Here is a 72089-nt window from a genome sequence, read left to right on the forward strand (position 1 = left end):
TAAGAAAATCAAAATTAAGCGTTACAAAATGTAAAAATAACAAGTATCTTAAACACGATGATATGTTTTATCCCATTATACAACGTTGAACTCAGATACGCCTTAATCTAAAAGTTCATGAAGTTCAGAAAGTTGAATACTTTTTTTTATAATACACGAGGCGTGTTTGAGTAAACTGTATGGATACGTCGGAGGAAATTTCAATTTTTGATAACGTAATTTGATTGGTAGCTGGATACGTACAGAAGATTCTTATGAAAGTCCATTGTATTCGTCGTGATCATCCAGCGGACCTTGCTCGACTTCAGTGTACTCCTTGGTTTATCTGTACAGTGCTTTACAGAAACTTTTTTGGAATGTTTTATTTCAAGTCAGTAGGCAGTGATTTATATTCTTTCTTGGTCAGAATTTCACATGATACATTGTAAATATGTTTTTTTTTATGTACATTAATCATGGACTAAAAATCTCAATTGATGATCTGTTCGTTTCAGTGGTCAAAATAGCCTATTAGGTTTGACTCTCACAAGAACGATATATGTAAACATATACAATAGAGTATTCCGAATTTCTGACAAAGCGTACAAAAAAGAGTAATTAACATCCTTAAGCCTTTGGGTCAGGTGAGCTCAAAATCTGTGATAATGAATTTAATCCGAAATCAAGAATTACAAAAAAACAAAAACTGTAATAACTATTTCAACAAATTCGTTATAACGTATGAAATTCGTCATAATCAATTATACAATTCGTTTAAACGACTTTAAGTTATCACGAATTCTAATATGACGTGCTTCTTTCGCTTTGTAAACAACACCGTGATAAAATTCTCGATAAATCTATACTTAGCGCAGACTCAGAGATGTACATAATAATGGCTGTTAAAATTTACCTCCCATGTAAATCCGCATGTATCGTAACCTATACATGTGCAAACGCCATGCCGATTTCGCTGTGTTAAAAATTGCAATTTAAAAAAAACCTACAGAACCTTCATTCTTATTCTGAGGCATTACAAAACGAATTAATGCATTAGAGCTCGGACAAATGTACAATATTAAAATAAAATATAATTCAGCGAAATTTTATTTATGTTTTTGGCACATTAACGTCATTTTGAAACATGACGTCATACGAATGAAAACGCCAAAGCTGTAGGTTTTCCGTTGCACTAAACCTCCAAATTCGGATAATATTGCATTATAATAAAATTTTGAGGAAAGTGTTGGGTTTTGTTTCTATTTTATTGCATTATTCGCACATTTACTGATTTCAGCAAGTCAGCATGGCGGCTCCTTAGTTACAAAATGTCAACAGTGAATTTGACGGTAGCTTACGAGAAAAATTGTAAATTAAAAATGGGAAATATTGGGTTTGAGTATTGAAGGAATTAAAAACATTGTTTTTTCTATCGGTTATTTAAAAATAATTCATGCAAGCTACATATTTATTAGAATTTTTTAGACTTATCTAGCAGGGGGTAAAATAGAACAGCTCCATACATAACACGGCATACAAACCCTCGCTTCAGTTTTTTAATGATCGAACAATCATCAACCATGCGATTTCTTCCAGTCTTATTGGAGTTATTGTCCTTAAAAGTAATTTTCTGCAATTTTTTGGTAATTTTTGTAAACTTTTTTCAAAAATCTCCTGCTTCTAATTCAACTACTGAGCCAAATTAAACCAAACTTGGCCTCAATCAATATAAGGGTATCTTTTACTATTTATTATGATTTTAACCTTATAAAACACGATTATACCAAAACCACAGTCGATACAGGTGAGCGACACATACTCTTTAGAGTCTCTAGTTTATGTACCAATAGTTAACGGGTTTTTATCTAATCGAACAATCATCAACCATGCGATTTCTTCCAGTCCTCAAGATCAAGGGGCATAATCAAAACATAATTGCAATTATAAGCATATAATAAATATTGATATTTACAAAACCTAGGAAACTGATTAATATAATTATGACGACAAATGCTAAATTATTGCAATATATATAATTGTATCAACAAGCGAAATTCAAAGTTATAGATTTTAAGTTGTACGAGGTAAGCGTATTAACTATAAAAAAATCTTGCTAATAAACTTTCTATCAATTATTTTACAAAGATTTGGTTGAAATGAATGGACTTAAATTGAATTTTTCAATATAAGAAAATAAAAAAAGATGCAAGAGAGAAAGCGTAAATTTTAAAGATACCAATTATTTTACTGGTGTTGTTCTACAGATTTGGAAAAGCAAAATTTTCTACACATTAATTTACTAAAATTTTATATGATAAAAAAAAGTGTTCTTTTACATTTGTTATCTGTTAGCTTGGTCTACTAGCAATAGAAAAACAAAGGATATGGGTAATCTATCCAAAGGCATGATACAAAATTAGTACATGCACAGAAAAATCACACAAAAAGCAATGAAAGTTACAACATATTTAAAATGATCGATGATATATATATACAATGTACCTTGCAGCTGAAACACATGTGATAAAATACATTCTGATTATAATAACGTGTACCAATAAAACACAGATATGTAGTTGAAACTTCCAAATTTATTTCATCTGACTTTGCAATTAGTTTCCTTGATTTACAGCTTATTTAGACACTTTACTATACATACAATCATTTAAATCAGTGTATGCCAAGTTATTTAATTACGAACGTACCTTATTTTCAATGACAAATATTACAGAAATAAATCTGAAGAAATGATTGGTGAGAGTGTGTTTTTGTGTTTGTGCCTTGTATTCACAAGTCTATCTGGATCAAAGGAATATTCAGCATCGCATTCTTTTTTTTTCAATCCGAAAATGTTGCAGAGCATAAAATAGAATGTGTTGTATGTTTGATAATTATTATTATTCTGTTTGCGTATTCTTTTTGATGTAAAACTTTGGTAAAGACAGCAAGTTCATTGTGCAGTTTTGTTTTCAAAGTTGTATGTATTATATGTGCAAATCTATAAAGAATATTAGCAAAATGAATGTTTTACCACAAATGTTTATGGTCACCAATTATAGAACTTATTCAAGTACTACTTTAACTGACAGTATAACCATTGCGTTCTTAAATCTAGCTGACGATGTCTCTATTGACACTCTCAGTTACAAATGCAACAAATTCATGTATATCTAACATCAACAATATTTGTACGTATAAATTAAAACAAATTAAAATTCAATGTATATACTTCTGAAAGAAAGTTTTGCAACACTTCCTTATATATTACTTAGTAATGAGAGTCAAACTTTGAGGGCTCGTACCTTTGTAGAAAATGCTCAAAATGATTTGAAATTATCAGTTTTCTGTTTTTGTAAGGACGTTGAATTGACAGAAGAAGACAAATAAAAAATATAAAAGAAATTTGAGAGGGATAAAACAAGTGCCCTCTAAATTTGAGAGGGAAATAATACTTTCTGTTCATATGTCATCAAGTTCACCAAATCGTCAATATTGTGCGTTGTATGCATATTCACTAGATCATTGGAAAAACAAATTTTAAAATTGTGACGATCAAATTTGAACCCTTCCTTAAGCATAACTGTCTGAAATTTTACCAACAAAGTTGAAGAATTTTGAATACACAGATGATAAAGATTAAGAAGATACCAACTTAAAAATACATCTAGATATTGTTTTACTTTATTTTCAGTCAGAAGTTGTGTTGCTAAACATCTTTTTAGTATTATATTAGGATAAAGTAGGCATTTAACATGCTATTCAAAATACCACTTGCTAAATTTAAATTTTCATATTTGCATATAAAGTTGATATGTCGTGTTTCTCTCTTGACTCTGAAATTGATGAAGAAAAGACAAAAATTAAATTATTATTATCCAAACAGTTATTATTATAAGGAAATGAAACTTCCACAAACATTGTATACCACAAAGAACAAATAAGTCTTTCTAAATCATGTAACATTCATGTAACCAATAGTTTTTTTTCAGGCTTTATCACTGAATTATTGTAAAACTACTTTCAGTTGAACATTGTAGCTGCATCTTTTCATGAAATGTATTTATCCTGCAGTTGGGTGTCTTATCATACATCAACAGCCCAACATATATTATTAGCCTGTATTTGTATACTTTATAGACGAGTGTTGTATGAATCAGTGAATGTCACGGTCAGTTCGAAATTCTGAAGCGTAGAACAATTCATACACTTTTGTCTTAAATCGGACACTGTTTTGATATATCTTATTACTGTTGAAACTAGTTGTTATGTTATAATAAATAAGTATTAATTTTGAGCGATGTAGGTATTGTTCACCATGCGAAATTCTTTTCGGCGTACTAGTCATCAGCTGATTGTGTTACTTTTTTAATATTACTACGCGGGCCTCAAAGGTAAAATAAACGAAAACTAATATATTTTAAATCGAAAATAAATGCAATTAATGGGAGTTTTTCTGTCTTTCATAGCAAAAACTATGAACAAAATTAATTGCAAGAACGCTGAAAGCCGAATATTTGAAAGCCAAGGATGTATAAATGTAAGACCCGAAACAGTTGAAGGGCTATGTGACCAAAAAGGACCTAAAAATATAATTATTTTTAGCAGTTGAATAAAAATTAAGTAGCAGTCTATAATAATATTCATTGGTGTTTTCCAAAATACTAACAATATATATGTATGAGTTATGATAGTAGGTTTCGAAATTGTGGGCGAACAGTTTCTGTCTATCTTGAGGTAATAGATGAAAGCTAACAAAAGGAAAAAAAAAAACAAATTCACGCGCTGAAATGTCGAGCTTGTTTACAAGATTCTGTGTACATATTACACAAGTTTTATTACAGAGTTCAAATGTATGTGCTTCCACACTCACCAAAAGAAATTAAAATATTCACCACAAAAGTGTGTTATTCAAATCGATGACATTTGTTGACTGGGCACTCTTTTATAAATAGATGCCAAGTAAACTTTGACAAAGTTTTTAACCCAATGTATTTTGGACGGACGAACGGATAAAAGCAAGCGGTTACTAGACCTGATCTCGCCTGCAATGCAGGTAAACAAAAGATCTGGTATGATTTCCAAGGATGCAACTATTCATTAGAGACCAAGTAACGTAGATCTGATTTATTGGAAAGTGACTATTATAGATAATCACTATAAACATGTCTTTTTTTAATGTATCTCATAGGCTTGTGTATTGTCTCTTGTTTTTTTTTCTAAAAAGTAAAGCTTTTATCATTTCATTTTAGATCATAATTTTATTGTAGGAGTTAAAAAGTGGATCTATTTTTGGGAACAAGGATGAAGGTTGGACATTTTCAAGCATCGATTATAATTTTATATTTTTTCATAGTTCTTTGAAGTTTGCTTATCGTCAAGTGTTAAATAGTTCATACTTATTCAGGTAGAGAACAAAATGAAAATAAACTAAAAAATATGCACAACAATTCGATTCAGTTCAGTGCACGAGTTCAGATGGCAGACCACACTCCTTACACTAGGCATCACGTTGAAGTCACCCTTGGTGTCTTTTAACCATATATTGATGTCGTCAATGTGATAATATAATGCCAATAGAGATATGTAATGATAATGATGGATAAAAAAAAACAGCTCAAAAAAGTTTTAAAACTACAACTAACGTGAACAGTTCTTATTAGAGCAAGATAAAAATGAGATCATACCTTTGTTGTGTTTGTCAACATTTTGATAATCCTGTCCATCTTTTATTCTTCCAATTTCTTCGTAAGTATTTGAGCTTAAACAAATGAAACGTATATCCTTTTAGAAAATCCAATAATATGATTTAACACAGTTAGTTCGGGTGTACATCAGGTGAGCAAATTGTTTTACAAAAAGTATGTCAATAGGTTCAATAGCTAAAGCAGATACAAAAACTGAATGGAAGGATAGACGACAATATCCATGTCCACATGACCATCCGCTTAAAAAAAGCTCGGTTGGGGTAAAAAAAAGGGTATAATCAGTGAAAAAGGCCCGATAATCATAAAGTCTGCGCACCACCTTATCGCCTTAGATAAATTTACAGATCCAAAATAAATTGTAACCATAATATATGTATTGTCTGCTTATAGCAGAAGAAAACAATTCCGATCATATTTGGGATGGCTTTGGAGTAAATTTACACGAGACAATATTTTCAAAAATATACTGTGTAGAAACTACATGCTGGGAGAATAGTTATTTCATACATGATCTTAAACATGATAGTTTCTGGTCTAAAAGAAACCAAACACAGAAAAACATTTCATATCGTCATCTGTCAATAACGTCAAAATCATACCTGTACATATTTACAAAACCTGTTCGTGCATTTTTCATTGTTATTCAACGCAAAATAATTATCTAAGATAATTTGGACGATCACATTTCATAAAACATTTCTTTTGTTTACTTACTGTACCTCTAACTTATTTAGTATATGTATATGATAATCCCTTTCTTCATGATAAATAACGCTCGTACTTAATCATGAAGAAAGGGATTATCATTCTCTTACAAACTTAGAATATTGTAAAGTGCTCAAGGCTCAAATGATCTCTTGATTGGTTGTATAATTATAAGAATTAGTTTTATTATCAGTGCAATATTTGTAATGAATGCTTGACTTTCTTTTTAGGCATTACATTTATCCATTAGTTTGAGTGATGTAAGGACTTTCTTAAAATTTTGGAAAATATGATAGATTGTGTTTTAGACATAAGATGACACAACAGTACAATGAAATGGTAAGAACTGTTTCCTGATTGTGAGTATGAATGTAAATCATGTAATATTTTAGCAAGGAATTATCTTTTTGTTTATTTCCAGTTCAAATCAATAAATTCAAAATTTTAGTTACAGCTAAATTTTATTTTACAGCCAATATTTTAGTCCAGTCCTTTAAATCAAATACTACTTCATTATGTCATGGAAATGTTTAAATACAATTTTATCAGAATATTGGAAATTACTATTCTCACCCACGACGGATCCAGTAATCTGAGTTTTGGAAAGAGTATAAGCTAAAGATTTAGGTTTTATTTGATTTTAAAACTTTTTTTTTTATCATTGCTTTGATTTTTTTTTTTTGATTTTTTTTTTGTAATTTGAAGTCTCATAATAACGTTAACGGTACCAATGTTACTGCACCAGTAAACTTCATCTTATTTTGATATTTTTATTTGTTTCAAAATTAAACTTTTAGACAATTTTAATCACAAATTCTTTAAAGCTGATATATGTGCTTTGGGGCATTTGTAACTCATTTATAGAAACTCTTTGTTTTTAACTATACGTAGGCCTAAACAATAGAATAATCCCTTACTAAGAACAATGATTTCATTCATTCTCCACAATTAAGAAACACCAAATCCTACAATTTCATTGGTCGAGAGCACTTTGTTATATTCTAACCCGGTGTAGGTCTTTAAGTTGAGATTCAATTTACTAAAAGTTCATCGGGCATTACTAATTAGATACGCACTCAGGATAGGGAAAAACACCAAGCAAAACACCATTTCTTACAATTTTTACAAAATTTAGATTCAAAGTGTTTTCGGTTGATTTAATATCTCCGGTCAATAATCAAACGGCATTTGAGTGAAATGTTTGCTGCAATAGGAAGTTATTTACCAAAAAAATCCATATCTCATTTACTTATAGTGGCCGTTATTGATTGTCAATTCATGACGTTTTGTTTTAGGCATTCGTCTACCGTGGAGAAAACGAGGGAAGGAGGGCTATAGCTTACTTTACGACTTCAATCATGGTTAAACTTTATTCTATTACGGTATACGATTTATCTCTAGCGATCGATCTCTCTTATTTTAAAAAATGCCACTCTATAAGATTCTAGAGTTACAATCATTTGCTTCACGTTGATCCACTTTGCATTTGGTCGTGAATATGCATGAAATATTTGCCACTGGACATTAAGGGAGACATTAATTAGTCAGCTTCATTTAGTGATGTATAATCATTTGTCTTCAGTTGATAATTGTCTCAAACAGGTTTCAAATTTTTATATATTTCATTCTTAATTACGTTTGATTTTTTTAGCGTAAATTTTAGCATTTCTTCCATCATTTTTCTCTTTGTATTTAATCTTTTTTTGTAACATTAAATAATGTTGGACAGTCCACATCATGGGTTAGATTGTATCCTTACTGCAAAACTTAGAGGATAGGGGATTAGAAAAGAAAAAAATCTTCATTGAGTGGCAATACTGAAGCGTACAATGACGGTAGTCTCGTCTAGGTGACAACATTTGCTGTTTCAAGTTTATTTATTTCTCAGACTGGTTTAATAGTTGTCATAAAAACAATAATGGATAAACATTTTAACAAAAATTTAAATAAGGATTCAACTTATTTTGCCATTTATTTTTTTAAATATTGTCTTGCTGATCGGTTTTGTTATTTAATTTCTTTTCATCTACAATTGTCCTAGGAAGATTTCCATTCGACTTATTTGAAGATTTAGTTGACCTTTGTTTTTGTTTACAGATTTCAATCATTTAACTCGTGCGTAGATCGTCTTTTCCTCTCATAGAGTTATTCAAAGGTTTTTTAACGTATAGCTAGTGTGAAATTCTCGCTACACCAGGCATCGGATATATTTTCTATTCCGATCGAACAAAGCTGCGTATTTATATATAATTATATACCCGATAAGCCAAACGAAAACACCCCTTTAGCCAGGCTATACTGTGGAACGGGAGAGGTCCAGAGATGTCAATTTTTCTATACCCAAGTCAATTATATGGTTTTGAATAAAAGGAGATAAAGGTATACATTAATGCGACAGCAACCCAACGACACAGAGAAATCAAAACATTTAGAGTCAACATACAGTCGTTTTTTTTATAGAAAGATGCATGTACAGAATGATAAGCTCAAAACCGCCCCATGACTAAATAATAGTTAAACAGAGATTCAAAAATATATAATTTTACCTCTAATTTTGTAAAACTATCATTTGGTGTTATTTTAATGCTAAAAAAATTATAAATAAATAATTAAATGATGTACTGCCATTTAATCGGTCCGTTTCCATTACAATTTGGTAGCTGTTTATTGTATACATGTATATCAGTCTGAGTACTGTTTAACTATCATTTAAGTTGAATATATCGTCCAGGGGAACTAGGTTTCTGCAAGTGTTTTTTGTGTACTTTTGTGTATGTTTTAGACGGTTTGTAAGTCAGTAAAAGTTCAATGATTAAGTTAATATTAACATTAAAAGACCTCCTCACAAAAAGACTGTTCAAATCCCCTCGCCCTTCGGGCTCTTGGATCTGAACATCCCTTTTTGTTCGGAGGTCTTTCAATATCAATATTAACTTATCATTGAACTTTTACTATTACATATTGTGTTTTTAAGATATGTGTGCATGCGTATAATACAATTGTCGTCTTTTAAATAATCTTGCCAGCAATCACAGTCCCTAGAGTGGATAGTGGATTTTTTCGTACCTCCCAATCTATTTCTTCGTAGTGTATGCATAAAATAACAAGAAGGGGTAAAATTACAATTAAAAAAAATGTGTCTTGCATAATAATTTAGTGTTAAAATATTTTAAGGATGGTACAGTTGCAAAGTGTAATCAAAGAGGTGATACCTCCTAGGGGAGGGGAGAATGTAGGAAAGAATAACTTGAAAAACAAGGTAAGCAGACCATATCAACCCTACCAAATCTATGCCATTGTTACTTTCGACATTTTGTTCTTCAAAAAAAGATATACTTACACTTACACAGACTAAACTAAGTATAAAAACTAAGTATAAAAACCATCGAATGTTGTTGATTCGAACTAATTTTTTTTATAATTATATGCATTGCATCGCAACATCTTCAACTTTAAATATACAACTTAACGTCAATCGTTTGCTTTGTTCAGATAAAGAAATTCAAAAATTATACCCCAACTAAATTGATAAGACGCTAGTAAAAATTGCCACCCATTTAATAAATTTCGAATGTACTTAGAGAATGTTGAGTCGGCCTTCAGACAACTTCGCCACTCTTTAAATAAGAGAAATATGATTATCAACGACGATGGTAGCGTCTGGAAACTGACTCAGAATGTGTTATAATGGTGGTATCTTTTTACATCGTTTGAGCTGTTTATTTTATTGTTAAAGTTAATTGGATTTTTTTCAAGGATTAAGTATAAGTCGTGCCAAATTGTTAATGTTCTTTCAAATTTAAGCAGCATGTAAAACATTAAAACATGAGAATCTAAAAAACTATACGTAACATAAGAAATTGTTTTTTTTATGCCAAACGGCACATTTGTGTCTCTGTCTTTGTTTCATAAAATAATGCAGACGCTATTCTACTAACATGCAATGGGATGTGTTTTAGTTGAATTTAGTCTCTGATGTATGATTTTTTATTATTAATTGTTTTTGGCTTTAAACTAGCTTTCGGTAACTGCGAGTACTCTCAAATCGTACTTTCGTGTTAATTTGACCTGTTGAAACAATTTGTAATTCTTTTTGTTATTTAATGTTTACTTATTTAGTGTTATGTCTCGTCTCTCTATTTTAGATATAGACCAGCTTTGATAAGTGTTTGGTATGACTATAAAATTTCACTTCTGTTCTCGTACTATGAAAAACAAAATTATTTATTTTGTAAAACATATTTCTGTACTCCATTTCTGTATACCCAACAACAAAATTATTTTAATTTACCTGTGTACATTATTTTATTTGGCGGCATTTTGTCCAAGATTAAGGTTGCTCTCTGATATTGTTTTAACATCTCACCCTTTTTTTTATTGATTTTGTATTTACATTGTGTCATAGATCAAATGTATTCGTTCAGTGTATGCTCACTTGTTTGTGTTAATATGTCTTTTGATTGAGTTAAGCCATTTCAATTGATATTTTATAGTTTCTTTCTATGTTGTGATGTTACACTATTGTTTCAGGTAAAGGTGAAGGTTGATACATTGTACCTACTAAAACGTTTAAACCTGCTGCATTTGTTTGTACCTGTCCTAAGTCAGGACCCTGATGTTCTGTGGTTGTCGTTTTTTGATGTGGTTCATAAGTGTTTCTCGTTTCTTGTTTTTTAATATAGATTAGGCCGTTGGTTTTCCTGTTTGAATGATTTTACACTAGTCATTTTTGAGGCCATTTATAGCTTGCTGTTCATTGTGAGCCAAGGCTCCGTGTTGAAGACCGTACTTTTGCCTATAATAGTTTACTTTTACAAATTGTGACTTGGATGGAGAGTTGTCTCATAGGCACTCATACCACGTCTTCTTATATCTATATGCAAGCAATTCTACTTGAATCGATTCAACGATTTTAAAAACAACCAGTCGAATAGGCTTTCGGAGGATTTGAAAAATCTCCTTCCCCAAAAAAATGAGAACGGCTGCAGCTATTAAAATTGAATTATATACTCCCTGAACATGCAATTGTTCATATTTTGAGTAAGAGCTGATGAAGTTGTCTATAATTTTTATATAATTTGTCCCAAAAACTAGACACTACACTTCAACAATTTTATTGAGAAAAACGCAGGTTGAATACTTTTCATTTGTTTCTATTGTTCTAAAGAAATGCATTATACATTAATTGCGTTATAAGGCATAAGAACTCAGAAACATGAGTAACAATTTTTTTCTCCGACAAACACTCTATTTCTTTATCAATCTGGGATACCAGTAACCAAATTAAAAGTCCAATAACTACTACATACAAAAGCATCATTTTATGACAATGACTTATTTGTAACAGTTATTTAATACCATTGTAGGTACAAAGATCCTGATGGAATGCATGTCTCAATATATTCTGTTTGTTAGCTATTAACAGTTTATCAATGGAACATCATTTATTAATTTATCCACCTTGTTATTAGATCGATGGTTTATAACCGTTTAAACCAAATTTTGTAAGCCTCTCATGTATTCTGGAGTATTAATTGATCACCCAAAGCCATGACTATCATTAATATTTTGTCAAGACAGAAAAAATCACATTCATTATATAATTATACAGTTTATGAAAGATCCTTATTTCAAGTGTTTTAAATGACCTAAACTTTTCTTGAAGATAGCATGTGCATTTGTAGTCAAATATTACAACAAGACAAGGAATTCATTATTATTTTTATGACAATAAAATAATAATTAGAAAACAGCATTATAGAACAATAATAAGAGAGGAAACACCAATTCCTACGGTATCATTGTTTTAGTATCGTACACAATAATTATCATAATTACCTGTTTAATTGTATGCAGTCAGGATTCGAATCTGAAAATGTTAATTGGTATAAGCGTTATTTGATAATTGATATGTGTTATAAAAAAGATGAACAAGTAATACAATTAACTGCCTACAAACCTGGTTTTTATATTAATATGTTCAATAAATTATCATTAGAAACTTTGTTTCATTTTTTGAGCCCTTTTGTACCTCAGTCTTAAGTTTTCTATGTGTTACATCTGTTGTAGACTGTTGTTAGTCTTTTTTGTTATTTGGTACAAAAGTTATGAAGGAAGCGGGAAGAACGACAGCCAGTAAGACAGACAGAAACACATGTAGCTATTTGTCATTTCAAATCAAAAGTCTCAACTAAAACAAATCATCGTTATCTAGTATCCCCCACCTCCTTTCCAGGTTTGTTTAACTTATTGTACACAACCAGCTACAAATCAGGAGATGTTCTATGTATTAAATCTGTAAGCGAATACATAACCGTTCCAACAATAAAAGAATTAATGAACCATTAGAAGAGAAGCTAGCATAAATGACGGCATGATCTTCCATTCTTCAAGCTTATATTGACGTGATGGCATATCTTTTGTGTTTACTTTAAGATATGTTTATTTTCGTTATTGATTTCAGGCAGTAATATTGTATTACAAAGTGCGTCGATCTAGTTTTGAAACTATGACTTTGAACTTCGACCTAGTGACGTAGTTATAATTCAGATCTTCCTCTATTTCAATTTGCCCATATACATATTTGTTTGGTATTGATCTTTGATGTTGTGACCTCAAAATCAATGGAGACGATCGCCTCGGATATCTCGTGGAAGCGTGTTCGCCTTGAGTGCGGGAGGTCGGATGAAACCAGAGACTTTTAAATTGTTATTTGCTGCTTCTCCGCTAAACATGCGGTATTAAGGAGCAAGAGCAAAGACTGGTCGGCTCGGAGTCAGAATAATGTGTCAGGGTAAGGTGACACGTCTTCTTGCGGACTGTTACTTTGTGAGGTAAAACGTTCAAAATCCGATTCAGCGTGTCGGTCTAGTACAAAGCAGGGTTGAAATATTTACTACATTAACATGCTCTCGTCCTGAATAAGCACATTAATTTGCCACTGGACGTTAAGCATCATCATCATCATCATCATCATCATCATCATCATCATCATCATCATCATCATCATCATCATCATCATCATCATCATCATCATCATCATCATCATCATCATCATCATCATCATCATCATTGTCAATAGGGAGCCTCATCTTATTATATACTACCATATATCCAAGTGAAGTTTCAATTTACAGAAATCATTTCGTTAATAATTTGATTCATAAATATGACTTTGACCCAGTGACCTCCAGATCAATTGAAACCTTCCTTTTATTATGTAGTATTATATCAAAGTACTATTTGCTGTAAAATTGGCAGGCTACTTTTACTTATTTTGACCTTTACATTGGATGTAGTAACCTAACCCTAAATAGAGACCTTCCTCTTATATATGCGACCATACAAGTATGATTGTGTCCAATATGAAGTATATCCGGAAACGAAAACGACGGACGGACTTACGGACTGATGGACGTAGTGTTGAGTATAGTTAAAACATATATAGAAACAGCAAACTATGTGTTTGGCCAAAACACAAAACATCAAATGTTCAGCTACATCCCTAATTTTGATTTTTCTTAATATAAAAGTGTCAGATCCACCGTGTCGCTGTGTTTTGTTTTGTTTCTTTTTTTGTGTGAAGATTATGATAACATCTTTTTTAAATGCCTTTTATAATCATCTAAGGAATAGTCTTGACTGGTTACCGGATTGGATCTAGAAATGATAACGTCCGGTAATAACAAGCTAACAAATAAGCAAAACGAAGAAATTTTAAGAAATATTTAAAAAAGACAAAATGGTTTCCTGTTCAATCATGTGTATAATTTGAATGTAGTAATCAGCAATTTGTATCCATCTGATGTTAAGCCTTTTTCAACTTAAGCCTTTTTCAACTGATTTTTATTGTGTGTTCTTAAGTTGTACTGTTACACCACTGTCCCAGGTTAGGGGGGGGGGGGGGGGGGGGGGGGGGTGGGCGCCCGCTAACATGTTTAAATTCTGGTATAAATGTTTAAATTCTGGTATGTGGCTGTCCCAAATCAAGAACCGGTGAATCAGTGGTTGTCGTGTGTTGCTGTGTTACATCTTTGTTTTTCGTTCCTTATTTTGTACTTAAATTAGGCCGTTAGTTTCTCATTTGAATTGTTTTCAATTTGTCATTTCGGGGCCCTTTTTACTAACTATGCGGTAAGGGTTTTGCTCGTTGTTGAAGGCCGTCTAGTGACTTATAGTTGTTAGTTTCTGTGTCATTTTGGTATCTTGTGAAGAGTTGTCTTATTGCCAATCATACCAAACTTCTTTTTTATTTATACAGACACACGCGCACATATATGTAAATCTGTTCTCTTCCTGTTTTTCGCTACTTTCCTTTCTCTGTTTGTTTTGTTTATATGTCTCTCAAACACCAGGTGTTTGATTTGAATTATGTAATAATTGATGTAAATATTTGCATGCTATGACATTTTATAATTAATAGTGTATCTTAGGAGCAGACTAACTGTCTAATCCGTTTTGTAACATTTTAAAAATAAAATATGTTCCAACAAACATAGATATTTACTTAACGATATTAACACTTAAACACTATTAGGTGCTGCTGAATAGTAACATAGCGTATACTCTATTTGTTGTACTAATATTATTTTTATCCATTTCTATGCAACTATTTAAAATGTTGTTTTGTTATTATTTATCACGCTAGAATGTAAGAATTAATCAGAAAACTGGAACACTTTGTACTACCTTTTGTATTTTTAATGTGCTCACTTGGAATTCATTAAGTATTGACGTCTTTTAAATGTTTTGTCTGTTTTGAACCGTCTCGTCTTATGCAATGTATAAAATAAGAACAAACTTATAGAACAGTGATTAATTGTCACTTATCAAACACACTTTTAAATATTAATGACGTATATTTTAATAAAAAGCACTTTCTTCAAGAAATTCCAGTGTAAAACAAAATCATGATAACTAATACAGTTGCACAAAATAACGCCATCTGCAGAAGAAAAGATTACTTTACTGTGTTAAGTTAAAATATTGAATGTAGTCAATATTAAGCTGAAGAAATTATTGAAATATTACCTACCCATTCTTGTTGTTTGGAGTTCACAATAGTTATGTTGATCATTACTTGTCTTTTGTCGACTATAAAACCATATAACCGAATTCAAACATTGAATAAGTCATCATTGTTAAATTAGTATGCAATATTTCAGTACAACAGTGTTCAATATTTGTTTGAAAAGCATTATTAATATACTAGATAAAGCGAAATACACGTAAAAACAGAAAACTCTTTCTCATAGCAATCAGAGAAAGTAAGACATAAAACCATTCATTGACCTTATCTATATATTGCAGTTATATATTATTATCAGATGATTACAGGACATTTTTCATATCAGATGTATTATCAGCCCAAGGTTCAATATCAGTCTAAGAGCAGAAGGCATGAAAAATGACATGTTATGATCTTTTTATAATACGCTTCAACAATATGAAGAAAATAACAGTTTAATATATTGATCCTTTTAAGTGGTTCGTTCTCAAGTAGAAGTTCAAAAAGTGAAAAGTTTACGGACGACGGACGCCAAATGTAATACATTCGATATGAAATCATTCTATAATATGACTAAACAGAGGAAAAAAACAACAGAATAATATATTATTTATATTAACGATAAAAATATCGAGGGCTGATGAAGATTCAAAACAATGGAAGAGGTTAAAAAGCTTGAATACAGACAACATCCGTCTATATAAATCTATAAATGAGCTATTATGAACCAAAGGGGATTGGAAGTATACGTAAACGAAATAATAACCCAACGAAAAGGCTAACAAAAAAAAAAAAACAAAAAAACAAAAACAAAAAAAAACCACAAAAGCGAAACATTCGATATTCTAAAAAAAGCAATTGTTCACATCATAGTTGATAGTTCATACTTTGAATCGGTCTCAGTTCAAAAGAAATTTAAACGAGATTTTTAAACTTTTCAAAAATCGCTCTCGGAGCAATGACAAACTATGACTAAACTGGAATACCGATATAAACAAAAATAATAATTCTAAAGCAAATGTTACAACGAATACTTACAATTACCGATTTAGATTTAGGATTATAAAACCTGGTGATGAGCAATAATGCTGCCTATACTCTTACATCGTCGACTGTATATGCATTTTGAGTAAATTATATACATCGATATCTTAACTGTGTATGATTACATCATCTAGTACACTCATCAGAGAACATGATTGATATATATGTATCTATTTAACAAAATGAAAAAAAACAACCTTTAAGATACTATTTTATACATACCATGTACCAGGATCCATTGAGTGATACAACTTGTTTTTTTCTGAAATAAGAAAGAATATTTTCGACCATTGTCCCAATATGACCCCTATTTCTTGTTTAATATTCAGTTTAGGATCTGATTGCTATTATTACGACGAAACAGAGCTTTTTTCTTTTATGACGTCAAAATTATCATAAATCTTGATTTTACTTTTTCTCACTTATATGCATACACTTTAATTAATTTTCATCTTAGAATAATTGACTAATAATTTTTGACCAAAAAGGCCCTTGCCGCACCTACAGTATTCATGTTCATCTATTAATTAGAGTTATGAATTTCTGGATGGTGTAAATAGTATATCTGATAAATCTTACGCAACCATTCATTAACAATTGAGAACATATTAAAGTGAATATATATTTTTTTCGAAAAAAAAACCCTGCATACGGAAACCATTTAAGTTGAAATCGTGTAATACGAGTTTCTTGTAATTATATTGTTAGGAAATAATTGAACCAATGCATGCATATATATAGACTTAACTAAGTGCTCGATGCACTTTTTTATCATGTATTACGAATCTAGCTAGAGCGTTTTATCGACAACTATTATTTTAATCAGTACTTGTTGATCGCATGCAAGCTAGTTAAATTTCGAGTGTATTACCGGATTGTAACATTGGTATACAATCAACACAGAATCATAGATAACGTAAAAATAAGTGAATTGATAAATCTATTTTTTATATTTCCATGTGTTCCTATTTGTTTATTAAACTTTACATAACATTTGGAAAATAATTTGGTGTATTTAATTTTGTTTTTTTTAGGAATCAGTTATTACTATTTACCTGCCAGTGCACGTTTGCCTCGCCCTACGGGAGGTCTCGTAAATAAGGTCACTACATACAGAAAGGTTTCGGCGAATTAGAGTACGTTATAATTCAATAGCAGTACATTACTGAAGATTGTGGTAAGATAAAGGTTTTTCTTTTACAAGAAAGTTCACGTACAGTTGTTTCATAGTAAAACTTTCAAGCATATACAACAAAGGACTTTAAAAGTTACACAAATTAAATAGTTTCATGGCATCTGGGAAAATATGAAAAATAATTCCTGATAGTTTTTGGGTAATGCGGTCCCACTTTTTCAGACTATTTAAAAACAAATTGTCTAAAGTGCTAAAAACAATAGTAAGAATAATTGACTATGTTTTGGTGAGTTTTCTGTACCTTCTTTATTATTCAACCTCCTCTTCAAAATCAAAACTACAAGACCTGCTACTAATAATATGAACACAGATGATCCAATGCCTGCACCAACACTCATGGCCAGAGAATTATTCGGTTGACTGTTATATAAACCTGAAAGATTGATTTTTTTCGTATTAACTCCTGGTGTAAAAGATTTCACTCTCTCCATAATGCAAGCAAAATATTGGTTTGCAATCATAATATATATGATATAATTCTCATTTCAATAGACTTCAAATACAATTATGATACATACTACCATACTGAAATTAGTCATGCCGTTTTTAACTGATTGTTACAGTTTGTTCTTATGTTGATCCATTACACCACTGTTAATGAAAGGTCTCGACATCAAAAAGTGACGGAAAAAATCAGAACAAAATCAAAAGGTCTTTCCACAAGGAAGTGGAAAGCTCTACTAAAACATGAGATGTACAAGTACATTTTATTAGAAAGATTCCTTGAAAGTGTGATTGAAATCATTGTAGAAGTTGAAGTCATGCATGTGTATTCTCCAAAAATTGAATTCGTCTCCGGAATAATACTATGTAGCTGTTGAATCAGAACTGATAATAAACAACATTAAAATATCATAATTAGGTAAATCATTTGATACGTTTACGTACTTGATCTGGTGGTACAGTTATCATTATCTGTTGATCTGACAATGCCGTGTTTATTAGCAGCTTCTACATATATGATGTATGATGTGTCTGGAACCAAAGACTTAACTATATACTGCTTAGTCTGTTCCTGTCTGGAATCCATGATCTCAGATGAATATTCTATTTGTTGGGTCATTATATTCAACCATACCACTCTAAAAGATTGTTCATTCCCTCCATTCAATCCGGGTCGCCATGATACAATCATTGATGTTATTTCACAGGCTACTAAAACATCTGTTGGTTGATTTGGTGGACCTTGCAATTAAATTATTCGATTGATGTATATGATTGTTTAGAGGACAAATAATTTTCCTCTAGTGAATGTTTTGAAAAAAATCAATGTTTTACAACTTAACATAACTACTTGAAAAGTTTAACATTATTTTGGCATTTAGAAAATATGGCACTGATGACGGAGTTAAGTTGGTGACCTTTAAGAATAAATGTATTTAAAAAATTAATAAGTTTACACGGATCATATCCAGAATCATGGCCTCTATACATAACATCATCGTAAAAATAGGATGTGAAAGTCCGTTTGAAATAGTCCGTTTAAAAGACGGTAAAATCAAAACCTCCAAACCACATCTTTGCTATAATGGAATAGTTTAATTGAATAACTTAATAATGAACCAGCTTTTCATTCTATAAACTTCCAGCAAACCGTAGTCATTAGATGTTCGTCATTCAGTTGAATTATATTTTTATCGGTCCTTTGCTTTTGTCCAATTGGCATTTCATTTTTGCCAAAAATATCTGTCAGTTGCGCCAAAAAATCTGTCATTTGCACCACAAAGTTCATATTTCATTTGCGCCAAAATAAAACTTTTCATTTGCGCCAATTGTACATGTAAATAGTATAACATAATAAATTTTATTCAAAATAGACTTTTAATAATAACATCAAAATACAGAATTTGTTTGCATAAAAACATTCATCCAAAAGCTGGCCCCTTAACAAAAATGTGTACTAGTTCAGTGATAATGGACGTCATACTAAACTCAAAAACATATAAATGATTGATTTTATGCTATTTTTTTTTTGTTCGGTTCAGAATGTGTGGTTTTGAAAATTTGAATATCATTAAGCAAATCTGCTTGAAATGTTGTGAAACAATTCTGACACTTCGTAGTTCTACTCTATCATTTATGATTTCCAAAGAAATATGGAGGTTTTCACTTCAACCAGTTGAAGTTCAATTCAAATTGTGGATGTTTCGTTTTGGAGTAAGTTACTTCTAAAAGAACAGAAATTCAGTAGAAAATTATGAAGATTAATGCAATGTTTAACAAAATAACAATTAAGTGAATTTAGGATTGGTTAGTCTCATATAATCTATATATAATGATTTAGACAGGAGGTTTATTTTTTCAAACCAATTTTCTGTGTATGACATTTGGTCTCTTGTGGAGAGATATCTCATTGGCAATGATACCACATCTTCTTATCTTTATATGACGTTAAACAAATTTTTCGTTGCCTTTTTATACAATAATGATACAGCAACTCTCATAACACATCCCGAGGATAATTTCATTCATTTAGAAAACAAATAATCTTGACATGTAAAACTTTCTAATTTGCCAGCCATAGTCTTCACGTTATCAAGAATTGGGAATACAAATATAAGAACTGCAAATGAACGACCACCTATAGAGACTGGTAGATGATACGATATATTAAAGTAGAGAAAATGTGTAACTTATGCAAAAAAAGCAAGATATTTGTGAAGAATATTCTGTAATATTTATTTGTGTTAAATGCAGATATAGTATAATTTAAAAACAAAATGGAAGGTAATTTTATTTTTTTGAAGACATTCATGATTGCCATTATCTATTAAAAAACTAGCGTTTCTTCTTTAGATAACATCTTCAAGTCATTTGTTAGTAATCACATGCTAATTTGGTTATGTTCATTGTATTTGAGTTATTCACAACCTCTTGTTACACATAGTATATTTGTCTAACTGTCCAAAGAAATCTGGAAATTCGAGAATCTTGAAATTATAATTAAACTACGAAACTATAAGTTGAATTTTTATCTGTCCGAACAATGGTATAAATAGCATCTTGAGAGTATGTTTGGGCTCGTTTATTAGAGATACATCTGTTAAATTTCATTTGAACATAAATATAATAACTTTTAGGAATAATATAGTGGTTGATGAATTAGATTTGACGATTAATAATAATATATTTAGTGTCAATTTTATTTTCTTACTAAGTTTGCCATTGTTACGCGTCATTTTTCACATTACCTTTAATTTTTCATTCCTTGGTTAATAAAATGTCGTACCGGAAATTATGCCACATGTATTTATTTGTATATTTCTTATTTCTCGAATTAATGTTTACATTTGTTTTTTAGAAATGCGATATATTTATCTTTAAACATTCCCCTTTATACAATTCAGTCCCTTCCCACGATCATCTCTCCCACTTTCGAAGGCTTCAACACTTTTCCCCATAAAACAAAATGCCAAAGAAATATAATTTTGATTAGCGCACTCTGGATGAGAAAGCAAATCATCCAGGAGCATCATGTTATCGAGATGGATAAATCCGGAACTAAATCCGAATGATAAAATAACGATTTTTAAATGCAGGCACTAATGTGTTCCTTGTAGAACAGCGGAATATATTAACTTAATTGTTCGGGTTACATCAGAATTAAGAAAGAGAACTAATATGAAAAATCAAATTGTATACATCAACGTCATCGCTGAGGCATGTATTTATATGGCATACATAGCTGTGTACAAAGGCACACCTGTTCCAATTTCTGCGGAGAACGAAACAGGCAATTAGGAAACAGTTCTTCACATATTTTGATAATGAAAAGCAATACTAATTTATTTAACATACCTTGGGGATTAACCTTAATTGTTAATGTTGTCTTGCCAACCTCATTCACAATAACGACTGTATACAACCCAAAATTATGTTCAGTAAAATTAAGCCTGATAAAGCAAATATGATGATCTGAAATCTTGTATGTACTGCAGTTAAAATCTGAATACACTGTTTTTTCCGGTGAACTCTCATTAGGCTTAAATATCCATGAAGTAATGCCCATAGGATAAGCCAAAATGTGTTCTGATATTGTAAGGTTTTGCCCGATTTCTAGTCCTATAACGTTTGTGGATCCATCGTGTTCCTTGTATCGCCTTGGGGAACCTGTAGTATACATAGTGATAATATTAATGGCATTTTATGTTTTTTATTTGCTTATAAAACTAATTTAACCGAATGGAGTGAAGGCTTTATAAACTGATAACGCCATTACTAAAACCAAAATATGAAGAAAATACAAACAACTGTACACAAATTTAAACAACTGAGCAACACGATCCCCACCAAAAGCCGGATGTGATCTTAGGTGCTTCGGGGGTGGGTGGGGTGGTAAGAGCAGATCCTGCTCCACTTGTTGTGCCCCACCAAAATCCGGTTGTTATCTTAGGTGCTTCGGGAGGGTAAGCAGATCCTGTACCACTTGTGGCACCCGTGTTGTTGCTAATTTAAGTACAAATGTGATATGAAAACATCGTATATATTGTTAATGTCATCAAGATTTCCGAGAAGTAAGTACGTTCAGTGACATATGTTGTTTAAAATTGGCGTCTGATTTGAACGGTACATTTGTTCATTTTGCGTAAAATGCATACTAAACAAAAACTATTGCTCAACCAAGAAACATAAATGACGGGAAAAAGGGTAAATATAAAAGTTGAAATTACTAATATATTTTAAAGGAAACAAAAAACATATCTTTTTAGTTTAATATAAAAAAGAAGATGTGGTGTGATTGCCAATGACACAACTCTTCACAAGAGACCAAATGACACAGAAATTAACAACTTTAGGTCACCGTACGGCCTTCAACAATGAGCAAAGCCCAAACCGTATAGTCAGCTATAAAAGGCACCGGAATGACAAATGTAAAACAATTCAAATGAGAAAACTAACGGCCTAATTAATGTACAAAAAAAAAAAAAAAAACGAAAAACAAATATGTAACACAGCAACAAACGACATCCACTGAATTACAGGTTCCTGACTTGGGACAGCCACATACATACAGAATATGTCGGGGTTAAACATGTAAGCGGGATCCCAACCTTCCCCTAACCTGGGACATTGGTGTAACAGTACAACATAAGAACGACTATAAAAATCAGTTGAAAAAAGGCTTAACTCATCAGATGGATACAAATAGAAATACATCTACAAAAAAACACAGAGTGGACGTGGCTGGGTACTTGTACATCCCAACAACAAAAAGACACTAAGTACAGATCTGAGAGTACACGCAGTTACTGACAGCTAGTTCAAAGCCACTAACAACTAATAAAAAAATATCATGCATCTAAGACTAAATTATCAATCAGTACACATCCAACATCCAATGGATTTAGTGTAAAGACGTCATAAACAGTCAGAGAAAAAAGTTTGGTATTTTTGTAATTTTACTATTTATATGGATGGGTCTTCTACTCTACGAAACCTCTTTCTAAATTATTAACATAAATTTCATCAGCAATCAAAGCCGGGCGTCAATGCTATTGTGGAAATACCTATTCTAGAGGCGACGGGAATCACGGGTGGATACTAAAATATTCCAAAGATCTGTTAATGTACATACAATCTATCAACATAATTGTTACGTTTAGAGGACGTATTTTTCAACAAACAATCGGCATTCCCATGGGAACCAACTGTCGACTCGTTCCTTTATTCAAATGCGGCCGACTTCTTACTATAACTTCTTAGGAAGAATGAAAACAAGCTAGCATTATCATTTACTTCACTTTCGGATAAATTGATGATGTCCTCTAACTAAATAATTCAAAGTTTAATGACTTTTTGACTTTTTTTGACGCATTTATCCCGAAATTGAAATAAAGGATATAACAGATACAGTTAAGTTTGCCTAATATCTTGACTTACATCTAGCAATTGACAATGAGGGTTAGTTGAAAACAAAACTTTACGACAACAGAGATGATTTCGGCTTCCTTATTGTGAACTTTCCATTTCTATCTAGCAGTTTCTAGCAGCGCTTGCATATGGAGTGTATATTTCCCAGTTGATACGATATTTTCTTATCATGATTTCCGTGATAAAGTATTGCTGCTCAAAAGGTAGATATTAAATCAAGAGTTCCAAGTGGTGAAGTTGAAATCATTGTTAGTTGACCTTGATGGAATATCTGTTTCACAGATGACAACGAATATGTTCCAATCGTCGTAACGGCAATCCCTTCCTCCTTTTCCCGAATGTGACCTACTGAATTAGACTAATCACCGGATTTGTACTAACATGAGCAATATGACGGTTGCCACATGTGGATATGGATCTGCTCACCCTTCCGGAGCACATGAAATCACCCCTAGTTTTGGTGGATTTTTTGTGTTGCTTAGTCTTTACTTGTGTACGTAGTGTTTTGTATACGTTGTTCGTCGTTCGTTCTTTTTCTTTTTTTGCCATGACGTTATCAATTTATTTTTGATATGAATTTGAATGTTCCTTTGGTTTCTTTTCCACTTCGCCCTAGTCGTAACCATCTTTAAATACATTCTTTGATAAAAGCTTCCCCTTAACAGTAATTTTTCAAAGAATTTCGATAGGTTACAAATTGACTAGAATTTGCTTTAAATTTGTCCTTTTTTTACTTGTGAGGGTTCATTCTGGACCCAGTTGTTCATCTCTCGGTTAAATATAACCCTTTGTTAAATATAACCCAGGGTTACATTTTTAAACTGAGGGTTACGTATCAAGGCTTAAAATTCTGTTGTGCAACTTCTTTTTAACCCTTGGTTACGTAACCCATGTTTAAATTTTCAGTGAATGTTCATTTTCTTCAAAATAAACAATTATCAACACTTTTTCCGGTCCTAGAAAAACTGTTTGGTCAAAAAATATGATTCTTATAAAAACAATACGATTTTCAGCGTCTAAATTCATTAAATATTACAACAACGCGGACGTGACAGAGAGCACCTTTGGTTTGAACAGAAGCGTTGATCGTAGAATAAGATAAATACGTTATCTTCATAATTTGTTTTATTGACAAAGAAGATGACAGGGTTAAAAAAAAAACTGATTTGACAATGTCTGTTAGGTAGACACTATGTGAACGTAAAACTTTATGCAGACATGGGGGAAGGGCGGTAAAACGTAATATTAATAAATTGTTTTTTGAATACTAATGGTCGTAGGAAACGAAAAAATATGTTGTATCAAACATTTGGTGACCATTTCTGTCTAGTTTTTGACAGGAAATCGCACTTTTAAACACAACTATTCCTTGTTTACAATTTTAACCGAGGTCCGAAGCAGAGTTAAATCTGATTCAATTAACCAAGGATTTAACAAAGGGTTAAATTTAACCAGAGGATGAACAACAGCAAATAACCTAGGGTTAAATTTAAACCAAGGGTTATGATATTTAACCCTTGGTTAAAATGTAACCAAGAGATGAACAACCGGGTCCTGAATTTTACCATGTTTAGCAAATGTTAGAGTATCTGTGTTTGAATTACAACACAATCAAATAATTAAGTATCCGTGTTCAAATTTATTACGCTATCCTGTACATCCCTTTCGCCTAGCTTTTCACTGTTTGACTCCCGTTTTCTAAGATTGAAACCGACGCTACTCATAAAGTCATTGGATTCAGATTTTATCCGTACTTTCACTTATCAGAGGTTTCTCGATTTGCTACAGATCATGAACGGTTGGTACTTATCTCGACCGTACGTGTCGTTTTGGAGATACTATGTAATGCATGAGTTTATCATATGCATTATAATAAACTGAGAAAAAAGGAAATGACAGACCAAAACATAAACAAATAAGTTTCCCTCCGATAGCGAGTTGACCATTTCTCAAGCGCTTTGTTTGTGGACTGTGTGATACTATAAACTTAGTGCACGAGAGAATTAATAAAACAGTTCTTAAACAGAAGTAACATGCATCTTATTTATATTTTTAGATTTTTCATGTAGATTTGCGTTTTATTTGTTTTGTCTTCTTTCTTTTTATATTATAGTTCATGGTAAAATAAAAATAAAAACAATATGGATTATGGACTATTGATCTTAACTATAAACTAAATGCATGCACACAATATCTGTATTTCAATCAGGTTGAGGATGTGGAAATACGAAGACATGCAAGGATTGTATGACATGTATAATAACACCAAGGTTCCAACTCCCTTAGGAAAGTTGAATTTGGTTATTCTTTCAGACTCCTTTGGTACTATATTCTTCACGTCTTTATGTACTAACACACCTTTGGTTTTCAATATATCTTGGTGTGAGCGTTCCTAATGAAGGTAAATCAAGACCAGCGCTTCAGGGACAACTAATTTCTGAAGTGATATTTTATTTTTTCGAGATTCCTTTGATTTCTAAGAAGCTGTAATTAGTTCATTATGAAACACAATCTTTTTTTATGATTGGGGGTAGGGTGTCTCGGATTTTATATTGAGGGTGATTTTGTTTTGCGCAGACATTTAATTACTTTGTTTCTTAATCAACAACCGGGTTTATCTTTTTGATACACTTTTTTTCCTCTATGGCTGACAATATTTGTTTCACCAATGTCTTAAATTATAGAATTTTCCTAATTTTATCAAGCCTTCCATATCTCCCCTTCAATTTCCGTGCTGTTAAAGATTCCGTCCTCGCAAAATGCACTTTAGAATTAAAAATAAGTGAGAAAAATACTAAGGTATGTATTTGTTCTGTTGTATGGCATGACAATGAAATTAAATACATGTAATTTGTTACTTCATTGAAGAAAAATATACTTACAATGCCTCAATAACATAAAAAAAAGATCATTAAATCAGCTGTTGCTATCTTTTGAAGAGGTAAGCAATATTTACTGAAATCGGCTTCTCCTGCTGCTCAGCAGAAGAGTGAAAAGGACAAGAACACCCATATCATAACATTATGGAAAATAATGTCCCTTTATATCAAGTCTTTGAAGTTGAGAGGTAATAAGCTTACCTTTTTTTCAAGCAATATCATATATTTGTCACAGTTTTTTTTTGAAAATATGACACAAAAATGGCATCAAAGATGGTAATCTATTTAAAGATATAAACAACTTAAATTGGTGTTTAATTATGTTTAATCAAATCATGCGATATTTTGGAAATGAACAAATTTATTATAAATACAGGCAACAGTAGTATACCGCTATTCAATAATCATGAATCGATAATGCGAAAAAAAATCCGGGTTACAAACTAAAACAAAGGGAAACACATCAACTACAAGAGGAAAAGAACGGAACAACAGAAACACTGAACTGCAACAAAAAAAAAAAACAAACGCCAGCATACATAGAAACGGACTATTTGATAACAACTGCCTTATTCCTGACTTAGTACAGAAAATTTTAAGAAACAAAATAGTGGGTTGAACCTGGTTGTATGGCTAGCCAATCCTCCCGCTTGTTGCAATGTTAAAAATACCGCTAAAATTACAACATTACGTGACAGGAATACAGTACAAATAAACACAAGAACACTCAGAACAAAGAAATACATAAATAAATAATATAATGGTACTTTAAATTTTACAACACGTAAACCACAGAATAACAACGGACATCTCCCACGAACTAACGACAGTACACCAGAACACCACAAACGAAGTATAAACTGTGTGTCACACGAATGTATTAACGCCACAAAAAATGACGTTACTTTTGTGACGTACAAGAATATAGAACTGGGATTGAGTTTCTAATGCTGTTATTTAATGTATTTTCTAACCATGACAAAAATATTAAAATGGAATTATGTTTGTAATGGTGTTATCATTTGTATTTTTTTTTAACCATATCGGATTTTCTTTTAAATCAAAACTGTGTATAAACAAAAAAATCCTGTGCATATAGTTGCTTTAAACTTAAAATCATATAAATGACATAGCTGATTCGTCATCTTAACTTTTACATACATATAGAAAATAAAAATAGAATAACTGTTATATAAGCCAAGATAATGTAAGACCAAACCATACACACACTTGAAAACAAACAAGATAAAACAAAAACGCTGTAGACGAACCACAACAATGCACAAGTAACTCGACTATACTGACAAATAAGACATATTGTTTTTACTGGTGTAAATATTGATTTTGTTATCAGTAAATTAAAACCATACTAAATTTCATACACATATGTACTTTCACGGTACTACAATCTGTCGATACAAATCTACCTATAGTTTGGCATTGCATACGGTCATGTTTTTCTCGGACTGTTAATGACGACTTAACACTAAATCCATTGGATGTTGGATGTGTACTGAGTGATATTTTAGTCTAAGATACATGATTTTATTCATTAGTTGTAATTGTCTTTGAAGTAGCTGTCAATAAATGCGAACTTTCAGATCTGTATTTAGTGTCTCTTTGTTTTTTTTGGATGTATAAGTACCCGTCCACTCTGTATTTGTTAGATGTATTTCTATTTGTATCCATCTGATGAGTTAAGCCTTTTTCAACTGATTTTTATAATGTGTTCTTATATTGTGCTGTTACATCACTTTCCGAGGTTAGGGGATGGTTGAGCACTCATAAACATGTTTAACCCCGCCACATTAATAATGTGCCTATCCCAAGTCCATTCAATGTAGTTCAGTTGTTTTTGTTGGTTCATGTCTGTCATATTTGTTTTGCGTAAATTGTTTTGTTATTAATTCATGAAAATAGAACGTTAGATTTCTCAATTGAATTGTTTCATATTTTTCACATCGGGGCCTTTTATAGCCGACCATACGGTATGGGTTTTTCTCATTTTTGAAGGCCATACGGTTGCCTATAATTGATTACATCCACTTCATTTGAACTTTTGATGATAGTTGACTCATTGGCAATCATACCACATCTCCTTATTTTATATGTGAAATTACCGAAATTACAGAATTTAAACTACAAACGATAAGACATGACACAATATCTAACGGGACTTACAAAAGAAACATCATAACTAAATACAGGAATGTTAGATATATAAATACAGAGACACTTCGTATAGCAATTCGAATTTACACTCGGCTAAACAGTCATATTCGGGAATAGTTCACGTTCGGTACTTAGCAGACCAGACATAGATGGCAAACCAGTTGTTGGCATGATACGGGTAATGTTTTTCTCATATTATTATGATGGCATGATACTTAACCCTTAACGAGAGGGATTGTGCTTGATTTGCATATGGTGAAGACAAAACCTTTCGATCAGCCCGACTGAAGTCTGGAGCTCGCATGTCAGAAACTGCTAGTAGTCCCTTATTGATGGATGTTGATCATTATCATATGGTTACTTTCTTCTGTTACCTATTCTAACTTCGGACTCGGGAATGTTTTAAACTGAAATTGACTGTACGAATCTTTATGTGTTTGTTCATTCCATATTTACTAAAGATTAAGGTAGAGGGTTGAGATCACAAAAAAATGTCTAACCGCTTCGCATTTATGCGCATGTCACAAGTCAGGAACCTGTAAACTTTGTTAGTCTTGTGCGTTTTTTAAATTTTGGATCATTTTATGTTTCGGAGTTTAGTGTGGCGTACATTTCGCTGAAGTAGTGTGCATTATTATTTTGACATATTTCCTGTTTCCATTCTCTATTCTATTGCACATAATTGCTATTTCGTAGAATTACACAAATAGTGTATGTATACTACATGTGTAATGTTTTATATATATATTTTTTATGAGGGCTGTCAATGCCATGAGTACCATTTTGAATCGTTGTGGAATGCCAAATTATGTCTTGTTATTGTTCAGATCATTACCTTCCTGTGTTTAAAGGATTCTTGTCTCATTGGGAATCATAATATAATTCTGTTTTTTTGTTGCGGGGGGGGGGGGGGGGGGGGATTGCAAATAGATCAAGTGTTTGTTGAACAAAACAATCGCAAATGTATGCAATACAATGCAACATAATGTATGGGCTGCCACATCGTTGTTCTAAGTTCATATATGTTCCCGTATTTACCTACTGGATGTAAGCCCTGTAAGCTTTGTTGCAGATTGATCTCATATCAGGATATGAATAATGATGAAACTTTCTTTCAAAGCCAATTTGCTTTATACATGTTATAGGAAATATCATTGATTTTTGTGTTGTGATACTCAAATATACATTCTACTTCGTTTTGACTGTATCGTCATATTCACAAGTTAAGTCTCTTTTTGGTAGTTTACCCAATATTGTCAATATAACGGAACTACACACGACTGTCATACAATAGGGATGTTTAGCTAGTTATAAAACTAGGTTTAACCCAACATTTTCTACGGAAAAGGTCTGTACCATGTCAGGATTATTACAGTTTATTTACGGAACGATGATTGATACAGCCTTATATTTGATTTTGTCAAGTTTGAGTTTACTTAGGAGTTTTGGTAAACCGTTAGAAATTATATATACTGATAACTAAATTATATTTATAAAATTATTTTCTAATAATTGGTAGTGTCTAAATTTGTAACGTCTAATTTTGATGATGAGGAAAACCTTCTAGTTCTTACAGTTAGTACAAAAGGGAACACACCTCATTTATCAATGTAATGCAGATCTATTGTTTCCGGTTGGTGATTGGAGTTAAGGTGGGTTTAAGTATGTTGAAATGTCAAAACATTAAAATTATATTGCAATTGGTAACCAAATAAGGCAAGACAGTTTTATGGTTGTATTTGAAGCGTGTTTAGGAATAATTTGCGATGAAACTACTTTTAAAAAATCTGTAATTGAACTTACACGTGACGAACATCTGAATATCTTTCAAAGTGGTGTATTCGTTGTTATTGATAACGTTCATTGCCTTGCAGGTATAGTTACTCGTGTCCAAACAGTTAGCCCTTTCAATAGTTAAGTTGCTTTGAAACGCATTACTTTTACTATTCAATATTACATCACTTCCATGCTTCATCCACAGTATACTTGGAGGAGGGTTACTTTGTACAATACACTGTAACACAGCTGTACCATCCTCTTCTATGGCGGAAAGATTCATTAACGATACTACAGAAACTCTTGGTGAATCTATAATAAGAAGCAGTCGTAAAAGTAAAATATACAGAGTAATGATTCAATAGGTTGCTGCATACTGGATTTTTGAATAGCAAAATAATGTATTAAGGGGGTAATTAAATACTATCTATAGTCGCATGACAGAGGAAAAAATAAGAAAAGTAAGGAACTATCAACACTAAAAGATAAAACATTGAATGATGTTATAGTTTCTTTTGATTATATACTTTGAAGATTAAAAAGTAAAATAACAAAACATACCGAACTCTAAGGAAAGGTCAAAACGGAAAGTCCTTTATCAAATGGCAAAATCAAAAGCTCAAACACATCAAACGATTGCAAAATAACTGTCATATTCCCAAACGTATGTAGAAAATGGTGGATAACACCTGGTTTATTAGCTAGCTAAACATCTGACTTGTAACAGTCGCATAGGGCTCCTTTATATTGGCAATAATGGGTGAGCAAAACAAACAGACATGATAGGTAAAATTGTCAAATATTGGGGTACAGCAGTCACAGTCAACATTGTGTTATAATCTTAATAACTATAAAAACAAACAATTATGTCAACAAAGAAAAAAAGAAATAACATATAGACTTTCTATAGACAAAGCACATAAGCAAAAATGAAAGACAATAAATTTGAGAATGGAAATGGGGAATGTGTCAAAGAGACAACAACCCGACCAAAGAGCAGAAAACAGCCCAAAGCCACCAATGGGTCTTCAACACAGCAAGAAAATCCCCACCGGTGGCGTGCTTCAGTTGGCCCCTAAACAAAAATGTGTACTAGTTCAGTGATAATGGACGTTATACTAAACTCCAAAACATATAAATGAACTAAAATTAAAAATCATACAAGACTAACAAAGGCCAATGGCTCCTGACTTGGGACAGGCGCAAAAATGCGGCGGGGTTAAACATGTTTTGTGAGATCTCAACCCTCCCCTATACCTCTACTAATATAGAAAAAACAAACACACATCAATACGCACAGTAAAACTCAGTTTAAAAGAAGTCCGAGTCCGATGTCAAAATAGGTAACAAAAGAAACTAAGCAAAATGACAATGATACATACATTAAAAAAGGACTACAAGTATACAAAAATTACCATAGCACAATAACACAATGGCGGGTTGTATGAATACCGAGCCACACCAAAGGGATTTTACAAAAAAATAGACTAAAGAGTAGAGAATAACAATATATCAAGACAAATACAAAGAAAAGAACACTGTAAGACGTAACTAAGATGAACACCGACGTCAGTACCCAGAATCTATACTTCAAGACCATCATGTACTATTTGTGAAGTTGATACGGAATATTTATCAACAAAGGTCTTGATATCTTCCGATTAACTTTAGTTAACAACTAAGTATTTCATTTTGAAAAAGAGTTTACATGAATTATTCAGAGAAACGCGTTCCATTGTCAGATGTTCAATACAACAGTTGTTAATAGTGTTTGTTCGCCTTTCCCTTCGTCAATCAAAAGTATATTGACATTAGTTAGTCGAACTGATCAAAATTGTTTTCTAAAACTTCAATGTACTTAATGAAAAGAGCAATAATAGTAAAATCCGATGTAAAAGAAATTATCGTTGTTGTTTGCATTGAATAAAAGTTTGTATGAAGCTTTAAATGATTTAAAGACATGCTAATTGGTTAAAGTCCTTCAACCTCGTGTACTATTTCGCAATGTCAATACTTAATACATAATTTCAATGGGTGTTGTACTGCTTACTCTTCTGGCGTAGTGAGTTTCATGTTTTAGCTTAAGTCTTCTATGATATATTGTGTTTTATGTTGTGAGTTTTTTTTATTTCTGTTTCTATCAATTGTGTTGTGCTGATATGAATGTGGAAGTTGCCATTATACGTTAAATAATAATCCATCCAAAAATTGATCATACCATTGACTATCCATTTTCCTGGACACTTTTGTCTAAACATTCACATTCAGTCTTTTGTAATAGATATAAAAATCAAATGTATTGATTGATTGATTACCAATTTCGTAATCATTTACAGTTTAACAATACTACATTAGTTTCATCTATCTCTTATGATACGAAACTTGATAACAATTGTCAGATTTTAGCACAATATATATAACAATGTTTGTGCTTTTAAAAAAAAAACTATAGCAATTAAAAATTGCAAAAAAAATTTCAGCAAGACAAAATATCTACCAATTGTCAACATGACCGAAATTGTTAGTCTACTCCTATTAGGAGTTACTGTCGTTAAATGATTTTTGCTTTATTTGTGTTTTTGTGGAAACTATACTTGGTAGTTTAAAACTGTAAAAAGCAAGTTTTTGAAAATTATTTGCAAAACAAGATCTAGTTTCCAGTTGACAGGGTGGAACACATCCGTCAGATTCATTAAGGAGTGACTGTTCTTGGGTGATCATTTTGACCAAAATCTAGTTCCCAGTTGACAGGGTAGAACACATCCGTCAGATTCATTTAGGAGTGAATGTTCTTGGGTGATCATTTTGACCCATTTTTGTGTTTTAATTTCTCGGAAACGTTTTTTTTTAAAGAGAAACTAAATAACACAAAATTATGAGCAAGGCAATGTTTTCAAATAATTCAACCTTGTCAAAATAGTCAGTTGACATTTTAACAAAGTAAATGCCCTTGAAAGGTGATTTGTATTCATGATAAACTATGATAAGCACGATTGACGTTTTTTTTTTAAACGTGGTTGACATCCCCAGCCAACTGTGTATAGGAGTTATATCCCTCGGATGTCAATGTATACCCCTTGTTGTGTTTTTTTACAGAAACTTGAGTAGAAAGAGAAAAAAAAATGAAAAAGCAAAAATTATCAAGCAGACGGAATCTAAAAACATAAATTGACAGACATTATCAGTTTATTCGTTAGAAATAATGATTATTGCATACCAATGATATGTTTTCCTATTTTGAGAGTATAAGATAGAAACGACTGGAAATACAGTTCTTGCGTTTTATCAATTTTATTAAAAAATTTCATGTGAACTACAAAGGATCCTGGAGCCTCTCTATCACACACCGCTCTCAGAGAACAACTGTTTAAAAATAAGAGTACTAGTATACATGTTATGCAGAACGTATTAAAATACAATGCAAAACCAATGATTCTGAGCCTTGAGGAATTATCTCTTTTATGCATTGCTCTGTTTCTTTGTCCAAATTTGGCTTTAGGTGCACTATCACTAAAACATGGTAGGTCAAATTCGGTTTCGAAAAAGGATCGTAAAACTTATTCACTTTAATTTGACAGGAAATTAACCCCGTATTTCATTGAAGACAACTATATCTTGGGTGTTTGAAAGCACCATTCGTTTTTTGTTGAATTTTCGTATAAAATGTTTTGAAAACTTGAGGTGAAATGGTTACTTAAACTTGTAAATACGGAAAAAAAGATGGGAAGTTGCTTGGGTTACATTTGATGATGATTATTTTCGTACCTGCTATGAAATGTTTATTTGAAATGTTCACTGTAGTAATGGACTGTAAAAAACTTTACTCATGCCAAGTATTTCCTCGTTTGAAACAAAGATACATTCTGCACATTTTTGGTAAAATGTCAATTTAACAAAGATTAATAGGGGAAGATCAATGGTGGTATTACTTCTGAACTGTTGAGCCTGATTGGGTCTATCAGCTTTTCAAGGTTTTAGATTCTCAAATATTGTGACCAGGAGCATCATTGCAAAGACATTACAAGTTGTCGAAGATCGTATACGGTGTAATATATGTTGCACCGTTAGTATAATTTACCACCTCAAATAGATATAGGAAGATGTGGTATGAGTGCCAATGAGACAACTTTCCATCCAAGTTACAATTTATAAAAGTAAACCATTATAGGTCAAGGTACGACCTTCAACACGGAGCATTGGCTCACACCGAACAGCAAGCTATAAAGGGCCCAAAAAAATAACTGGTGTAAAACCATTCAAACGGAAAAACCAACGGTCTAATCTATATAAAAATGAGAAACGAGAACACGTATGAACTACATAAACAGACGACAACTACTGTAATCAGATTCCTGACTTAGGACAGGTGAACACATTTGCAGCGGGATTAAAGGTTTTAATGGTACCAAACCTTCTCCCTTTTCTGAAACAATAGTATAACATCACATAGAAAAACACACTATAAAATATCAATTGGAAGGCTTAACTCAATCAAAAAACGTAAATTAACACACAATGAACGAATAAATTTGACCTGTGACACCTGTATGCAAATACACAGTTAATAAAAAATTACAAGGGATAAATAATTAAAGTCAAAAGTAAATAAACAGGTTTAAACAAAGTTAAAGTATGATATCACTGTGAAATGTTAAACAAATTTTAGAAAATCATCACTGTTGAAGAAACCTGCGTCATATTATACACAGGTAAATGAAAATAATTTTGTTGTTAAGTATACTTCTTCTTCTATGTGTATAAAATCTTCCGTTTAAGAATACCAAGAAATTTCTTTAATATCAATAAAACTAATCTAACACTTGGTACATATGGGGTGAATATCAACAATAAAACTATACAATTAGTGCTAGATAAAACTTCCTGTACAGGTCTAAGAACAGCATCTAAGGAAAAATGAAATAATTTTGATGTTCATAGTACGAAGAAGTGAAAATGTGTAGTAATACCAAATAATCAAAGCTGGTATATAGACTAGATCCATGTTAACATAAAATAACATAAAAGCATTACAAATAGTATCAACAGGTCAAATTAAAAAGAAAGTACGATTTGAGAGTACTCGCAGTTACTGACAGCTAGTTAAAAGCCAAAACAATTAATAATAAAATATCATGCATCAGAGACTAAAATCAACTTAAATACATGCCAGGGATTAAGTATTTTAACGTCATGAACAGTCAAAGAAGACATGACTTGTGCAATGCCAAAAACAAATGTATCGACAGGTAGTAGGATAGTTAGGAGTGACTTCTTTATTGATAAAAATGAACGTGTGTGTGTCTCTATACATCCCGTTTGAAAAGAAAATACAAATTTAGTTATGTTTTAATTTGCTAATGACAAAATCGATATTAGTGCCAATGTAAACTATATTCAGAGATCTAATTACAACATTGGTACGATAACCCTTACTTATAAGTTTGTTTAAAGGTTCGATCAGTTTACACGGATCACATAATGATTTCCCCGCTTTAAGTACAATATTACCATAAAATTTAGGATGTGAAATACCATTTTTAATAAGTTTTCTACAGGTACAGCCAAATTTATCAAATCTTTGTATCTATGAAAGAATTTAGTAAAAGTTTTAAGTAATTTATGGGAACGAAGTCCCTGATTTAATAGTTTAACAGTGATGCATTGATTACGTTCGTTAAAATCTATGACATCACTACACACACGGGCATACCGAACGAGTTGGGATATATAAACACCGTATGATGGAGCCAAAGGCACATCGCCGTCTAAAAAAGAAAAATTAACAATAGGGAATGAAAAATCGTCTCTTTTGTCGTAAATTTTAGTATGGAGTTTCCCTTTACAAATTGAAATGTCTTAATCTAGAAAAGGACAACTGCTGCTGTTTATGTTAGATTTAGTTAAAGTAAGTTCTTTTGGGTAAATTTCGGTAGTATATTTAGAGAACTCTGGATTATTTAACGAAAAAATATCATCCAGATAACGGTAGGTATTGTTGAATGTATCAACCAAATGTAACAATGATGTGTCTCTACTGAGTTTGGTCATAAACTGAGATTCATAGCAATACAGGAATAAATCTGCTATTAAAGGGGCGCAGTTAGTACCCATAGGAATACCTACTACCTGACGATACACTTTATCGCCGAAACGTACATATATGTTATCTAGGAGAAAATTTAAAGCTTCAATCATATCCTCACATTTCCAGTAAGTGTATCTAGCATACTTTCCTTTTTCGTCACCGAAAAAGGCTTTAAACGAGTTACAGCAAACACATTTACAATGAGATTTTTCGAAATACCATATTATTAAATATGAAATGTTTTCTTTATTAGATTGTGTGGAAGTGTAGTGTAGAGAGTAGAAAAATCATAACTGTCAACAGAACCAAAAGGACCAACAAAAGCATGCATTTTATCTAAAACCTCTAAAGAATTTTTAACACCCCAAAAATAATTAATACCATTATTTTCATAAGCTTTATTACAAAAGTTAATAACCAGTTCTTTGATAGTAGTAAGGGAGGTAGTAAAAAGCACTGATATATTAGTAGTAGAACACTTACTAGATGCGGAGATGAAACGGAATTTAAATGGTTTTTTGTGTAATTTCGGTAGCCAGTACATGGTAGGGACTTTCAAATGTTCGGAAGAGGCTTTAAGCTGGGTAGTGGCAGTGATATGCTTGTTAACGATTTGACTATTAGTGGTGCGTACGGACCTGAATGTAGAGGAATTGATAATTTAGTTTTGAAGAACTTCCGTGTAGTATAAGCGTCATACCACCACTACATTATTGGCTGCCTTGTCTTCCGGTACGAACACAAACCACTCTGCGAGTACTTGGAGTTTATTTTTCATTCTAGAAATGGGAATATCATGGACCCTATTATTAATTTCAGAATTGTTTTCAAAATGAGATATTCGAATATTAACAGTATTCATAATTTTATTCAAATAACTGTCTAGAGATTTTTTATCAGATTTTTCAAATGCTGATAATTAGGGTGTAAATGGAATATGATACAGGAGTGGGTTTCACAAAAAAACTTACGACTAAGATTGATCGTAAGTCATGAACAATTCAGTATACTTACGATCAATCTTAGTCGTAAGTTTTTTTGTGAAACTGACTCCAGATATGCCAAAAATATGTAAAATGACAATATAGTACCTTCGTATATCAAAACGGTAACTTAAGGTAAATTTTCAAAACTATGAAATAAGGGATATGGTCAAGAACTTCCGGTTAAAAAAAAGCATGTTCGATATCCCATATTACAGTATTTTAAAGAAAACAAGCATGGTTTCTAGGTACTTGTATCTGAATTTTAAGTGCGAAAAAGATAGTTTGTACTTACATGAGCAACACAACGGATGCCACCTGAGATTTCCCCCGAGTTTTGGTGGGAATCGTTTTGTTCAGTCTTTAGTTTTCTATGTTGTGTTTTGTATGATGTTGTTTGTCTTTGTGACAATTTGTTATTTTCATTGATGTTGTCAGTTTATTTTCGACTTATCAATTAAAATGTCCATTTGATATATTTTGCCTCCTTTTATCACTATCCAGCAACCTTCAAAAGTTTAGTGTGACCTTAACCCTTAACCTTGACCTACAATTTCTTATGATGAACCACGTATTATACCTTATGTCAAATACAGAAAGGAAGATAACTCTCATATGGTGTCTCTTGATAACTTTTGGTTACAATTGAAATGAACATTCTAGGGATATTTCGAGCAATATAGAAACAAAAAAGAATCTTTTACGGTTGCGAAATAGGAGCAACAAACGTAAAATAGTGTACCGGAAGATAATTCTCTTAGGGAAAAGTGTACGGTTACACAGTCAACTGCGAATGAGTAATCACCGTTGGATATCATGTACCAATAATCTGTTCTATACCTTGCGAACAAAAAGAAAGAATCTTTACATCAAAAAGTGATGGAAGAAAAAGAATATAATCAGAATTTCAACGATTCTATCCACAGTAAAGTGAAAAGACTTTATTAAAGGTTTCCCATTTCCCTACTTCACGTATGATAGGAAAGTATGATGAAAAATAATAGTTGCAGGTTTTTATTGCTAGTTCCATTGTAAGAACATAGTTCCCCCCCCCCCCCCCCCCCCCCACTGATTAAACATATTCATAGCTTAATGTACGTTTTTCTTTAAATAAGAAAGGAAATTCGCAACATGCAATTAAAGAAATTCACTCTCAGCTTTATATGATAGGTTACCAAAACTATATGGTTTTTATGTACTTATACATGTAGTTAGTGCACACAATAGCTTCTTTCGCTTTACATAACGTCACTTCCGGTTGGTGTCCTATGTTTTCCAACTAAATTCAAATACAGCAAGAGAAATAACTCCCAAAAAGTCTGCAGATTGCTTCGGTCAGAATTGAACAGAGTATTCTTGGGATAGGACGAGCACTTTTGGTGAAAAAATTGTCGATATGTTTAACGTTTTCAGAGGAGAAGAAATAAAAACAGTATACGTGAAGATTATGGACTTCTATGCGACTGTCATACAAGTTAGAGGTTTAGCTAGCTATAAAACCAAGTATAATCCACGATTGTCTACATAAGGAAATGCCTGTACCAAGTCATGAATATGACAATTGTTTTCCATTAGTTTGATGTGTTTGAGCTTTTGATACAGGACTTTCCTTTTCGAGTTTTCCTTGGAGTTCGGTATTTTTGTTATTTTCTTTTATCCATAGACGAAAGTATACGGTATCGCAGGGTCGACTGAGAAAGTGTAGTCATTCTTTAATATCTCTGCCAAAAACTAAACAAAATATAAGCACAAAAAAGATTGAGAAAACATTTTACCAGATAAAAACCAAAAGGTCATTCTACACGATATTGGAAACACTCACACGATCTATTTGTATATTACCAGACGGTACTTTGTGGTCACTTTAAATTGTTGTGACAGGAACCTCTGGGTTACTTCTGTATACATTGGATTAAGTAAGTGTTAACTGCCAATTGTTTTAAACAAGTTATTACTTGTGTAATTTGAGCTTTAATATTTGCAGTTACATTTCTAGAGAAAGGTATAGGGTGTTGGCTATATCTGCATATACAAACATTAATTACATTGATATATTTACTCTTATGGATGAAGTGTCCAATAACTTATTTTCAACAACCCGTGTATCTACAACTTTTTAAAATGAAAACTAATCAAACAACTTGTGTTTGTCAAAGTTTGTACTAAACTACGATATAAGATATATTTTGATTACTCTACATTAAAACCGCATTTAGTATATGAAGAAAAAAAACAAAGTCAGATATTATCAAAAACCAGTAGTTGCAAGCAATAAAAAAAATAATTTACTTACATAAAACATGCAGCTCTATAATTGCTTCACTATTCGTTCCAAAACCATTTGATCCTTTACATGTGTAATTACCAGCGTCTTTTATTTTGGCTTGCATGATGGAATAATTCGCTTTGTTCCCTATGACAGTGTTCGAATTATACCATGCAAACGAAGCATTTCTTGGATTTCCATCGATCTCTGCACACATCAAGATCACGGTATCATTTTCCACCAATGTAATCGACTGCGTATTCAAAATCTGAATGGTGGAAGAGTCTAAAAAACAATGCCAATGTTTGTATACTATACAGTTAAAGTTCAACGTCAATATTATGCCATCACTTGGCGTCCGTCGTCGTCCGTCGTCTGTCGTCTTTTGTCGTCGTCTGTCGTCATCTGTCGTCGTCTGTCGTCATTGTAAACTATTTCAAGAATCTTCTCCTCTGAAACTACTAAGCCAAATACCTTCAAACTTTAACTGAATGATCCTTAGGGTATCTAGCTTATAAATTGTAACCGAAGTTTTGATTCATCAATAAACATGATCGCCATGCCTTAAAATAGAACATAGGGTTTTTTTTTGGCTTATATCTCAAACACTAAAGCATTTAGAGCCGGGGGGGGGGGGGGGAGGGAAATGTTCAATAGGTCAAGATCTATCAGCCCTGAAATTTTCAGACGAACCGGACAACCCATTGTTGGTTTGCTGCCACTAAATTGGCAATTTTAAGGAAATTTTGCAGTTTTTGGTTATTATCTTGAATATTAATAAAGATAAAGATAAACTGTAAACGGCAAAATTGTTCAGCAAAGTCAGATCTACAAAAAAGTGAATATGACCAAAACTGTCCCCTTAAGGAGTTATTGCCCTTTAAAGACAATTTCACACAATTTGTTCATCATGTTTGCTAACATTTAAAAATCTTCTCCTCTGAAACTACTGGGCCTAATACTTCTGAACTTAAACTGACTGTTCCTTAGGGTAACTGGTTTATAAATTGTATCCGAAGTTTTGATCCATTAATAAACATGGCCGCCATGGCTAAAAATAGAACATAGGGGTCAAATGCAGTTTTTGGCTTTTATCTCAAAAATTATAGCACTTAGAGCAAAAGTGACTGAGTTAAAGTGATGAATAAGTCCAGATCTAAAGATGCTATGAAATTTTCAGACCAATTGGACCACTCATTGTAGAGTTACTGTCCGAAATAGTTTATTTTATGAAATTTTACTGTTTTTGGTTATTATCTTTAATATTAAAATAGATAGAGAGAAAGTATAAATGGCAGTAAATGTTCAGGTAAGTAGGATCTACAAATAAGTCAAATGATCAAAATAGTCAATTGAGTCCTTAAGGGGTTATTGCCCTTGAAACGTTTATTTTTTTACATTTTTTCGTGCAAGTCTATTACTTTTTAAAAAATCGTCTTCTCTGAAACTACTGGGCGAAATACTTCCAAACTTTAACTGAATGTTTCTTAGGATATCTAGTTTATAAATTGTATCCAAAATTTTGATCCATCAACAAACATGGCCGCCATGGCTAAAAATAGAACATAGGGGACAAAAGCAGTTTTTGCCTTACATCTTAAAAACTACAGCAGTTAGAGCAAAAGTGAAAGGGAGTTTAAGTGATAAATGGGTTATGCTCTGAAATTTTCAGACAAGGTCGACAAGGTTGGGTTACAGTTGGAAATAGTTTTATTTTTTATAACATTTTTCTGTTTGTTGGCTATTTTCTTGAATATTATATTAGATAGAAAGAAAGTATAAATGGCAATAAATGTTCAACTAAGTAAGATCTACAGATAAGTCAACATGAATAGAATAGTCAATTAACCCCTTAAGGAGTTATTGCCCTTAAAACTTTTGTTTAACATTTTTTGTAAAAGTCTAATTACTTTTTAAAAATTCTTCGTCTCTGAAACTACTAGGCCAAATACTTAAAAACTTTAATTAAATGTTCCTTAGGGTATCTTGTTTATAGATTGTATTCGAGGATTTGATCCATTCAAAAACATGGCGGTAGTTTCTAAAAATAGAACATAGGGGTCAAATGAAGTTTTTGGCTTTCATCTCGAAAACTAAAGCAGTAAGAGCAAAACTGACCTAGGTGAAAGTGTTAAACAGGTTTTGATCTACCTTTCAAGTAATCTTCAGACCAATAGGACAATTTATTGTTGGGTTACTTGATATAAGAAGATGTGGTATGAGTGCCAATGAGACAACACTCCATCCAAGTCAAAATTTATAAAAGTAAACCATTATAAGTCAAAGTACGGTCTTCAACTCGGAGCCTTGGCTCACACCGAACAGCAAGCTATAAAGGGCCCCAAAAATTACTAGTGTAAAACCATTCAAACGGGAAAACCAACGGTCTAATCTATATAAAAAACTAGAAACACTTATGAACCACATCAACAAACGACAACTACTGTCCAGAAATAGTTATTTTTTAGGAAATTGTACATTTTTGGGTTATGTATTATCTTTAATATTATAGAAAGAGAGAAAGTCAAATGCCTGAAACTGAAATTACAGGTGAGCGATATCAGGCTCTCATGAGCCTCTTGTTATCTAATTCATTTTTTTTGAGTCAGCTGCAGACCTCCTCTTGCCTAACAATCGTCTAGCATCGTATATTTGTATATTATATTTCTGAAATTAATGATTCAATTTGAAATCGAAGTTCGCTTTTTACAATTCATATTGATGACCTGTAGTGTGGTGTTATACATAATATTTATTTTGACACTGTTCAAAGGTCGGTTGTCCTCCCGAAACTCCGGCTTCTTCTACTAATAAAAAACTGACCGCCACGAAATAGCAAATAGTAATGAAAGTGGCGTTAAACAACAAACAGTCAATCAATCCATCAAACTTAGCACAGCTGACAAGTTCTTACTTCTGTGGGTATATTTTACTCATTGATTGGCTGACATTTCAATTTCCGAAAAATCATTAAATGACGTGCTGCTTTCACCTGGTTTACTTTTATAAATTTCTAGATGTATCTTTATTTCACACAGGATCACAGATGTACATATTCATGGCTCTCACAGTTTACCTCTTATGTAAATCCACATGAATCATATTTTATATGCAAACATTATGTCAATTTCTCTGTGTTAAAATTGAAATAAAACTGCAGAATTGTTATTCCCATTCTAATGCAAAACGAAAAGAATTAATGAGTTAGAGCCTTCAAAATGTATAACATTAAACTGAAATAAAACTCGAAAAATACCATGAATGATCTTGGTGCATTAACGTCAGGTCAAAACAGCACGTTATACAAATGAGAACTCTAAGGAAGATTTCAATTCCGTTATTGTGACCATCCACATTCGGATAATGTGTCATTAAAAGGGAGTTATGAGGTATGAATTGTTTCATTTTTAGTCGGTTACATTATTTACACGTTTATGGATTTCAGCAAGTTAATTTTGTGGCTCACTCCTTAGTTACGACATTGCAACTGTTAAATTGACGGTTGATATAAACTGACGAAACATATATCAAATAAAGATTAAAATTGTTTGGGTTGACAATTACAATGGTTTAGTATATATCTAGAGTTTATTTGAAAATAATCATGCAAGCGCTATATTTATTGGAAATTTTTTTTTAATAATTGTATCTGTCCAATGAGGAAAGCATACCGGATGGCAATTGAACAAAGGGTCAATTATTATGGTAGAAAAAAAAGAATGTTTTCAATATTCATAACATTAAACGTTTTTTTTTAGTTTTTAAGGTCTTTACGATTGTTTAAACAATCCATTTATCTGCCAGTGTTGTTTTAAAAAAAATAAGGTCAATTTTTTATAGATACGATTTAAATAACCTGCAATCATCATACATTAATTAACAAAACTTATTATCCAAAAGTTTTTTTTCAAGTTGGCGTCATAATTTGATCAGGATCATTGCTGATAGAGTTTTTGTTCTATGTATCATATATCTACTGTAAAAGAATAACAACCTTTAATTACTTACATATAAAAGTTCGATTGGTAGAAATATATACACCCATTTAAAAAGATATGATACAATAGCTTTGGACATTTTCAATTACAGTCGATGTATAGAGCAATTATAAAGTGTTACAATAACTTCAATTCTAAGTTAATGTGAGTATTTTCAAAAGAGTTCGTGGCATTAAAGGAACTATTTCACTGCCGGTGGTTCTACCTGGTGTTTGTAATGATTTTAATTGTGCGTAGCGTAACGTTATACTTTAGTATGCCGGGTGTAACGTCACAACCTTGGTTACTCTATGTTATGCATTCTTATATAGATTCTAATATATGTTACATTGTTATATTTGTTGACGAATACATGCCTAAGTTATTTCATTGGCGACGAGGATAAAAGAAGACGAAAAGCGATTGAAAGAAGAGATTCAAAAGCATAAGGTAGATGAATGGCTGAAAGAATGACAGTTGTGACAGAAAACAGAAATTTAAGAACTTTATCAGTCACACCGTCGGATGATCATCTAACCACATTAAGTCAGTTGGAGGAATGGCAAAACGGCCTTCAACAATGAGATAAACCCATGCCGTATAGATGCAAAGGGGAAACAATTCAAACGAGAAAACTAACATCTTTATTTATAACAAAACAATTAACAAAAGACAAATATGACAGATACAAACTAACGACAATCGCTCAACTATAGTCTACTGGCCCGACACAGGCACATAAACAATTAGACGGATTTAAACATTTCTGTAGGCTTTCAGACCTCCCCTTACCAGGGACAGTGGAGTAACATCACAACATAAATACAAACTGTAAACATCTGTTGCAATTGGCTTAACTCAAAAAGTGTGTTCGAAGCACAAAACAAATAACATAAAAATCACAGATATAAGAGCATTTTCTGTTGCTGAAAGCTAGTTCTAAGCCGATTACAACTAATAGATGAATCATGTTCTCTCAGACTAAAGTATCAAAATGTATTTTTGGATCTCATTGTCAATCTTATTAGTATGAAGGTTTAAGTATATCATTCTTTCAGTCACATTTTAACTATAGAGAGTAATTAAAAAAATGTATGCGCATACACATATCAAAGTCTAGCTTACAATAAAAAAATAGTTTCTAGTTATACTTACAGTAAACATTCATTATATGTTTGACCTCCTTGTCTAATGTCCACAGAGGATGCTGACTGATACATAAACATTCTTTTCCATTATCGACTTTGGTAACGATGAATTCTATGCTAGATACAACTTTATCAGTAGGTTGGGTGGTCGATGGTATAACATTTTTAAAATCATGACACTGCCAAACAATAGTGGGTAATGGATTACCTCCTGATACAATACATGTTAGTATTACCCTATCTCCATCAATGATAGCTCCACTTGGTGTTTGTATTACTGCTGGAGCGGAAGTTGGGACATCTAAATGCAGTTTATAAATATATTACTTTACAAATATCAGAAGCATGAGCACATTGCCAATATTTAAATCTTATCAATATATCTTTAATATACATGATTTAAAATAAGATATGAGGAAATCGAATGAACTCCAGGTTAAGAAAAACAATGACCTACCAGTGTTCTAAGTTGATCAATTTTACCTTCAACATACTTAAATAATGTAGCAAATATAAAAATGTAGCAAATATATGTCTTATCGTTTGTAGTTAGAATTCTGTACTTTCAGTACATTTCACATATCTCTTATTTGTCAGTATAGTCGAGTTAATTTCCATTTTCCATGGATACAGTATTGTGTTAGTCCAAATAATTATGACGTCGTCACATCATTTATCTAAAACAGCCTTTCCATACCGTCATTATCATGAATATTGTTTGGACTAGTATTGTGAAAACAAATGTATAAATTTCAAGATTTATATTCGTTACACAAATACGTCTCTGTTTGTAATGTCCTTTGCTGTCTGTCGTTAATGGAAGATGTTCGTTGTTATTCTACGGTTTACATGGTGTAACGACTATTATATTATTTTTTTGTGCGCTTCTCTGTGACGAGTGTTCTTGCGTTTTGTTTGTGCTGTATTTATGTCACGCAGTGTTGTCAAATTAGCGATATTTTTTTACATTGCCATATAACCAGGAGGTTTGGCTAGCCATAAAATCAGGTTCAACTCATTATGTTTTCTTAAAATGATCTGTACCAAGTCAGGAATATGGCAGTTGTTATCACATAGTTCGTTTCTATTTATGTGGCGTTTGTTTTTGTTGCACTTCAGTGTTTCTGTTGTTCCTTTGTTTACCTCTTATAGTTGATGTGTTTCCATCGGTTTTAGTTTGTAACCCGGATTTGTTTTCTCTCAATCGATTTATGACTTTTGAACTGCGGTAAACTATTGTTGCCTCTATTAAATTAATGTAGCAAATATAAACATATTTTAGCAAATATAAACATATTTTCATGTTAAAAATGACTTTCAAAACAAGTTCGCTGCTTCTTCGTTCTGACATTGCACTTTTTGTTATATATCAACCAATATGGGTTAACATATTTTAACTTCAGATTTGAAATACATGTTACCAGATATATTTAAATGCTTGTTACACAAATTTAATTTTGTTATATATGAGTAAACTTACATCTGATTAGTAGTGTTATACTTGACGATTTAGTTTGCGTCCATGCGGGATGGGAACCAGTACATATGCAAAACTGACCATTATGACTTTCTGTGGCTATTAACTGAACACTTGACACAGATTTGTTATTCGGTGGAATACCTGTAGGAGTGACAAGTGATGTTCCATCACACTGCCATACAATATTCGCAAGTGGATTACCTCCCAGTATTTCACAAGTCAATGTTATCTGTTCATTTTTATCGACAGCACCGTGAGGTATCTTTGTTATGGATGGTGATGCTGGAGGATCTGAAATAAAATAGCATAGTGTATCCGTTTGCATTTCAATCACCAAAGTTATCTCAGATCAATGATAAACACATTAGCTGACCATGTCTGTTATTGTGGTAAACATAGTGAATATTATATGAATACCACTGAATACGTAGAACGATATATTATAAGAGACATCTCAAAAATGATTTGAGTACATTAACCACTTTTCCATCATAAACTTTTAAACAACTATGTAGTACTATATATACGTAAAACTATCTAACCTTAAGTCATAGACGGACAAACTATGTCTCATTCAATTGGCCCTGAGGCTTCAACTAGCGCACAACTTATTTGAAGATTGTAAGGTGTTTTTTCCGTTGTCATATGACCTCTCACAAAAGCAATGTGCCTTTCAACAAAGAACGTAAATAACAAATAACAAAAACCGAATGTTCACAATTTGTGAACCTAAAATTTATCATTTACCATTAATCAAAACAAAGATCAATGTCTGCTGAAAGCACGTACAAAAATGGTTCGTGAACAACATGAATAATGAGGAAGACCTGTTCCCTTAACATGACATTCAAGTCAAGTAATATTATTGAAAAGGGATTTTTTTTCGAGATTATTTTTTACCTTTTAGATAACTTCAACATGTTAATGTAAAAAGAAATAATGATGTTAAACAATAAGTGAAATTCACTTCCTCTTTTTTTTAAATAGGTTATGTCCTAGGCGCACGAGTAGAAATTGAATTGAGAATTAAGTTAAGCTTAATCATTTTAACGTCACACTGTAAATATGCATATGCTTTATTTTATCTGTCATTCGATTTAAAACTTATTCAACGTAACGGTTGCTTTCCTTGATCAATTTGTTGTGTGTATTGTTTAAACATATTTTCGAACCAACACTAGTTTACTGTAGACGAGTGCGCGACTGGCGTACACAATATTATACCTGGTAACTATAAAGAGTTTATGTAACTTTGTTTTAATATCATAAATCAATTAGGAAAATAAAAATCAAGTGAAATAAAACAAAACTTACGGAATTGAATGAACTTGGACAGGAGTAAAACCGGACGCGTCGACAGATTAAGCGTTACTTGCTATGAGTATTTCACCCTCCTCAGAAATATAGCTTTAGTTAAAATGTTAATATTGGGAATAAAGCACAGCAGGTACATTTACAGTTTAGACAACTTTTATGGTATCTAAAGATTTTCGAATGCAAAAGCATGTCGATTGTGATTTGAGACACAGATACAGCATGTCGGTCAATCAATTCGAAAAGGTGTTCGTACAATGTATGTAGTGTCAGGAATATAACAGTTGTTATCCATTCGTTTGATATGTTTGAGCTTTTGATTTTGCTATTTGATTAGGGACTTTCCGTTTTGAATTTTCCTCGGAGTTCGGTATTTTTGTTATTTTATTTTTTGCAGTCGTTCCTCTTCATAACTCGTTCACATCAGCTTTCAGTCAGGAGCACACACATGTTAATGAATTTTATATAGTATGAATATTTAGGAACAAGATGAATAGATTGAGATAATCAAATACCATATGATTGGCCAGATGGTATGCTACTATAGCGAAATGGGTAGATGCATATGCCAATTGACCAGAACCCCCTCCAAAAATTAAGGTGACCTCAGGTAATCTAGAAAGGTAAGCAGATCCTGATGCACATGTAGCACCAATCCTGTTGCTCATGTAAGTACAAACTCGGTGAAAAGTATAATTCGATGTTGTCAAATTTTATGAAAAGAGGACGGGATTGTGATTACGAGAAATTGAACATGTCCGTCGTCATCTGTGACACACATAATCCATATCGGTCTACAAATTCGTGATGATTTTAACTTCACCACTTAGAACTCTTGGTTTAATAACGTCATTCAAACGAGTTTAACCCCGCCACATTTTGTATGTGCCAGCCCCAAGTCAGAAGCCTGTAATTCAGTGGTTGTTGTTTGTTGTTGTGTAACATATTTGTTTTTCGTTTACTATTTTGTACATACATTAGGCCGTTAGTTTTCTCGTTTGAATTGTTTTACATTTGTCGTTTCGGAAACTTTTATAGCTGACTATGCGGTATGGGCTTTGCTCATTGTTGAAGGCCGTACGGTGACCTTTAGTTGTTAATTTCTGTGTCATTTGGTCTCTTGTGGAGAGATGCCTCATTGGCAATCATACCACATCTTCTGATTTTTATATTGTAAGCAGTAATTCTCCATCAAGGAAATCACGATAAGAAATGCAACCTCCGGAATATAGTTATGATCGTGTCAACTGGGGGATACATTGGTATATTCATGCAATATCCGCTGGAATGTTGCTACATATAAATTGAAAGTTCAGAATTCGAAATTATCTCTTTTGTCGTACAATTTTGTTCTCATTTGACCCTTATTTTTATAAAAGCAAATTGCCCCGACCTGTGTAACTGTCCTAACGAGAATACATTACTTATTTTGTCTTAATGACTATGGAAATAATGGCAGTGTATTACCTCACTACTCAAGCATTTGTTAACAAAAAAACAAATAGTTTTGATCAGAAATTTACACACATTACGTCAACTACCATATTCTTGGTATATCAATGTTATTATACCTACAAACATTGCATCCATCATCATATCAGTGGTTTATGAATGACACTACACTCGCACACGTTACGTGGTGCCTTAAGACTACTACACTGATAGACATTACATACATCATCATATCCAGGGTATATAAAGGTCACGAAACCAACATGTATTACACCTAGTACCATACCCGATTACCTGTGATATGCTACTCGTACATACATAATCCATTTAACAAGATACACAAATAAGGACATGTGGTTTGATTGCTAATAAGACAACCATCCACAAGGGTTCGCATAAAGCAGATTTTAACAATAAGTGGTCAACGTACGGCCGTCAACACTGGGAAAAAACTATACCGAATAGCAAGCTACTAAAGGCTCCAATATGACTAAATATAAAACAGTTCAAAAGAGAAAATCAACGGCCTGACTTATGTACAAAAATACAAGCGAAAATCAAATATGATATACAGCAACAATCGACAACAACTGAATTAAAGGCTCCTGACTTAGGCATATTCAGAATGTGGCGGAGTTATTCTTACGTATTCGTGCCCAACAATCCCATAATATGAGACAGTGGCGTAACAGCATAACATACGAATGGTATGGATAATGTAGTATTCTTTATATACATATGATATGGTTGTGTAATACATGTAGGTGTGTGTGTTTTTTTTTTTTTTTGCACGAATACCACGGATATATTAGTCTTTATATACTAATGATATGGTGTTGTATGGTACTATATGTATGTGTAGTAGCCTTAACATACAACTTATATTGTGGTGGATGCAATGCCTGTACGTGTAGTAGCCTTTATATACCTCGAGTTTGGTGTTGGGTGTAAATGTTGTGCATATAGACTTTACTTTTGGTGGGAGTGTAATTTTTGCACATAAAGACTTTACACATGATACATGTATAGAAAGGCTATTACATGTACATATCTACTACTGTTTGTCTTTTTTTTTCTTTTCTAGTCATGAAGTTGTCAGTTTATTTTCGACTTATGAGTTTGATTGTCCTTCTTGTATCTTTCGCCTCTCTTTTAGTATTGTGGTGGTTGAATACAATGCATTCCCGCATAGTACCAATTATAAACCATTGGTTTGTTGGTTAGTATCATTTTTGTACGTGTAGTAGCTTTCATACACCTAAGGTATGGATGTATGGTCGTACGTGTAGTAGCCATTAAATACAACGGGAAGTGTGGTTGTTGTAATGTATAGTAACCGGTCTCTATACACCTTATCGCTACTTGGCCGCCATTACTGGACATAACAAAAGTTCCTGAAAGATTTTGACGACATAATAGAAAATATCTGACGCCACAATGAAAAAGTTATTGTTGTATGACGTCAAAAGTTCAAGCGGGACAGATTCTCGGGTCAAGCGGGAATAGCGATAAGGTGTATTCGTTTTAAGTTCGTCAGACGTCCTCTGTTTTTTTTTTTAATTTATTTTGATATGATTACAGAACATCGGTTATCTACTGTCGCTTTGATATATACCGCGTGTATGGTAGAAGAAGAAAATAAATCTGGTCCATCAGTTTAATTTCTGAAGTACAAAACAAATAGGTATTTTTTGGATTGATTATAATTAATAAGGACAATAGCAGTTACTATATAATCAATCAAAATGAGTAAGTCCACGACGTGCCGATATTGGCCTTGTGATACTAGTATGACCAAAAAAAGAAATAGGGTGGATCCGTAATACCTAAATCTAAATATATCGTTATTTGCTAGTTTAGTATAAAATCATATTTAAATAACGTCATTAATGTGCTGTAATACCTACAATCAAACCGGAACGATCAAAATATGAAAATGTTCAAAGAATTTCACACTGCCTGGTTAAATTTCGCATTGGCCATAGTCCTCAACGAAAGTAATTTTAATCTTATTTTAAATGGTTGACACTTTGATGTCGTTTGCAGCAATGATTATTGTACATCGAAAAATTAACTTTTGCTACATGTAACAAATGAATCCGGATTCAACGCTGTCATTCCGGAATACGATAGATTCTGTGACGAAATAACACTAACTCTATAATGAAATTATTCAATTGTTATAAAAAGAAATAGATTCTGTAGTTCATCTTCTTTTCAATTGAAATGAATTTACTTAGCATCATTTTTGTTTGTTGATATTGGAATTTCATCGCTCATGTTTGTTGCACGTCCCAACACTGAGAATTGTAATGTCAAAGTTTTGCCATGTCACTTTATCATGGTTAAATACCATTTAAAAACTAATCTGAAGCCCTGTCTCAGTTTACACAACACGAGTCCCGAAATGTAAATCACGGATTTAGCGAAATTTCGAAATGCAGTATACCCGGTCGTCCGATCCTTGACGTTTCTATAGGGGATTTGGTTTACCTTTATACCGACTGGTCAAAGACCCAATCGAGAGATCGATACCTTGTAGAAGCGCTTGATGGCGAATGGTGTTTCATCAAAAACATTTCAGGCAATCAACTCCGCGCCTCGTCCTACAAAGTAAACTTTCGGAATGTTATAAAGTTTTCAACACCATAACTGTCCATCAATATCCGAGATTCTCACAGAACGAATACGACCAGGAGTCCGATTGTGGTGACTATGCTGAAGAGAACCTCCCTGGGCCTATCCCTGACCGCCCATTAGTTCGCGCAGAGCCCCCTCCTATTTTTATTTGCGAACATATCGACGATGTTGAAGGTCTCGACGAGTCGACTGAGCTATCTGATTATATTCATGAACGTGACATGACAGATAGTAATGTCAAGCAATGAACAAGGTGACAAACGCATTCTCCGTAAGCGCTCCGAAAACGCCAGCGCGGTTTAAAGATTTTATTGTGTGTTAGATTTAATGCTAATTCGTCGTAGGCTGTTAAGATAAGTTATTTTTTCTCAATTTCTGTATTTCATTTACTGATAATCATATACATGATATATGTTTATTACATGCACATTTTTTTTGTTTAACTACTTACAATATATATATATATAGGTTTGAACGTTGTTTTCAATTTAGACTTATTTATATTTTTTCGTTTGGGCTTGTATTATATTTACCTTCGGGTTTATATGATCCGTTCATCCTATTTCAACTCTTCAAAATTCAAGAGTCTCCTAAATTGAGGTAAACTATATGGCCTTCCAAATACCGTTACGATTCCTAACATCACTGAAGAGACATTAATTGTCAAAATCAGGATATGGTGTACAAATTTTTGCACCTCATGTTTGCGGTATACTATCTTTTCAGCAAGTTTATTGTTTTCTGTTTGGTATTAAATTAATAATAAAGATCCATTTTGTTACATCTTGTGATCCGTTTATTAGCCAATGGCAGTCAGAAGGGTTTAAGAACATCCGTTGTTCGACCTGTTAGTCAAATGCGTTTTGTTAAAATATACTTTTTCACTTTTTTGGTCTGTTGGAAAATGTTGTTTGTGCTGTATTTAGACCCCTCTACGAAGAAATTTATTTTGCATGCACACGTATAAAAATTGCGATTTGTATCCAACGCAATAATGGGTTTGAACGTTGTTTTCAATTTATACTTATATATATATATATATATATATATATATATACATACATTCATTCGATCGCATTCGATGGAGATATGGACTTTGTAGGAGAAAAGAAAATTCAGAATTATTTTGTATTCTGATTGATAATAATTTATGTGTTTAGTTTGTGCATATTGATCACATTTATTTTCATTCATATTCTTAAGATAACAACGATTACTAGTTAACAATTGAGAGCTTATTATTTAGATATATAGACTTTAAAGGAAAAAAGAAGTTGCGATAGTATATTGTATTGATTGTTACATGTATTGATTTGTATAATCTCCCTTACTCCATGATTCATGTACATATATGAGGGTTGAGATCTCACAAAACATGTTTAACCCCGCCGCATTTTTGCACCTGTCCCAAGTCAGGAGCCTCTGGCCTTTGTTAGTCTTGTATGTTTTTTTTTTAATTTTAGTTCATTTATATGTTTCGGAGTTTAGTGTGACGTCCATTTTCACTGAACTAGTACACTTTTTTGTTTAGGGACCTACTGAAGCCCGCCTCCGGGTGCGGGATTTCCTCACTGTGTTGAAGACCCATTGGTGGCATATAATAAATAATTTGGCCGGGTAAAAACTGAAAATGAATAACTTTGCACAAGACAGAAAGAAAATGAATATTCTGCAGCACAAAAAGGAAAAAAGTAAGCAAATAAATAATCAATCATAAAAACAAAACAAAATCTTTAAAAATTTATTTAACCTTCAAATATGTGACCCGCCATGACATTTCCAAGCTCATGGCGGTAAACGTCTTAATGGGAATATAAAGTCACGTAACGTGAATGTTCAATTACATCATGCGGTAAAAACTAAAGTTTCATTTTTCTTGACTTGAGAAAATTTGATTCTTATATTAAGATATACAAAGCAAGTAGATTGTTTACGTAAAATTAATAATTTAGGAAAAAATCCCGTTTAGAATCGCGTTCTAAATTCACACAATTTATCTTTTACATTTCATTGCATTGATCTGAAGTAAAAATAATTCTCAAAGTGACCCGAAAATAAACGTTAGATTATCATAGGCATTTCAAAGTGCAGTGTTTATACTTTTTCTTTAATTTATTATGAATACAGATTGCAGCATGAACATTAAGTTATTTGTGTGAATCTCAATGTTTCACTTGAAAGAGAAAATATGAATATATTCATGGACATATACCGGTACATGTAAATCAAGCAAGTTATGCCTGCCCTTTAGGACCCCAATAGTGTCTCATCCCATGTTCGTTCCTATTTTTTTTTTATCAATGTCTGTCTTAGAACTACATAAATAAGATGTATGTGTTGTTGAAAGTTGTCTTGTGTGTAAGTGATTGGTCCTTTTGAAATTGTACTACAAGGTTCCATATCACAAACGGAAAGCTGGGTTTGAGTTTGGGGGTAATTGCCCTAAACTTTGAGGAATTTGGGGCCAAAAAGGGGCCAAAAAAACAAGCATTTTTCTAGTTTCCAGACAATAACTTGTGTATAAGTGTATGGATCTCTCTGAAATTGTACTGCAAGGTACCATACCACAAAGGGAAGGCTGGGATTGAGTTTGGGGTGATGAATCATAAGGGGGTTCAAAAAATTGGGGGGGGGATTTTTTTTTCCATTTTTTTCCTTTTTTTTTCTTTAAAATTTTCCATTTTAAATTGGTTATTTCTGATTTATATATAAAAGCAAATAATAATGATATGGTTTGAATAGGTAAATTAAAAATTTTTAAGTTCTTAGACCACATTCATTCTGTGTCAGAAACCTATGCTGTGTCAAATATTTAATCACAATCCAAATTCAGTGCTGTATCAAGCTTGAATGTTGTGTCCATACTTGCCCCAACTGTTCAGGGTTCGACCTCTGCGGTCGTATCAAGCTGTGCCCAGCGGAGCATTTTATTCATTTTATCAGATATTATAAGCATATGTTTACTTGTTGGTGTATGGAATGACTACAAGGTGTCATATAAAAATAAGAAGATGTCTGTCTGCCAAGTTTAATATTACTGTGACCTCATTTTCATAGAATATTGATAATATCAAGCAAAAATGATGAGCAAGACAAGATACAAATGATCCAAAATTGTCAGTTGCCTACTCATTATGTAATAGTAGTTATTGTCATAAATGATAATGTTTACCCTTTTATGTGTAGGGCAAGAACATTAAAGATAAAGGGAAACTATAAACAAAAGAAATTATCAACAAAAATAGATTTACAGATGTCAACAAAGCCAAAATGGTAAGTCCACTTCTATAAAAGTTATTGCCCTTGAATAATGATTATTATGAAAATAAGATGTGGTATGATAAATGAGAAAACTATCCACCAGAGTTCAATTAAGTGGATGTAAGCAATGCAATTACTTATTAGAGGCCAATGATGACCTGTAAATAATGACAGGGTTGATATAAAAATAAGAAGCGGTACGGTTGCAAATGAGACTTTTCTCCAATAGAGATCAAATGACATTAAATTTAACAAAATTAGTTCAATGTACAGCCTTCGACAATGAACAAACCCTATACTGCATAGTAATCTATAAAGGCCATGAAATAACAAATGTAAAACAATTCAATAAGGGCATGGCATCATTTAAAAAGGGCATGGTGTCTATCCATGCTAAACATGCTTGGGGGAAACACCATAAAGGTGAAAGCTAAGTGCCTGATTTTTGCACAAAACAATAAACAAAAAACAAATATGATATATAGCAACAATTGACAACCACTGAATAATAGACCCCTGACTTGGGACAGACACTTACAAAATGTGGCATGGTTTAACATGTTTGCTGGCACCAAATCCTCTAATTAAGGACAGTGGTGTAAGTGTCAGTTCAATATAAAAACTATAAAATCAGTTGAAAAGGGTTTTTTTCTGCTCTTTGGTCAGGTTATTTAAGGAATGACTATAATATTTTTTCTGTCTATGAATAAATAACATAAAAAATGTGGTGCACACTGAATAACCCGCGTAGCGGGTTATTTTAAAGTGTGCACCACATTTTTTATGTTATTTCGAATAGACAGAAAAAATATTAAAGTCATTTCTTATAATTTAATTCTAAATTCCATTTTAAACCGGAGTAAACCATGAAAAAACTTTGATGACGTCACGGTCACATGACAAAATTATGTCTATGAGCTGATAAACAAAACAACGTCAGCCAATCAGAAGACGCGTTACATCCAAAATTAAATTATTTTGATACATTCCCGTTTTCATTCTCAATTTTATTTACTCATTAGAATGCAACAAAGCAGAAAAACAGCTACCAAAAACACAGACCGGATGTGGCTGGAAATTTATTCTTTCCCTTTAACAAAAAAGACTCAACATACAGATCTATTAGTACTCACAGTTACTGACAGCTAATTCAAAGCAAATATCAACTAATAAAATAAACATTTAGTGAGCACCCAACCCACCCCTAACCTGGGACAGTGGTTTTAATAACAGCACAACATTTGAACAAACTGTAAACATTTGTTGCAATTGGCTTAACTCAAAAGACTGCAACAAGGCACAAAAAACAACTAATATGAAAACCATAGACACAAAGCACTGAAATAAGAGTTCTTACAATTTTAAATATTCAAATGAAATTTTTATCAAAATGTACATAAACATGATAAAATAGCCATTTTATTGCTGTATTTCTCTTCATTTATAATTTTTGAGTTTTGTGTATTTGTAGGTCAGACAACTTTGTTTTCATGATCATCATTCAACAGGTCAATACTGAACAGCAATCTTAAAGTTGATATTTTTCTACATAGTGTGACTTTTTTATTAATTTGAAATGGAATGTGTTTTTTTTTCCTACATAAGAAAGAGGAAAGTTCAACATAATGACTATAAACAAAAAGGAGTCATATCATCATGTTCATAGATGCTCAAGAACTTAATCATGTAAATGCAACAACGTAATTATCAATTGAAAGAAGGGAGGAATGAAAAAATATATTAGTATTTTGTTGTCCAAATGAACTTGCTTTGTCCACTCATTTAAATCGCTCCATCCAATAAAGATGTACGGAGGAAGATTTTTGAAGAACAGATTGCATAAATGTTTTGTCTTAAAATTGTAGGAATATTCTAGTGGATGAAATAATTTATTTACTTGACTCTTATATAGTGGACTGAATAATTGTTCATAGCAAGCTGAAACAAGAAAACTAAAACTTAACAGGAAAAGTGTTTATTTTATAAATTTACAAATATAAATGTAATATTATGAACACCACAAAGGAATAAGATTCAAATCATTTGCATATTCATGTATTGCAATGGAACTATAACAAAGAAAACTTTACCTCATGAAAAGAGTAAACTATTAACTGTGCTTTGTCAATTTATTCAGTCAGAATATGAAATATTTTTTTCAGTTCTATTTTTCATAATAAAACAAAGAAGACAAAGATTTCAAATCAATATTTTTTTCTTTTATTAAGACCTCATCATTTTATTTCAGTTAAAGGATTTTATTTTTTGACTTTAAATATTATTATATTTCCAAAATAATAATAATCTTTATTGTCATATAAACAAATTAAAAACATGTTTGTGACAAAATGAAAAAAAACAAAATACACTCATATATATATTATTAACTTTTTACTACCAAACAGAATTCATTGTAACATACACATTACTGTATATTTATAATTTGAATTCCATAGGATTTTATTTTGTCCCATGGGATATTAAAAATCCCATGGGATAATCATAGTTCCATGGGATTTTTTTTGTCCAATGGGACAACAAATATCCCATGGGACTACAATTATCCCATGGGACCCAAAAAAATCCCATGGGATTTAACCAAAATCCCATGGGATATTGGTCAATCCCATGGGATTTGCCTTATCCCATGGGATATTGAAAATCCCATGTTTTTCGAAATCAAGTTACAAAATACATATAATTATAACAGCAGAAAAGCAATGAAATTATTGAATCCCATGTAATTCCGCACATTTTGGTTATTTACACGACACTGTAGGTCTAAGGAGAGGCGGCGGCGGATTTGCAAATGAGTGTTTTGCAAATTAAAAGTGTCCAGTGTTTATATCTCTTTCACCTACACGCCCTGATATTATTGATCATGCTTTTGGCAGTTTAATCTTACTCTATATTAACAGATCTTTGATTTAATTACTTTGTCAGGACACATGCATGTACAAAATGCATTCACAATAAGATAATAGATGAACACGAGAAAGCATATTAAATAATACACAGCTCCTTAATGGTTTATCATATATGTTGGTATTTTAAAGGAAAAGATAAATGTTTAAGTTATTATTATTTAGATTGAAGATTCCGGTACATTGTTGCTATTGCAATCGAATGGTTGAAATAGAAATACAAATTACATTTTGATTAATTTAAAAAGACTAGAATCCTCCTCCCCCCCCCCCAAAAAAAAAACAACAACAAAGTTTCAAAGATAACTATAATAGATGAACATGCATGTGAAAAATTGAAAAAAATGAAAATTGTTAATAAAATCGAAAGTTACACAAATTACCATTATTCTGTTATTTTGCAAAATCTATGTATACTTCATAAAAATGCAAAAAAAACTCATTTTGACCCTGGTACCTCCATAAGCCTGAAAATCTCATGGTTGGTCACATATACATACAGAAAAATGGCATTTTTGATTCTGATCTTGACTTCATCAGCAAGAATAACAAGCGAACCCGCAAGGGCGAGCTGATATCCGAGCTGGTGAAGTCAATATCAAAAAATAAAATGCCATTATTCTTTTTATCGGCAATTTTGTTCTATCAACATGTGTTTTATACCAACTTCACCATATACATTTCCCAACTCATTCGGTATTCCAGAGCTTGCAGCTGCTATACCCAGAATTTATAAAACGTCACCAGTGTCTGAGCAGAAAGTTGATGAACCAATTTATGACAAAGAACGTCTCGTCCTTTTTCTAAAAATATCATCGAAAGATACCAAGACCTTGTTGATAAATATTCCGTATCAACTTCACAAATAATGCATGATGGTCTTAAAGTATAGATTTTAGGTACTGACGTTGTTTGTCATCTTAATTACGTGTCATAGTGTTCTTTTATTTGTTTTTGTAAATTTGTAACCTTTACTGTTTAGTCCATTTTTGGTAATATCTTTTTGGCGTAGCTGGGTATTTATGCATCCGCCAATCTGTTGTTGTGCAGTGGAACATTTTTGTATTTCTGTCTTTAATTTTTGCTATGTGCTTTGTCTATATGCCATTTTGTTTTTCTTTGTTGACATAAATGTTTGGTTTTATAGTGATTCAGATTATAACACAATGTGCCTGCTGTACTCCTATTTTTGACTTTTTGACCTATTATGTCTGTTTGTGTTGTTCACACATTGTTGTCAATATAATGAAAGTTTTGTCATTTTACTTTTTGATTGAAAATATGATATAAAATGAAATTGTCATTACAACTATTTTTACGCGTACAAAACGTTGTGATAGTTGTTAGGTAATATGCATGAAGTCACGTGCACTTCATTGATAAATTGTTGCGGATGGACATGGATACGTGACGTTGCTGCGCTGTTACGTGACGTCATTGCCTAATATTTTCGAGTATCAGGTCCTGTCCATGATATAGAAAAATATTAGGCAGTAAGATCAAAGGGAAAATGTTCAAATTGCCGATAAATGAAAATAATCGAATCTTTAGGTTGTTATATGTTATAAGGAGAAAAGGTACAACTAAATCACGAAAGCCCCCTTAAATGTGAAATGTGTATCCGACTTACTCTTTCACGATAAGAATTTACTGATTTCAATATTCCTACCAGACTGTATCAAGGGGCAGATATCTAACTTAGTCCATTTCAAATCAATCTTTACTATTTCTTGGATTTTTTTCCAAAGAACTTATGAGAATACACCATCAGGATTTAAACTGCTTTTCATCTGCCATTATTAGATTTCATGTGACTACATTTCTTCAACTTAAAAGATGCATTATAACTTCTAGCTTTAGTGTATAAATAAGTTTCTCTAATTCTTACCCGGTTTATCCTTTTCCTGACCTGTTGATTATTTTTAATTAATCAACGTGTGGTTCGTTTGATCTCAGTTTGTCATTGGTCAAAATTCGATTATGACGTCAAATCTTCTTGCTTTCCTCTGAAATTTCTATTGTGACGTCATGAAAAAAGGCGACCATGTCTGATGACGTCACATAGAAAGAACACATCAATTTGCAGATCATTCGAAAAGAAGGATTATGATTGTCTGTAAATCGTCTAAAAATCATTAGAGAAACAGAATCCACCACCAAATCTCGTGCAATACGATATTTATTCACTCTCGACAGTTAAATTTTAAATATTTAAAACGCTCGGCGAGCCTAGCGTTATCAATTTGAAAATGTAACTGTCTCGAGTGGATAAATATCGTATCACACTCGATGCAGTGGTAGAATCTTTTATACAACATATTAATCTTAAAATGTCATTACAATTGTTCTATATACAAGAAATGCGTATCCAGGTCTGCTATCTTCTCTATTATAAGGCTTTATACAAATAGTGTATGTCGTAGCCGCAGACGGATTTACATCCCTTGTAATGCATTCTGCGATATCAATACGTTCTGAAATGATGTTTTATTGCATGCTATTTTTAAAAATTTCAAACAGTATAAGTTGCGAGCTTGTACCTTTTTTTTTTGCTTAAAATTTTTTTTTGTTTTTATAAGAAATGTTCTTCAAACCTTTAAAAATAAGTCAATGATACTTATAAAATAAGGCCTAGGAGATGTGGTATGATTGTCAATGAGACCACTATCCAACGTAGTTCAAATAAGGCAGATTTAAGCAACTATAGGTCACCGTACGGCCTCCAACAATGAAAAATCCCATATGGTATAGTTAGCTATGAAAGTTCCGACTTGATAAAAAAAACAAAACGATAAATGAAAATCAAATGTGACAGACAGCAACTTACAATTCAACTACTAAATTACAGGCTCCTGACTACGGACAGGCACACATAGAATGTGGCGCGGTAATTATCCAAACAGCACAACATAAGAACAAACCGAGGTTTTATTTTTTTAAAGAAAAAGATATTTAAGTAGTAATTTTTGTAAACTGTGTTATTAACCAATGACATTATAAATTGTCCATTTAATACGATTCCATGTGTCTGAGAGATGGTCAATAATACAGGTCTTATACAGAAAAGCTGGTTAATACAGAATTTTTAGTGGTCTTAATACAGGATTTTAACTTCTTGTTTTTGGTTCAAAAATGTGTCAGAAAATGGATGTGTGTATTGCGCGAAATATTAGATTTAGAGTTGTTGTCATTTTTCATATGTCTTTCTACTTTTTTCTTTCAGTATATACAATTATGGACGATAGTAAGTGTGAATATCCAGAATTTTCAGCAATAAAAGATTATTTCTCTGAGGGCGCAGTCCGAGGTAAGAGAAATTTGTAAGGTTAACAATCTTGGATATGCACCGCTTCAAATGGGCCACATTTGTTTAACTATACCAAAATGCACTTTAAACCATTGAAAATACATGTTAAAGACGCTCTTGTACACGACTTACTGTAGAAACAAATAATTTGTCAAAACACTTGCGTCAGAGAATTATTTTGTAACTTAAAATGTCTTTTATCCACAACAAATGAAGACTCTTTGGTCGGGTTGTTGTCTCTATGACACATTCCCGATTTCCATTTTCAATTTTATCTTTCTGTAAAGTATTGGTGACCCTGAAAAGGGCCGTTTGTGAATGCTATCTTCGGCACCAGATGGATTTCAGATACTTCTTTCTTCGTCTCAGGTCTTACCGTGACGTTTCCATTTTGTTTACATAAGTCAGTGACGTCATTTTGATGGGAGATAACTCGTTAAAAATCGAGAGGCTCAAAGTTTTTATTTTTCGGTAATTAAAAGGGTTATTCATCGCACAGTATTATTTTTAGGGTTATTCGACATTCGTTGAATCAAAATGATAATTAACCCAAATAGTTCATCTTGATCCTGAATGAGTCTTTCTACAGTCTTGTTTATCTTCAGTCAGCTTTTGGTGGTTTTCTATTAAAGTCATTGATTAATAAAGGTGACATAAAATTAGTGTTTTCAAATTAATTCTATATTATGTCCTCGTAAAGTCGTATTGGGTCTCGATCAGATGTATAGGACCTCGGCTACGCCTCGAGACAATACGGCTAATCCCGACCCAATACGACTGTACTTAAAAATAATACATGAATATGAAAACACCCATTTAATAACACTATATTATAATCTGAAACTGAATGCCTGTTTAAGGAGAGCATATGGGGAAAAGACAGTTTGCTAAGGAAACATTACGATGATACATGGGATAATCAAAGTGTAAAGCGAGTCATTCTTAAGTGTGTATAAACAGATTTTCTCACAAGGTTAACAGAGTTGAAATAGTCTAGTTTACATAAAATGTGAATTTGAATTTGTTTGTTAATGAATACGGATAGCGTGTCAAAGACAATGCAGAAATGTAAAAGGAAGTAAAAACACTTATCCGCTATTGTATGTATCGTATACTAATTGTGAACGCTGAAGTTACATTTTGTTTTGATATTAAAATTTTATGACTGGGAGAAAAGATAAACTGATATTTCATTTGTTCAATGTATTAAAATTGACTACATTACATTGCATCTGATATCTGACGTAAACTCGGATATATAAGAAATATAATGCAAGGATAATAGTTACGCTGAAAGGGGCCCACTGGAAACCCTAAAAGAAACGGCCAAACATATGTCTCTACGCTACAAAATATAGTGCATTATTTCCAGGTGAAAGTGAATGTTAGCTATGATAAGTTCTTACAGAGTAAAACAGCTCATTATTGCTAACATATACTATATGGATATGAGTTTTCCTTAATGTGCATGATTAAACTATGTTAATAGACGATGGCATGACAGTGTCAAAAAATAAAATAAAATAATAAAGAAGCGAAATGGATTCGTTACTGTGCTTTAGTAAAGTTTACACGAGCTCCCTGATGTAAATAAGTGTAGTTTAGTTTATTTTTAGAACCATTATTTTATTTTTTGAACCTTTATATTACTGCCCAGAATAGCACTATTTATAGAGGCTACTATCATAATCTAAAATTTGTCTGGAAAAAGAATGAAAAAAAACGGTTGAATATCTGGCCAGCGGGATGTCGGAGGGCAGTCGACCTCGACATTTTCTGGTACCAAGCGCACAGTTTTGAAGTATAACAAAAATCTTGTTGACATAAAAAAATAAAGCACTATCGATCAAAACATCGTTTCATAAGCGATAACATCATCAAAACGGTAGAATTGGTTTAAACCTTGTTTATTTCCCCCCTTTTCTCCGCTTCGTTGGTGCCCAATTTCAGGTGGTGATGATACACAATGAAGAATAGCTAAGATAACAAAACAAAAACTAATAAGGAATACACCGAAAATTGCAAACCTTACAAAAGGATTTCAGTTTAAAAACTAAAAAAGAACTTTTATCATACGTAATAATATCATCTGTTTTTCAAAAGGTAATTAATTAAAAACATGGAAAAGTCGTATAGATTTTATTGAAAAAAGATTCAGTTAAATCCCCACAGGTTGCACTTGTAAATACAGCTCTTTCACAAACCACGCCTCTTTTTGGGATATATTAAATATTCTTTGACATCTGGTTGTGTTTGCTTACTCAGGCTGATATCCAGTTGAAATTAAACAAAAGAAATATAACTCTTTATTAGAAAAGGTAAAAAAGGCCAAGTTGATATATTTAAATTGTTTACATCTGTTTCTATGGGCTTTAAAAGTTTAATCTAGGAGTAGTATGAAGTGATCAGTTTTATGCACCCTAAAACCTAAGGCTCTAAGGCCAAAGATGGCGGCCATCGGGGAATTCCCCTAAGTCTAAATATAGATGATACAATCCGATTAAGAACGTATGACGTATGTCACATATTACCGATGAAGGGCGGTTAAACATCAATATCTGACGAATATCCCTTTAACTGGATTAAATAGTATATTATGTTTTTACATTTTTGAAATTCCGCATTAACCAGTGATACAAATACACGTTCGTATGCGCGAATAGAAATGATAGTAAACATCCTCATTCGCAATAAAGATTTAGTTTTGTAAACTGGAAATTAAAATTTAATCTCTAACCGACAACGTTGAAATTTATCTGTCAATAAATACATGGGTCTAAAAAGGACGCCCGCCGAAAATAGTAATCCTCACTTGCTAGCCAAATATTGATTTAAAATATATTTGTTGTATGATTATCAATCTGTGATATATTTTTTCATTAAAACAGATTATTGAGCACCAATGTCTCATTTGCTGTAAAACGTTTACCATGAAGAAAGACCTTCAAAAACACAATAATTCCATCCACGGCAACAACATGTTTACATCTTTGAAATGCAATAAACGTATCAAAAGGAAAGACAATTACTCAGAGCACGGTTAATGAAATTAAATTTTAGTTTCCCGATTACCAAACTAAATCTTTATTGCGAACAAGGACGTTTACTATCATTTCTATTCGCGCATACGAACGTCTATTTGTATCATTGGTTAATGCGGAATTTCCAAAAATGTGAAAGCTAATCTTCTATTTAATCGAGTTGAAAGGGATATTCTTCAGAAATTGATGTTTAACCGCCCTTCATTTTTATTTCATCTGTTATCTCTCACAGTGGGTATTCAACACTACTTCCGGATTTAATGGAATTATGTCTAAAATACGTTAAATAGAACGTTTTAAAGCCAGTTTCAGTGATGAATTTTCAGTATGCATTTTCTTCGATCATCATATTACAAAACTTGACGTTAAGTTCTTTGGTATATATATATATGTTTCGAAGTATTTTGATCACTATCAAAATTGATGGCACAGACTTTGTTATCTGAAATGGGTTTTTATATTTTTTGTAAAGCATACAATTGGAGAGTAGCACACAAGAGTGTATGCGGGTGGAAATCCTCATGCTAAAGGAAATACTTGAAAGACTTGCAAACATTGTTTCAAATTATCTATTAGGAAAATAAATGAATTTAAGTGCATGTAATTAATTGTGATTTTATTATTGGATATCTATAAATTCATTGTAAGTTTCATTTACGTCGATAAAAAAATATGACACACCTATTTGTCGATGGTACAATGAAAATCAGACGTTGCCTTCCTCTTATTTTCAAATGATATAAATAACGCAGTTCCCTCTTTTCATTGGTTGTATTATGACGCAGTGTGCTGCAAAACCTATGCATCATAAATGTCATCATAATCCGAATAAGCAAACGATATGTCTTGAAACGGATTTGTGTATAGAGGATTAACATCCTTATATAGTCATATAATTTTACAGCTTTTTCATGGGTCGAAATATGTGTCATACGTCATACGTTCTTAATCGGATTATATCATCTATGTTTAGACTTCTCCGGTGGCCGCCATCTTTGGCCTTAAGGCCTTTGGTTTTTATGATGCATAAAACTGACCACTTCATACTACTTCTAGGTGCATAATTTAGGATTTTTTGCATCTTATATACGTGTTTTTATTTAAATTATAGTATGGAGCTTCGAGATATCTATACACCTTTAAAATAAAGACAAATTTCCACGAAACAGTCGATTGTAGTAGGTGCAAATACATGTGGATCTCTTTTGTGCATAAGCATAAATTCTGCCGAAAATAAAATCCACAGAAAGAAAAAAAAATGATCTTTTTCAATAGATATAGGAAGATGTGGTATAAGTGCCAATGAGACAACTCTCCATCCAAGTAAAAATTTATAAAAGTAAACCATTATAGGTCAAGGTACGGCCTTCAACACGGAGCCTTGGCTCACACCGAACAGCAAGCTATAAAGGGCCCCTAAATTACTAGTGTTAAACCATTCAAACGGGAAAACCAACGGTCTAATCTATATAAAAACGAGAAACGAGAAACACGTATGAACTACATAAACAGACGACAACTACTGTACATCAGATTCCTGACTTAGGACAGGTACAAACATTTGCAGCGGGATTAAACGTTTTAATGGTACCAAACCTTAAGCATTTATTTGCATCTCTGAACCGGAGATAGTTTTTCGGAAACAATCCTAAAATGGGCAATAATTTCATCAAAAGAGAAAGTCGAGTACACCTTTTATGTGTAAAGTATTTTGTCTTGAAAACCTATACAGCAACAATATTTGATATATCTTCTCGCTTCAGATTCTATAATTTTTATATATTTAGGCTACATGTTGATATAATAACATTAAAAAATCACATTACTAAAAAATGAAATATATGGGTCAAGTGAAATGTCTTTCTAATGAGTCATAACAACAGAGTAGGTGTGTTTGGATAACAAATTTTAATCAACATTACTTGACGGCAGGCTTTACAAATGGATCTTAAAAATGCATAACTTCAAAAGCATTTCATGTTTTGTGTGTATTATCTATGGTAATTCATTTTCAACCTCTGAAAATGTTTAGTCTGCCCTTCCACTAAATATTTACTTAATTTAAGTGGTTTTTTTTTAACTTTTAAAACTTTCCCCCTGACAACCAATCAGACAATAGTTTTAAGTTGACTAAAGACCTAAAAGTATATTAAATGATGCTTAATAGCGAGTAGATTCATTTGTCTTTAAAAATACAACTGTCATAAAAGGATCGTAATGATGCTATGTGGATAAATGTATCGGCTTTCAAGAGTTAAACTTTACAGCGCGTCATCCCTACAATGGCTTCCACTTTTACCATTGAAAAAAAAGGTGGCGTAATGGGGAGATAATTTTGACGAAGTAGAATCCTGACTTTACTGCTTCCCAGATATGATCTTTATGTGTCATCTCATAGAGACACAACTTGGATACTTTACCAATATAAATACACATGAATAGCGTCCGAATTGAATTCTGAGAAAGATCCAAAGTGAAGAGAGGGAAAGTACATAATTTAAGTATACGTTTAAACTTTTAGAAGTACGAGGCATATACATGTTGAAAATATGCCGCACAACCCTATATTTTGACCTTTGAAAAAATAAACTGTCCATTATAGGATATATTTATTTTACGTAACTTCATAGTAAAAGTTGGTAAGTTTAAACCGTAAAAGGAGTTCCTATGGGAAATTGCATTTTCTATATTTACAGAAATGAAATCGCCGACCACCGACAACTGAGAATGAGTATGTCGTCAAATGTTTCAGCTTTTAAACTTTCAATTGAAATAAAGTTCAGGGAAAATAATAAAATAATTCATTGAACTATTTAAATAAAATCCCTTTTAATTTTGGAGATGAACAGAGATATAAGTTGTTCTATATATATATCTATGGAGCAATAATTCAAAAGTAATTGACGTATAGCTGGTGGTATTAGATTCATATCATTCATACAAATGTTTAATCCTGAATGCTGATTTGAAAGTAAGCATGAAATTCTCAGGAGAGAGAGTGAGATTTACAGGTACACGTGTGGTTTGGGTGTCTGATTAACTTTGTATATACAGTGTTATATGATCATTGACGTATTTGTAGCATAATGTTTATTGTCAATACAATTTGTTTATATATATATTTCATTCCATTGCATTGCATTAAATGATATTGTCTTATCTGTATCGGTGTTCTCATCTTTCAGTTCTTTACAAGAAAATACACTTTTTTGTATTAAAGTGCATATTAGAAAACATTTTGCTTTTTTTTTTTTTAGATAAACATCAATTGATTACAACATGATTAAACTATAAAGTTCATTCAATCTTCATTTTTTTTTCTTTTTATTTTGTTTTGTCTAGTTCGTTCAAAGAAAGAAAAATAGTATACATACGAACAATGCATGAGTCTACTGAGGCAAGCATGCATTATTCTCAAACGTCATATTCTTCTGGTAATCCATCCCAGATTTGTTTTAATTATATTTGTTTTACTCAGTATAAAATTAGATTTCCAGTGTCCAGTCAATGAACCTGTAGACCTTACATTTTTAAGTCATAGATTTGTTAAAATTGTACATCGCTCGCCAAGATATTCCAACTGAAAGGCGAGACATCTCAGTTTGTCATATTGAGTGCATATGGCTAGAAGTACTATTCACGACCAAATTATATCTCTACGGGACCTTTTACGTCCCATCTAACAGTAGTCCGGGGCGAATAGAACAGTCTATCGACCTTGCCATTTCTTGTAATTTATATATCATCGTTACAGCTGGTTTTTGTATCAATCAGTAAAGGAATAACACTAATGATAGAATTAGTATGCTAAAAGCACAATTCAGTCTACTCCAATTTCTTTTCGTCCAAACTTATATCATAGAACAGTTCTTCATTACCTTATTCTAGTTAATAATCAAGGAAACCTCATATTTTCTGATATCGGGGCCCTGTTACTGGATCAAATATAATTTACCTGTAATAGGTATTCTTACTCAACCCTGCAAATTACATCAAGATTTTAAACTTAAAGTATACAGGTACAATGTATGATAGAGGTGACTATGACTCAATTCGACACCAGCTATCAATTTTTGAGTAGGATGCTTTTTTTTTTTATTTCAAACGATGTTGATGCTATAGCACGTGCTATAACGGACGAACTTATTGACAAAGGAAAGAAAAACACTCCTAACCGAATTATCAGTCAGAAAAAATGAACCACTATGGCTTACCGCTGATATTAAAAGGACAATTCGTAAAAAACAAACCATAAATGTATCTATAAAAAGTAAAAAGAATTAATTTTGTCCATACTGGACAAAATTTCGGCTAACAAGGAATAAATGTAAAACTAATAAACTAGTAAACTAGTTTTAAGCTAAAATAAAGAATATTTTTCAAAACTGTCAATCAAAATTATATCTGAAGCATATTGTGTTGAACAAAATTAGAGTTTATTAAATTTTTGATGAAATGTGACTCCAGTGACAGTCGCAACATCCATCCTTTACAGATAGACGATGATCTGATCTTTGAAGACACACAAAAGGCAAACATTTTGGTATTTCACATCCAATCTTTTATGGTAATATTCTATACAAAGCACTTAAAAGTGGTCATGCACCACAAAAGCTAACCAAACCTTTAAACCGACTTATTCAGAAGGGATATAGTTACAATACTGTTATCAGGTCATTAAAGATAGCATTTTCTTTTGATTGATATTGATTCAGTCATATGGTCTTTGCATCGTAAATAAACACATTTACTCTAAAACCAGTTGTCATTTTGCTTAGTTTATTCTGTTATCTATTCTAACATCGGACTCGGACTTTTTTTAAACCGAATTTTACTGTGCGTATTGCTGTGTGTTTGTTTACTCTACATTGACCAGAGGTATAGGGGAGGATTGATATCTCACAAAACATGTTTAACCTAGCCGCAATTTTTTGCCTGTCCAAATCAGGAGCCTCTGGCCTTTGTTAGTCTTGTGTGTTTTTTTAATTTTGGTTCATTTATATGTTTTGTAGTTTAGAGTGACGTCCATTTTCGTGGGACTAGTATACATTATTGTTTAGGAGCCAGGTGGAGCCCGCATCCGGGTGCGGGATTTTATCGCTGTGTTGAAGACCAATTGATTGCCTTTGGCTGTGTTATGCCCTTTGGTCTAGTTGTTGTCTCTTTGACGTATTCCCCGTTTCCATTCTGTACTTAATGATTTTTTTGTAGTCAATAAAATCTTGATGACTCACAAATGCAAGACATACCTGATAGACGAACAGAAGGACTTAGTCATATGGTAATATCTGAGAACGAGATAGTTAACATTTTGAATATTATGGACGTTTCAAAAGCATCGGAACCAGACAGATCGTGTAAGCCCACGACTTCTCAAGGAATTGAAATATCCACTGTGCTGGTTACTTAACCTGTCTATATCACTTAGCAAATTCCCTTCCTATTGGAAATGTGCTAATGTTTACCCCTGTATTTAAGAAAGACTCTTCAGTTGACTGTAAAAACTACAGACCGATCTCATTTATAAGCGTTATTAGCAACGTCATGGAAATCTGTGTTTTTAAGAATATTCATAATTAATTACTTGCTGACAGGAATATAACACCCAACCAATCAGGTTTCAACTCCGTCATTAATCAATCGCATAATATTACAAATGAGATTGGGAAGGCATTAGATGACGGGAAAGAAATTAGAGTTTTTATTTTGGCTACAAAAGTGAGGGATTTGACAAGAGTTTGGCATAAGAGGTTGTTGAAAAATTGGAAGCTAGTGGCATAAAAGGTTATATTTTGGCATGGGTAAACAATTATCTTTCTGCTAGAACGCAAAAAGTCGTTATAAATAATGTATCATCTAAGTTGGGCAATTGTAAGGCTGGAGTATCCTAAGGGTCGATCCTGGGACCTCTGTTACTTTTAATATTCATCAATGATATCAATTCTGATTATACAGTCTACTATTAAGTTGTTTGCTTATGAAACTATATATCAGTTTATATTTGATAGTAGATGACCCCTGAGAATCGGTAAACTCATTGAATAGTAATCTAGCAAAAAATCATAAATGGTCTTCAAATTGGCTAGTGACCTTGAACCCTCAGAAAACCGAGAACATGACAATTTCATGGAAACTTCACAAACCTGATCACCCAAAACTTAACATGAACAACGTAAATGTAACTGAGGTATCAACCCATAAATACATTGAATCATATATTTCAAATGATGGCACATGGCACAAACATATTGATGTAATAACCGAAAACCTTATATATAATTACAAATGAATGACTAAATGTTCTACGAAAGTTTAAATTCATCCTAAATAGACGAACACTCGAGACAATATACCTAACGTATGTAAGACTACTATTAGAATATGCTGATGCTATCTGCGACAACAACACAAAACTTTTGATTGATAAGATTGAAAAAGTGCAAACAGAGGCTGCCAGGATCGTAACTGGGGGAACTAGCCTGGTTTCTTTAGAGAAATTATATTTCAAAACAGGTTGGGAACAAAAATCGAAGGGAGTCCCATAGATTAATTTATTTCTACAAGATGAAAAAACATATTACTCTGGAATGTTTATAGAAAAAAGTAAAATCACAAAAATACTGAACTCCGAGGAAAATTTAAAAAGAAAAGTCCCCAATCAAATGGCAAAATCAAAAGTTCAAACACATCAAACGAATGGATAACAACTGTCATATTCCTGACTTGGTACAGGCATTTTCTTATGTAGAAAATTGTGGATTGAACCTGGTTTTAAAGCTAGCTAAACCTCTCACTTGTATGACAGTCGCATCAAATTCCATTATATTGACAACGATGTGTGAATAAAACAAACAAAAACAGTAGATTAAAATGTCACAAATAGGGGTAAATAGTCTAATTCGGTAGGTCACATTCGTGAAAAGGGAACGGGATTGTAGTTACGACATAAGGAACATATCCGATATCATCTGTGAAACGGAACTAAGTTCCAGAATCCTATGCAAATATAAATAATCATTTTCCTAGAGATTCGTCATTAATCTCCACTGTTCGAACAAGATCAGCCCTTTATTCGAATTATTACTTACCTGCAACTGTGTGTACGCTCATGGAATCTCCTCCCTGAGAGTGAAAAAATAGTACTCCTGAGTGAGCTTTGAGGAGTTGTGTACAGTCTCGGGTAACTAAACACCCATATCATTATTATATTGGTAGGCGAATTTATCAATCAGGATTTCATATACAATGCAGTTCTCTAAATCAGCATCTTTTTATCAAAAATATAGTGGCCTCACATACTGTTTATGTGGTTCTATAGAAACCACAGCGCATTGCTTGTTTCACTGTTCCCGATTTCACTTCATGCATGAACAGCGTTTTGATAGCATCAGAATCAAACATTTCTTGTCAGAGGAAATTTTGCTATACGGTTCAACAGATCTCAGCTATCATGAACAAAACATCGAAATATGTTTAGCAGTTCAAACAATCTTACTCAGTAGCCAAATATTGTCATATGATTACAAACCTCTTGTTCAACAGATCTACCATGCATATTTATATATAAAATATAAATTTTGTGTCCGTTTAGAAACACGCACTTCACTATAATTGTATTTCTGATATATACCTGATTTTTTTTCTTCTTCTTCTGTTCACAACATTATAATATTACATCTGTACATGTTTTTTTTTTTTTTTCATTTAGTATAACATTTATACATATACTTCTTGGGTATTCACATATGAAATGTTCTTATTTGTAATAGGAAACGGATTTATATAAATTAACAGCTTGTTACCGGATCCTATCAATTATTCTATTGTATTTATATGTATACTCCAAACTGTGTATATTATTTAACGTGAATTTAATTC

General features: G+C 32.3%; 1 protein-coding gene across 1 annotated transcript; it reads right to left on the bottom strand.

Moving 5' to 3' along the window:
* Positions 1–12223: 12223 nt before the first annotated feature.
* Positions 12224–49365, bottom strand: LOC127736555 (uncharacterized). The gene is made up of 7 exons (XM_052247116.1): positions 49320–49365; positions 46351–46563; positions 18524–18820; positions 17877–18008; positions 16663–16702; positions 15424–15482; positions 12224–12258 (listed from the first exon to the last, which is right to left on the bottom strand). The coding sequence occupies exons 1-7, from the start codon at positions 49363–49365 to the stop codon at positions 12224–12226; spliced, it is 822 nt and encodes a 273-aa protein (XP_052103076.1).
* Between the last annotated feature and the right edge of the window lie 22724 nt (positions 49366–72089).

The sequence above is a fragment of the Mytilus californianus genome, unplaced genomic scaffold, assembly GCF_021869535.1.
Source record: "Mytilus californianus isolate M0D057914Y unplaced genomic scaffold, xbMytCali1.0.p SCAF_33, whole genome shotgun sequence".
In the NCBI taxonomy this organism is placed as follows: domain Eukaryota; kingdom Metazoa; phylum Mollusca; class Bivalvia; order Mytilida; family Mytilidae; genus Mytilus; species Mytilus californianus.

Coding starts and splice junctions, on each gene's coding strand:
- LOC127736555 (XM_052247116.1), bottom strand. CDS start 49,365: ATGGATTATGTATGTACGAGTAGCATATCACAGGTAATCGGGTATG. Junction 46,564..49,319: donor ATCACAGGTAATCGGGTATG/GTACTAGGTGTA, acceptor ATTTTATTTCAG/ATCCTCCAGCATCACCATCC. Junction 12,259..15,423: donor ACTCCAAACAACAAGAATGG/GTAGGTAATATT, acceptor TAACATTTTCAG/ATTCGAATCCTGACTGCATA.